Below are 70,815 nucleotides of genomic sequence, written 5' to 3'. Positions count from 1 at the left end.
AACCCTGCTCCTCCAAACTTTGCAGTTTAACAAAAATGAGTGCATCTTTTCCTATTTATAATTTCCCAAGCAATCTATTGCCCCATTCTTCGGGGTCAGAGTCTCTTAGGTGTTCCCAGATTGGTCCTGACATCCATGTATAGAGCTTTTCACCCTGTGAGAAAATCCCTACAAGCTGAGAACAGGATTTATTAGAAAGATATATTTTGTGTCCTCACCAGGCTATCTGCATCTTGAGTCTCTACATCTTGTGTCTCCTCCAATGGATACCATGAATGTCTGGTTATTTACCAATTTTAAACACTTTCTCATACCCTGTCTGATTAGGTCTCTTCTCCTTAAGGCCACCTGCAATCTCCAAAAAATATTTCCCTTGGGAGACAAAATCACTTTACCCTCACGTGAAAAAGATTAATTTCACTTTTCTTCAGACTCATTATCTTCTTGTTTTCTTTGCCCCCTCAGCTTCAAGGACTTTGTATAGGTTTCTAGGCAACCTTTCCCACACCCCATTTTATTATTATCTTTTTTAAAGATACATAGATTATACAAAATGTAACCTTAAAAATATAAGATCCCCTGCACACTCCACTCTCCACAAACCCACTCTTCCCACGTTGACAACCTCTTTCATTAGTGTGCTACATTCACTGCATTTGATGAGTACATTTTGGAGCACAGCTACACAGCATGAATTATAGTTTATGTTGTAGGTTATACTGTCTTCCAGGCCATTCATTGGGTTAAGGCAGTATACGTAGTGTCTTGCACTTTTAGATTTGTATATTTGAGGACAGAGGGTTTCATGTAAACACTTAATCACTCTGATACTATTAGTTACAGTATTTGGGCCAGATCACCATCCATTCCACTCTGTCCTCCCCTGTCTTGAGTCACAGACTGTGTCCTGAGGCCTGAATTCTCTTAGATGTGCTCCTTTTGAGAAGGCATCTCAGGCTTATGATAAAGCATGGCCATTTCTCTCTCTGCTTTTAACAAGAATTCTGCCATGTAACATTTCTTCAGAGCTGGACAATGTCCCTTCAGTAAGTCAAGGCACAGTTTGGTCCTCCTTCCAGACAATCAAAGCTAGGGCCTGAATTAGAATCAGGTGTCCTCAGAGCCTTTGCTCTTACCACATCAAATTAGGAATCAGTGGAGACGGCCATTGAAAGATATGGTATCTGTCCTGCAAAAGTCTAGTCACTGTCACGTTCCACTTCTCCTCCTCCTCATCCCAGCATCACTTCCACCATCACCACCACTCCATCATCTTCTAAACTTTCCTTTCCTCAAACATTCATTCAACTTCTGTAATGACAATTATCAGTTTGCCATGAATGGTAATGAATGAATTTGTGTATCTCCTCTCTAGGCTGCCAGCAGTTAGCAGGCCTCACCACCATCCCAACTAAGTGACTTCACTCCAGGCCTTTCACAGACAAGACACATAATCACCAATCCAAACTGACTCCAGCTCTCCTCCTTTTTCACCAGATTTCATTTCCATTGCCTTCTCCACAGCTATTCATTTTCTTCCTCTTTTTCTGTCCATTTCCCCTTGCCCTGCTTCTCCCCCTCCCTTTAGATTTGAGTATTTCCAGGGTGAAGCATTTAGAGAAGGGCTAGACATGAAGAATCAAAGGAAGCCATTGAATGACTGATTAAGAATGGTATGGGGAAAACTTGTTGGGGATTCTTGCTAAACATCTGGCAATTCCCAACTTTCCCTCAGTCCTTAGACTCCTCTCTTCCTCAAACAGGGAAATGCTAAGATGGAGAGGAAGGTTTTTCAGGTCCTCCTCATGTGGAAAGCCTGGTATTATCTGTCCTGTGCCTACAATTCTGTCTTTGTCATATGCCGCTCATCTTCTCCTTCAAAGCCTCAGTCACGCTGGCCCTTGGCCTGTGCCTGACCTTCGCTGAGTTTGTCCATGTTCCATGACTTCTTCTTTGCTCTTCTCTTTGTCTAGAATGCTCCTCCTCTGCAACACTCCATGGCTGGTACCTTCTCATTTAAATCTGACTTTCAATATCTCCTCCTCATAGAAGGCTTTTCCCAACTCACCTAGCTAAACTTACACTGTCCACCTTCCTCTCTAAAAGACTATGCAAATTATTTACCACTATGTGAAATTAGTGTGCTTATCTATTTGTTTAATCATTGACTATCCATCTCTTCCTCTACAGTATGAGCTACATGGAAACAGGACCCTATTCATCCTACTTTTCTAATGTCTGTATCAGCACTATGCAATAGAGTAGGCATGAGCCTCATGTAGGTATTTAAATTAAGTTCAAATAAAAATCAGTAAAAATTTAAAAAACTCTTTTCCTTAGTAACACAAGTTACATTTCAAGTGCTCAATAAACACGTGCATTTAGTGGCTACCATATTGAACAGCAGAGAGAACATTTATATCATCAAAGATGCTCTATTTGACAGCAGTAGTCTAGGGCAATGCTTGGTACAGAGTAGGATACCAATAAGAATGTTATATGAATAAATGAATGAATCCTCCTTTTCATTCTCACTCAATGTAAAGTGACTCTTACAAAGTTGAGTCTTCTAAACTCTAGAAGTGAAATAAACCCTAGAAGAGGCCTGCAGAGAGGCCTCCAAATGAATGACACAGGAGACAGAGCTGTGGAAGTGGGAGCTTCCAGTCTGTAAGAAGACACATGTGGTGACATGATTATGCTGCCATAATAGCTGTAGAAATGACCGTTGAGAAAGGATTTATACTTGTGTTGTATGATTCAAAGACTGATGGACAGAAGTCAGAGCTCTCCAAATATGAACTAGGCTGGATCCTGTGGTAATAAGCTCACTGTTCCTAAAAGTGCCAAAGCTGAGACTGAATAGTCATGCATTATGAATAGCACAAAAGGAATTTTTGGTTCTTGAATAAGAAGAAAGGTTTAATTGTTGAGAAACCTTTAAACTCTGAGGTATTTGGATTCTAGGACTCCCTGACCTAACTTCCAAGAGTCAGTGCTAAGTCTCTGCTCTTGCTAGCTTCTATTAAATAAGGCAACCCTGTTAGCTATCCAATGCTGCCATTAATCCAGGGGTACAGTGGAAAAAGCAGAGTCGCTGAAGCAAGGAAGACCTAGGTGTGACCCACGGCAAAGGCTCTAATCAGCCTGAGCTTCACTTTCTCCTTCTGTAAAGAAGCTGTATCTGCTCACTGGGTGGGAAGGAATATTCAGTGAGAGAATACAAGTAAAGGCCCTGAACACAGTAGGACAATGTTCACTTTCCAGAATAGATACCTTTTTTCTTCCAAAACTTACCTTGAGTCTCCAGTTTTTGAAAACCTACCCATATCTCAACGTCAGCTCAAATGACCCATCCAGGATGTTTTCCCAAGAGCTGACTTCAGTGTTAATGTCCTTTTCCCATGTTCTGCCAGAAAATCTGGAATGGAAAACCATGCCAGCGGGGGGGGGGGGGGGGTGCATTATTTGGAGAATGGCATTTGAAGACCTGATCTATTCACATGACTCCCATCATGTTTTTTAATGTGGTTAGCAGGAGTTCAGGGGATACTTTGTTAAGCTCTGGACTTAAGCACAGGGGTCCCAGGAAGAAAAGAGCAGGATATACCTATCCTTAGTGGCCTGATAGCTGATGTGTACAGGCAAAAGAGAAGATCGCATCAGAAAATGTCTCCCCACTCAACTGAAGGACACTTGGGGCAAGATCTATTCAGGGAAATAGAGGACTTTGTGGTCAACATAAATTCTTGCAAGAACTACAAAGGAGAATATGTCTTATTTGGGCTTAGGATGGGGGAGTGTTTTTAGAGTCCCTGGCTGTACCTCTTCAAATATATTCATTGCAGCCTGAGCTGGACTGTTTAAACTCAACAGGAGCCCAAACGCTAATTCTGAATCTCTGAGCTGGTTCTCCTACGTTGAAGGGGAGTCACAGCTGCCACTTCTGGGAACTAAAGTACCACCAGCCACAGAAAAGGCTACCATGGCAAAGTCTATGTTGCAGATAAGCCTGCAAACCCCGTGCTTCCCAGGGCTGGCCTGTCCTCTGAAATAGGCATCGAGGAGTTGGGAGCACCCTTTGGCATGGGCCCTATTGTGAATTCTCAAGGGCCTGTCACTCACAGGGCTTTAGATGTCCCCTTCCCAGGGGCCACAAGGCGCCGTCTTCCTGTGGGTGATGTCTTTACACAGAGGCTCAGGATTTGGTGCAGACCTTGCAATTCTCCTTTGGAGAATACAGTAAGTAGGAAAGTTTTCTGGGTCTGTGTGTAAACGTGTGTGTGAGGTCATGTATGCATGTATGCTTGTGTGAGCTCATGTGCCTGCAATATGAATAAACATGTAGGGGTGAGATTCTCATTAATATAAAGAAATAAATTAGCCTGAAGTATTGGCATCAGTGGATGGGAGTCCTCTCTGATGTCTGGAAAGTAAAGCATTCCTTAATAAAGGGGTGAGGCACAGCCCTGATGGTGTACAGGACTCTGTCTACCTGTTGTGGTCATATTGAGTACTGGGTCCCTGCTTGTGTGTAATGCTCTGAAGGCACTGGGGAAAGAACATGCATTCTGTGTGTGTGTGTGCATGGTGTGTGTGTGTGCCTGTATGTGGGTGTGTGCTTAGTGGGGAGAGAGGTTGAGACATTGGACTGTTTCTCTCCAGAGTCCTGTGTCCAGGTGAGCAGCTTTGAAATGTGTCTCTGAAATGAGATGAAATGAGGAAAGACCCGGGGTTGAATTGGGGGGAGTGTGGAGGTGGGCTGGGGACAGAACAGAGCTTAGTGTGGGGGAATGGGGAGGAAACTGCCCTGGCGCTCAGGCCACATAGGTGCTGGCCCTGGGCATGGCACCAATTTGCTAGAGAATGTTGTGGAATTCTCATCCCCTCTCTGGGCCAGAGTCCTGCCTGTGTGTTCTTTCACTTTCCTTCCTACTTCATTTTTCTATGAATTGAAAATTAAATAGAAAATGAGAACAACTCCTCACGTGGGACCTTGTTTCTGATTTCTCACCCCCCCCCCCCAAAATGATCTGGGGAGCTGTGCTTCCGCAGGAGCTTCCTAAGGCAGATTCCCTGTGGCTGTGCATCAGCCTCTGGCCCGAGACTGGTGTGTGTACAAGAGCAGGTGGGGAGCTCAGTCACCCACCCGCCTGGCAGGTTCCTGCACACACATTTGATTTTATCTCTCCCCAGAAGATAGACATACATATATGTATAAAGCCACATATAGTTCCATCTCTTTTTTTCCCTAATGGCCTTTACAGTGGCCCCTTGGAGCCAAGGAGCCCAGAGCCCGACCCCAGCATCTCAGCCCCTGCCCTCCCAGAGCCTCGCTGTCTAAGAGCAGGACTGCTGCCTCTTACCTGAGGAGAGTCACAGCTGCCGAGTCTGGAAGCCGCGCTACCAGCAGGAAGACGCAGCATTGCTGCTGAGTCGGGCAAGCCTTCAAGAGGCATCAGGGAATCAAATCAAGGCTGACCCCAGGGACCAAGTCCAGGCCAAGTCCTAGGCAGGGTGGGCAAGGGACCTAACTGGAGCCTCCTAAGAGGGGAGGAAAGGAAGGGAGGCCTTGCCCAGAACCATGCTCCTCACTGTGAGGTTCTTCCCACAGCCCCTGGCGCCTCGGCAGTGTTCTGGAGCCATGCAAGAAACAAGGTGCAAATCCCTAGCAGCTTCAGGCAATTAACCCCATCTTCTGCCATGGGTTCTCCATCTACAACCCTTTCCCAAAGTATAGGTCCCTCTCAGTATGGAAACACTTGCACGCACACACTCACATGCACGCCGTGTCTGCCTGGCCTCCCCAGGGGCCCTCACTCCAATGGAGCATGGGGAGGCCCCGTTCAGGAAAGGAGTCCCTGGGGCTTCTCAAGCCTTGTGATGGGGGAAGGGAAGGAAGAATCTATCTTCAGAAAGTGCTCCATCCATCTCCTTCCCCATTACCCAGAGCTGCCCCCAAATGAAGTTTCCTCGAGGCCCTGCCTGACTCTGGTGGGTGAGCAGGTCCCCAGGACTCTTCCTTCCCCCTGATGAACAGTGAGGGGTGCACACTTGCCCCGATCCTCCCACAAGCCCCAGAAACCTGAGACACTGCTAGGCTGTTATGATTACAGAGGCAGGGGCAGAGCTCTTTCCTGGACTTGTGAAGCCCCAGAAAAGGAACCTGCCTTTGACTTCCCCCCTTTCTCTGTCACCCAGTACCCAGAGTCCCCAAATTCCCATCAAAGCCCTTGAGTCTGCCCTGTGCGGAATTTAAAGTGACAGCATCTCATTTGATTCAGGGTTTGGCCATTTCTCTTCCATATTAACGGGTGGGTCCAGGTGAAGCAGGACTCCATCCCTTGGAGGAATTTTCCTTTAGAGGGTGCAAACATCAGGTGAAACAGGGAGCCAACCCTTTCCCCATATTCTTTCCCAAGCCCCCAGCCCAGAACACCAAGAGGAAGTCCAGGCAGTTCCCAGATGGCTACCTGATCCTATAGCAAGGACCCCACTCCGTGTAAGCTGGTGAGACCTAATTAGAGACACTCAAGCTCACACATACAAGCACACACATACAAACACGCACCCACACCTCTTGCCATAAGCCGGTATAGGGCCTCTATCCTCACCCCCTCCCCTACATACACACAAACACACGCGCAAACGCAAAGGACCCTTCACAGGCCAACACACTAGCAGCATATCGAGCTCCCATCGTGGCACACTAGTCAGGAGCACGCGGGGGGCATGCACCCCACTTACTAAAATTTGCATTTTAACCTCCTGCACCCTATGGAGGAGACCCCCTCCCTGGAACCCAAGAAGGCTTGGAAGTGGCAAGAGACCCAGGGAAGAGAGGACCAGGGTGATGGGAGGTGAAGGGAGGTTGCTGGGGGCGCCCTGAATGCATCCTGAGGCTGGCTCCAAGGGCAGCAGAGCGGGGGGCGCTGAGCAGGGCTCCCCTTACCTGGGGTCCATGTGGGTCTTTGGGGGAGAGCTGTGCAGACACCCTTTATTTGGCTGTGGGAACTTGTAGAGCCCTGCCTCCAGCTCTCATGCAGGGGACGACGCGGGGACTGCAGGTGGGGGTCCCTGCTCCTAGTGGCCTGCCTCACAGTTAACGGTAATGTCCCCTCACTGGCCCCGAGGACAGGCAGGAATCCTGGCTCTGAAAGACGGGCACTGCCCACCTGCCAGGCGACTGCCATGCTCGCAACCCCTCCCGCCCTCGCGCCCCTCCCGCCCTCACTCTCCCTCCTGCACTCAGGCTCGAGCCCCCTCCCTGACCTTCCTCCTGTCCCCACCAGGTCCATCGCAGCCCTGGGGCCCTGAAGTGAGGCGGCTGTGAAGGGAGAGTTCAAGGGCGCCACCCGCTCTGGGCAGGGAGCGCCCAGACTGGGCCACTTGGGGGGAGGGACTTATCCCAGAGGGGGAAAGGGCCTGGGGCAGTGGCTGACGGGAGGAGGGAGGGAGGCACCCAGAGCCCAGGGTTTCTTCTGAGGAGCCTTTGTACATCTTTAAAGGAGGAGAAGGGAGAGGAGAGAAGCCAGGTGGCCAGGAGGGAGGGACGGCCTGCGGGGCTGAGGCTGAGCCATCTGGGAAACCTCCTAGGACACGGGGTAGGGGTGGAGGGTCCTCGTGTACCTGCACCCAAAGGGGCTGTGTGTGGGGAGCACACCCCCATCGTGGTGTTAAGCGTGTCAGGAGCTGTGAGTGAGCGAGTGTCTAAGTGCTTCTGGGTATGGGCTGCTCTTGTGGCTGGGTTTACCTGAGTGTGTGTGTGTGTGGGGGGTGACTCTGTGGGTCCCTTTGTATCTGCCTGTCACTCTATGTGTACTGGAGAGTGTTTTTTCTGTGTGTAGATGTGAGCTCATGTAACCTCCTAGAATTAGTAAGCGCTTCTCCATGTGGGCAGGATATAGGAGTGAGGAACTGAGGGGTGCAAACTTCTCTGGAGACTCCCAGAAGCAGGGATTGTGCCCAGACAGGGGCCCAGGCATGAGTCCCCAAGAGAGCCCAGGAGTGAGAATTCAGCTCAGATGCAGCCCAGGGTTGGGAAGGGGCCTCTCCCTGAGCAGAAAAGAAGGCCAGCACAGGGTCTGAGATCCCCCCAGTGCCTGTTCCGTTTCCTTACTTGTTTGCACCTGGTCCGTTAACCTGCACCTGAGCTCCTGCGTGTGCCCCCGTGGTCGAGGGCAGGGGTCGCCTTCCCTCTCCCGTGGAGCAGCAGTCCCGTTCCTGGTGTGAACTCCATCCAGGGAAGATGAGCAGGGACGTCCCAGAGCAAAAGGGTCCTTGCCTGAGTCACCTGCGAGCAAGGGAGCCTTCACATCGCCTGGCTCCTTCCTGAGCCACGCCCACCCACTAAACCAGGCTGCAAAGTCGCCTTGGTGCTTTGGGGTCTTGCGCTGGCTCTTCTGCAGCGCCATCTCCAGCATGTTGGTGGCCATCTCCATGTCCTGCCAGTGCGGGCCCAGGTGGCCTCGCTTTAGCCAACCTGACAACCTGGCCAGACCTGAAGTTCATGGCGGTTACGTGCCCCACGCCAGAGGCACAACTGTCCCAGCAAGGAGGTTGAGGATGCACCAGCTGAGCCTGGGCCGAGCTCTTCCTGTGCCTGTGTCTCCTTCCACCAGGAAAACGGCGTAGCAGCAGCACCTCCCGGGCTTGTCGGTGGGAGCCTGTGTTGAAAGGGCTGCTTTGGGGCATCCCCACCACAGCGACCAGCAGGCTCAGTAGCTATCAGAGGCACTGGCTGAAACTTGTCACCTCTTTCTGCTCCTGCACGCTGCTCTCTGGACCCTGCCCCCCTCACCCCTCCATGACCCATGATCCTTTGGTCGGGTCCCTGCTACTGCTCCCCTGCCCACGTGCTGATGCTGCTGCACATGGGCTGTGACTTGGAGCTCCCTGGAGGCTGGCAGAAAACTGCAGCTGTGCTGGCACCCACCCCAAGTGAGAGGACAGGAGCTCCCTGGGACCTGCCTGCAGGGCCAGTGCCCAGGAAGCACTCGGCAAGGGTAAGCCACAGGCCCCCCCACTGCCCAGGGCCTGCTGTGTGCCTCTCATGCCACCCTGCTGGCAGCCCAGGACTCCAGAAGCTGTGGACACGGATCCCAAGTGCCAGTCCCAGACTGGAATGCTCTAGCCACCCTGTCTGCCCTCAGGACCCCTAAGACCCACTGCACCTCCTGGTGGGACCCATGGAAGCAGCAGTCGGGGAGGACATGGGCCTCCTGTTGCGCCATCACTCAGCTTGGGACACCAGGAGGGGACATGCAGCATGTTTGCTTAGGGCCTTGGCAAGTGCAGTGGGCACTGAGGCTTCTGCCCTCGGGGAGCACAGCCCAGGGGAGAGCTGGGAGGTGGTGGACGGGGGTGTCTGTGAGCCCACGGTGGGGAACCAGCCAGAGTCCCCGGCGTGGACAGCGAGAGGCCGTGGCCTGGTGCCTTGGTGAGTGGACACGTCCCCTTGCGTGCTTGTTCCAGGGGGAGCTAGCCTGGCTGGCGCTGCTTGTGCCTCGTTTCCCAGAGGGTGGGAGTCAGTGCTGCCCCCGCCGTGGAGAAGCAGGGCCTTAAACCACCATGGGTGGGCTGCGCCGGGTGATGGGCAGGAGGAGGGTGGAGCAGGGCCCCTGGGGATGTGCCTTCGTGCCCTGCCCAGCGTCCTGCTGTTCCCCGGCTGTGGCCTGCTTCTCCTTTTGGGACACACTGTCACATAAACAGGAGCGAGCTGGTGATCAGAGGCTGCGTGGGGGAGGAGGGGCACAGAGCCCTGCTCAGCCTCTCCTGCCTGGTGGCCCCGGTCCCGATTTGGTGACAGAGGGCGCTGGGCGCCGCCAGGGGAGGTTTCTCAACCGCCCTTCCCGCGACCTGAGCGTGTGCACGCGCCGGGGGTCCTCACCGGCCTGGGGCCGCGCTGGGCTGCGCGGGGGGCTCAGGGCGTCCCACTGCACCCGCGCCGGCCTGAGGCGCTGAGAGCCGGTCACGGGGCTCCAGCCCCGGGCACTGGGCGTCGGGACCCCGCGGGCAGGGCTGGCTGCCAGGACTCGCCCCCGCGCCCCGCGGCGCCCCCTCCTTGAGGTGTTTCCTTGTCTCTCCTGACTCCCCTGGGTGCCTGGAGCCAGCCACGGCCAAGCCGCCTCGGGGAGGCCCCTCCTTCGGGCCACTGGTGGGGGCGGTCGCCCGAGTTCCAGGGCGCTCAGCGCTGCTCCCGCCCGGGTCCCCCAGCCCCCGGCGCCGTCCTCCTCCCTGCCCTCCCCAGCGCCCTGCTCTGAGCCGGGCGCGCTGCGGGGTCCCTCGGGCCGCCTGGGCGCTGCTCCCGCCAGGGTCCCGTCGCCTCCCGGGGCCCCGAGCCCTCGGCGGAGCCAGCGGCCTGGGAGAGCCGGGCTCGAGGCCCCGAGCGCCGGGCGCCCCTACAGCCCGCGCCCCCGTCCTCGGCCCCAGCGGCGCGCCCTGAGGGACACGGGGGCCGCCGCGAGCGCGAGGGGACCCCAGCCCGCCCCGCCGGCCCCGCCCCCAGCAGGGCCCGCCCGGCCCCCGCCGCCCCCAGGCCCGAGCCCGTCACCCGCGCCGCCCGGCGGCCGTGGGCGCTCCTGGGGCAGACGCGCCATTCAGCGCCCGCGGGACGCGCCGCCCGCGCTGCCTCGTCCCTTGGAACTGGGCTGGGGACCGCGCAGCAGGAGCGGCTCTGGGCGCCGGGGAGCGGGGCCCGCTCAGGAGCGCGGGGCTGGACTCTGAGCCCACGGGGACGTCACTCTACTCCTCGCCGTCGCCTGACCCGTGGCTCCCGCGGGGCTTTGCTTGGGCGTTAGCGACGTTTCTCCCAGCCATTGTCTCTTATCTGGCCTGGTTTTCTGTCACCGCGGTGGTGACTCCCTTAGACTTGAGGTTTCTGGGGTCGCTGGTGCTTTTCCCCAGTTTGCCGTTTTTTCCTGTTAGGACCCTCGTGGCCCGTGGAAGTGCCCTGAGCCGTGCAGTCCTGTCGTCGTCCCCTGGGTCAGCCCTTGGCTGCCTTGACGCCGAAGCCCCAGCCGTGCGCGGTGGACCCTCCCGCGGGCGCCTTTGGCTCCAGCCCGCACGTGGGCAGGTGAGCTGGGCTGAGCCCCGCGCTGCCGCCTGCTGCCAGCCGCCCTCCATGCACTTGACCTCCGGGGTCGGCTCTCTCCTTGCAGCGAGCGCTGAGCTGACACGCAGCTCAGGATGGGCTGGCGCCGCCGCCCCGCTGCCGCCGTTTCCTCTCCTTAATGTCACTTGCACACTGGGCTCTCCTGGCCCTCCTTGGTCTCCTGAGGCGTGTGCTGGCCCGCGAGCCTTTCCGTGGGCTCGGCCTTTCCCGGGTTGGGGATAATTCCACTCCCCTCTGTGTCCTTCCTTCCCTCACCTGGGAGGGTGCGCCATCGTGCTCCTTGCGTGCTGCAGGAGTGGCTTTTCGCTGTCGTCGCTACGTCACCTGCGAGCAGTTCTGAGTCGGCTGGCATGGCGCTGATTTGGAGGACGGCAGAGGAGCGCCGCTGGCCCCTGGCCTTGGCCTCGTGTCTTCCAGCACGCGTCCTGTGCTGTGGGTGGACGAGAGCGCTCCTGGCTGCCGTCAGCGCCGTGGCTGTGCCCACGACGCCAGTGACCCATTCGTGGGCGTGGGCGCCCTGAGCTCCTGTTCGTGCCATGGACGAGAAGTCCCTTCCCGCTGGCCGCAGGCAGCACCGTTTTGCGTAAGGATGCGAGGCTGGCCGAGGGGACGCTGCGGGAGTGGCGGGGCAGGAGTCGGATCGAGGTCTGGCCACCACAGAGTCCGCTGCCCTGGAGCGGGTCAGTCTGTGTGGTGACCCTGGGGAGGGAAGGCCTGTCAGCGGAGAGGGGCTCGGGTCACACATGCGAAGCCAGTCACATTTCACAGTCAGATTTGAAGGGGGCTCCCGTGGGGTCATCTTCAAGTGGCACTCCATGCACTTTGTCCCTTTACAGGACTCCTGGGTTGTCAGGTTCCCAGCCCCTGCCCTGTGACCGGGGCCCAGTGTGCCTTCTGCCTGCCGCCTTCTGTCCTCTCACATGGAGTGACCTGCCTCAGTTGGATCTGGTGCCTCATGTGCCTGATGCCGCCTTTCTGGAACATTCCTACCCCATTCAGTCCCGCCCTGCGGCCACTGGAGCACTGGATGTCTCCCACCCATGAGGTCTCCACAAGTGTGGCTGAGCAGCCAGCCCCAGCCATGAGTCTACACCCTGGTAGCTCGCTTTTAAACTGTGCACTGCTCCTCAGCTTCGTGCTGGGGTAGGGCATGCTTCCAGAGAAGCGGGCTCATCCGTGCCGTCTCCAGGACCTGGGAGTGGCGCGAGGCTGCCCTTCCCCCTGCACCAAGAGCCCCCTTCTGATCTGAACCCACACGTCCCTTTCAGCCATTTCCAAAACTACATGGTGGAGTCCCACGGTCTGCGGCCTTGCTGGTCTCTTTCACATGAAGCGTGCTACTGAGCGTCGCTGTTCCACATCTCTGTTATGAGAACGCTGCCACACTAAGGCCCTTGGTCATCTCTGGCACGTGGGCTCTCACACTTGCTTAGCCCTGCTGGGCAGTGCTGCTTTGAGCATTCTCTGACTTGTCTTTGGTGCATGTCGGTGTGCACTTGTGTGTGCATATGTGGAGAGGAAATGCTCAGTCACAGCATGTTCTGTGTCCACTTTGATAGTTCATTTACACGCTCATGCTCGGTGTTGCCACGTATCTACTTCGATAGCTGATTTACACACTCATGCTGCTTGTTGCCCCGTGTCCACTTTGGTAGCTGATTTACATGCTCATGTTTGGCGTTGCCACACATCCACTTTGGTAGCTGATTTACATGCTCATGCTTGGTGTTGCCATGTGTCCACTTTGATAGCTGATTTACACACTCATGCTGGGTGTTGTCATTCACTTTAGTTTGTTTTTCAGTTTGCATTTCACTGAATGCTTTTCCTATGTTTATTGGCTACTGGGGGGTTTCCACTTTGGGGAAGCCTTTTTCAGATGCATCCCCCATTTTTCTAATGTCTTCTTTCAGACTTATAGGATTTCTTTATGTGTTCTGTAAATTAATTTCTTTCCTGAGAGTTGGGCAAATTCCAGTTATTATTTCCTGAAATACTCTCTCTGCTCCTTTTCCCTTCTCTTCTCCTTCTGGAACTCTCATGCCATGTATGTTGTTGCATTTCATCTTGTCATTCGACTCTCTGAGCCATTGCTCAAATTTTTTCCATTCTCTTCTCTCTTTAATTTTAGCTCTTCTGTCTTCAGTATCACTAATTCTTTCTTCTATCATTTCAAGTCTGCTGTTGTGGGCCTCTAGTGTGTTTTTGATCTCACCTATCGTGTCTTTCCCATGAGCTCTGTTACTCTCCTATTCAGGTCTTCACATTCTTCTTTTTGCTTGCTCTGAATCTTCTTAAGGCCTTTTAACTCTTTAGCCATATTGTCTTTCAGCTCATTAATTTGAATTTGGAAATTTGTATGCATCTCGGTGATTATTTGTCTCAAAAATTGTGTCTCTTCTGGGATTTGATATATGCCTTTTTGTGGGGGTTCATGTCTTCTAGTTTCTTAGTATGGCTGAAAATATTTGCTGATGGTTAGGAATCTGATTAGGATGTTGAGTTTTCTCAGATGCTCAGTTTCTCTCCCTTGTAGAGATTTAATGGCAGGAGGCTGTGTTTTACTGCTATTCTTTGATTCTTTGTTCATCCTGTTCTGATTAAGATGGCCCTTGTTAGTTGCTCAAACCTGGGCCTTGGACCCATAACAGGTCACAGACCCAATTCCAAGGGTCTTGGCAAGGGATGCTGGAAAGAATGAAAAGGCCTCTCTCACTTATTTACTTTTAATTTTTTCACATGCACTTCCTTGTTCCACCAGCAGATGGTGTTCCTTGACAGCCCTCTCAGTTCCATGCCTGGTTGGAGTGTGTTTGTTGTGACAGACTGGATCAATGTGATGGAGGGTGTCCTGCCAGGAGGCCAAGAGCTCGAAGTTCAAACTTTCTCAGAGGCAGCTCTCCAACCTTGCTGGCAGCTCCCCCCCCCTCCATTTTCCCAGGTAAATTCCAGAAATAATTCCACTCGCCAATGTGTCCTCAACAACCAGTCCTGGTCAGGAGAGAGGGAGGCTGGAAGGATCTGATCCCTTTATTCCTGGCTCTCTTTAGCCTCTTGCCAGCTCCAAGGCAAACAATGGTGCAGCCTGGAAGGGCTCATGGGACACAGCAGACCAAATTTGTGGGTCAGGTGAGTCAGCCTCAGGCTGTGTCCTTCTCTCCCCTTTCCTGGGGAGGTGGATCCCTTGGGCACCCTTTCTTTGTAGCCCAGCCTGAAGTCTGAGAATTCTAAAGTGTCTACAGGATGTGGGAGGGTGCTGGCAGCAGCCATAGCTGTTAACTCACATTTTTGCTGACATAATTCCCCTCCTTTCTTAGTCTCTGTTCTGGGCAGTGTTCAGCCTTCCCCCTGGTGTTCTAAACCCTAGAAGATCTTTTTCCAGGCTGTTTCTGCCTGTTCTCTAGCTGCTTTTCTAGAGAGAAGAGAGCCGGTGTCTTTCTAGTCTGTCATCTTCCCAGAATCCCTCATGTATTCTGGATACCAGTGTTCTGTTGGCTCTCCATCTGTGTTGGAGACTTCCCTTACTTTGCAACTCTCACAAGTCTTGTGCCTCCTACTTTGAATTTGTCAGCATTGTCCTGACTATTCATGATCTTTGTGTTTTCATTTAAAGTTTAGAGCTTAGCCTGTCCATCTCCATCAGCTAATGGCTGGAGTTTTCACTGGAATGCCTTGATCAGCTTGGAGAAGTGATCTCTTCTCCCTGGTGTCTCTCTCATCTATTTACATCTTGTATGTGTCCTTGTTTCTAGGTCTTTGTTTTATTTTCTCTCTGTAATGTTTTATGGCACTTTCTGGATAAATATTTTGTGTCTTGATTTTTTTTTATGACACTATAAATGGCATCTTTTCCAAATTTCAGTATCTAATGACTTTCGCTGGTATGTAAACATATAATTCTATTGAATTTTCTATGAAAATTTACTAACTTTGTCATCTACTAATAACCTTGATTTCTTTTCAATCTTTATATCTTTTTTAAAAAATTTTATTCATTTTGTAAAAATATTACATTCAAAAAATATGAGGTCCCATTCAACCCCACCACCCCCACCCCACCACTCCCCCCCCAGCAACACTCACTCCCATCATCATGACACACCCATTGCATTTGGTAAGTACATCTCTGGGCATCTCTGCACCTCATGGTCAATGGTCCACATCATAGCCCATACTCTCCCACGTTCCATCCAGTGGGCCCTGGGAGGATTTACAATGTCTGGTGATTGCCCCTGAAGCACCATCCAGGGCAACTCCAAGTCCCAAAAACACCTCCACATCTCATCTCTTCCTGCCATTCCCCATACCCATCAGCCACCATGGCCACTTTTCCCACTCCAATGCCACCTTTTCTCTGTGGACCTTGGATTGGTTGTGTCTGTTGTACCTCTATGTCAAGAAGAGGCTCAGATTCCATATGGATACTGGGTGCAATCCTCCTGCTTTCAGTTGTAGGCACTCTAGGCTCCATGGTGTGGTGGTTGTCCTTCTTCAACTCCATCTTAGCTGAGTGGGGTGAGTCCAATAAATCAGAGCATAGGAGCTGAAGTCTGTTGAGGCTCAGGACCTGGCTATCATATTGTCAGTCCAGAGATTCAGTCAGTCCTTATAACTTTTTGTCATTTCTTGCCTTATTCTTCTGCTGAGACTCTGCAGGACCCTTTTGAAGTGTTGGTGGCAGGTATTTTTGTTTCCTCCTCAGTCCCAGCAAGAAAGCCTTCATCTCACTGTTGTCCTTTGTCTTAATCAGTTGAAAGAAGCTCTGTCATAGTCCTCCTGTGCTAAGACATTTTCTTTTTAATCCAAATGCTTTTCTCAGCATATATTGAGATCATCTTACTTTTCTTCTGTTAATGATGTGAATTAACTTAATTGATTTCAAATGGTAAACCAAGCTTTCATTCCAGGAATAAACAATCTTTGTCAAGGCATTATCCTTTGGATGCAATGTTTACAATTTGTTTAGGCATTTTGACTTGGTTTATGAGAGAGTTTGACCAGTAGAGCTATACCTTTCAATTAATTTGTGTAAAGTTGCTCATGATACCTTCTTGTATTTTTTATATTTTTATCACCTATAGTTAGGTCTCCATTTCTAACCAGGGTATTGGTTATTTATTTATTCTCTTTCTCTTGCTCTGCCTCATCAAGTGTTTTTCAGTTTTATTAGTCATTTGAATGAAGTAACTTTTGGCATTATTGCTTCTCTACAGTATGTTTCCTGTTTCATTAGTTTTTGTTCTTTACATATATTACTGCCTTCTTTCTTTGGTCTCTGCATGCTGTTCTTTTTGGACTCCTTGATTTGTGTATGTAGGCATTGGTCCTTATGCTTTCTTCTCTTCTAATGTATGCATTTAAGGTGACAAAATAAGATGCATCCACAAGTTTTGATACATTGCTGTTTATTTTATTTTTTAATTTTCTTTTTTAAAGTTAATAGATCACAAAAAATGTTACATTAAAAAGTATGAGGTTCCCATATAACCCATGATGCATTGCCTTTTGAATATCATTCAGTTCAAAATACTTACCAATTTCCATTGTAATTTTTATTTTGATCCATTGGTTATTCAGGCTCATTGGACTTACCCAGGTCAGCTAACAGGGTGCTAAAGATGATCAACCACCACAGCAGGGAACCAAGTGTGCCTACAACAGCAAGCAGAAGAATCACATCCATCAACCATGTGGGGCCTAAGCCCTCTCTTGATATAGAGGTGAAGTGGACATCACCATCCCAGAGTCCTCGGGATGGAGAAATAAAATATGGATTAGAGTGGACTTATTGGTATTCCATTATAGAACTATTGTGACTCTAGCAATTGAAGAAATTTTATCATTGATGTGGAGACAGTGGCCATGGTAGTTGCTGAGGGCAAGGAGAGGGAAGAAGAGATGCGGTGTGGGGGCATTTTTGGGACTTGGACTTGTCTTAAATGATACTGCAGGGGCAGAACCTGGACATTATATATCCTGCCATAAAGCACTGAATGGACGGGGGAGAGTGTAAACTACTATGTAAACTATAATCCATGTGGTGCAGCAGTGCTCCAAAATGTATTCACCAAATGCAATGAATGTGCCACAATGATGAAAGAGGTTTTGATGTGGGAGGAGTGGGGGGCTGAGGGGTGGGGGGTGGGTATATGGGAACCTCTTATATTTTTAATGTAACATTTTTTGTGATCTATGTATCTTATTTTAAGAAGGCAATTAATTAACAATTCAAAAAAAATGAAACAGGAAAAAATATCTTAAATATTTTACTATTGGGAAACGGACTTTGGCCCAGTGGTTAGGGCGTCCGTCTACCACATGGGAGGTCCGCGGTTCAAATCCCGGGCCTCCTTGACCTGTGTGGAGCTGGCCATGCGCAGCGCTGATGCGCGCAAGGAGTGCCGTGCTACACGGGGTGTCCCCCGTGTGGGGGAGCCCCACGCACAAGGAGTGCACCCATGAGAAAAGCCGCCCAGCGTGAAAAGAGAGAGCAGCCTGCCCAGGAATGGCGCCGCCCACACTTCCCGAGCCGCTGAGGACAACAGAAGCGGACAAAGAAACAAGACGCAGCAAATAAACACCAAGAACAGACAACCAGGGGAGGGGGGGGGAATTAAATAAATAAATAAATCTTTAAAAAAATATATATATTTTACTATCCAGACATTTGGTGTTTTTCCCTTTTTTAAAAAAATTGATGTCTAGCTTAATTTCATTATGTTCAGAGACCAAACTCTGAATAATATTAATCCTCCAATATTTACTCGGACTTGCTTTATGATCCTGTATAAAGTCAATTTTTGTAAATTTAAATTTTTGCACACATGAAAATAATGTGTTTTCGGCAGTTGTTGGGTGCTATGTCTTTGTATATCTGTGTATCAGTTGTTTAATCATATCGTTCATGTTTTCTCTATCCTGTTGAACTTTTTCTCTCTTCACTCAGATCCTGATAGAGTTGTGTTCAAATCTCCCAGTATGATTGTGGATTTGTCTCATTCTCCTTTTAATTTTGTCAATTATTGCATATATTTGGATGCTCTTTTATTAGGCACATAGAAATTGAAAGTTATCTTTTGGTGAATTTAACTTTCTATTATTGTGAAATATTCTCTATCTCTATGGATTCTTTTAATTTCTTTATATTCTTGTTTGTATTTTTCCCCTTTTCTTTTGGACCTTGTTCAATAAAGACATTTTCTTTGCATTTCTCCCTCCTCACTATATAGGTAGTAAATTTATGCTTTTATGTAAGTTTTTAGCAGCTATTTTAGTGATTAAAACAATATGCACTTGACTTATCAAAGTCTAATAATATACTTACATCTCTTCCCAGACAATTTAAGGACCTTAAAGCACTTTGTATCTCTTTGCCTCTTGCCCCATGTATAGGCCATTGTTGTTAAGTACTTAAATTACGTATATATACATGCTTCTGTGTTTGAATGGACATTACGGTTAGTGCTGTTTTGATATATTCACTTCTGTTTACTCATATTTGTTACCATGTTTATTACTACTTTTTATCACCACCTTGTTCTCTAAGTTTCCATCAGGGTGCTTTTCCCTTCCATCTGCAGAATTTCCTAGATGTGGATTTATCTCATATTCTTGTTTTGCAAAGAGGTCTTTGTTCCTCCTTTACTTTGAGGAATGCAGTTGTGGGTGTAGACCTCTAGCCTGGCCGCCCACCCTCCCTGCGAGCGCATCGTCCAGGTCGCTTGTGTTCCTCCAGTTCTCTGCAGAAACCCGCTGGCTTCCTCACCCTCCTCTCCCCCAACCCCTTCTGTTTGTGTCTTCTTTATTTGAGGTTGTGTAAATGTTCTTTCATATTTGTAATTATATTTTTAGTAAATAATAAATAGGCTTCAGTTTTAGAATGGTTTTACATTTACAGAAAAAGGAAGCTTATGTAGGGTTCCCCTATCACCCCAGCAGGTTCCTGTACTGTTGACATCTTTCGTTAGTGTGGGGCATTTGTCACAACGAATGAACCTGAGTTGATACGTCATTATTGATTAACATCCACGCGAGGCTTACGGGCCGTGTTTGGGCTTGTTCTGTAGATGCTTCTGGAAGGCTGCTTGTTGCAGGATGTCTTTCTTTCCCATCTTGCCAGCCCCTCTCAGTTTTTAGCTGCAGTCCCGGAGCCTCCTGCTCACGCGGGCTGAGTGTTTAGTGCACATCCTGGCCTAGGGCAGAGACGATACCCGGGCCCTCTGGGCTCGGCTGACCCTCAGAAGCTGCTCTCACTGTAGCGGCTGCCCCTGCGGCGGCGCTCGGCGCCCGAGCCTGTGCGGCCGCGCGGCGCCTGCCTCGGGAGGCCCCGGGAGGCCCGAGGAGAAGCGGCGGCGTGCGGGGCCGCGGCTGCTGCTGCGGGCAGCGAGGGAGGGCGGCCCTCGTGTTGGACTCGCCCCTGGCCCCCGCGTGGAGCTCCTGCCCCGCAGCTGCAGCGCCAGCGCCTCCCGCTCGCAGCTCCCCGCACGTCGCTGGCCATGGTGGGTTCAGGGAAAGTTCGAGATCTGCTCTCTCGTCCTGGGCGTATCTCGTGCCCTCGCGCTGTGGGCGCTGAGCGTCTCTGCAGAGTGCACGGGGCGCGCGGGGCCAGGGTGCGAGCCGGGCGGGGCAGGCTGCCCCACTGCCCCGCACCCGGGTGTGTGGTGTCCCCCCGTGCCCGCCGGACGTCCCGGCCGGCGCCCGCAGCCCGGGCCCCGCGTGGACTCCGAGGCGCAGGGCGGAGGGCTCGGCACAGGCCTCGGCGCGGGCAGAGCTGGGGCCGCGCAGGGTGCGCCCGCCTGCTGCCCGGCGCGCGCGTCCACGAGGCTGCTGGTGCCCGGCGCGCGCGTCCCCGAGGCTGCTGCTGCCCGGCGCGCGCGTCCCCGAGGCTGCTGGAGCCCGGCGCGCGCGTCCCCGAGGCTGCCGCTGCCAGGGCGTCCCGCTCCCGAGCCCTGGGCGGCAGGGGCCGTGGGCGGGGCGGGCGGAAGCCCCTCGCCTGCCGCGGGGGTGGCGGTGGCCCAGCAGCCCCGGTGTCCTAGACGCCCCCTGTCAGTGCCGCCTCCCGTGATCGCCTCTTCGGGACGCGGGCCTGTCTGGAGGAGGGCGTTACTTTCCTGTCCTCTCACCAGCCTGCCTGCCCCACCCCACGTCCCTCCAGGCAGGGGTCGGGCTGGACGCTGCCATTCATGGTGAACTGATAACTGTCAGTACAGAAGTTGAATGAATGTTGGAGGAAAGGAAAGTTTAGAGGATGATGAGTGGTGGTGATGGTGGGGGTGATGCTGGGATGAGGAGGAGGAAGTGGAGGGTGACAGTGACTAGACACTTTTGCAGGACAGATACTGTATCTTTCAATGACCATCCCCACTGATTCCTAATTTGGTATGGTAAGAGCAAAGAATATCAGGACACCTGATTTAATGCTGTCCCTACCTTTGATTATCTGGAAGGAGGACCAACTGTGCCTTGACTTACTGAAGGGACATTGTCCAGCTCTGAAGAAATGTTACATGGCAGAGTTCTTGTTAAAAGCAGACAGAGAAAAATGGTCATACTTTATCATAAAGCTGAGATGTCTTCTCAAAATGAGCACATCTAAAATAAGTCAGGCCTCAGGGCACAGACTGTGACTCAAGATGGGGCAAAGTGGAATAGATGGTGATCTGGCCCAAATATTGTAACTAATAATATCACAGTGACTCTTTACATGAAATCCTCTGTCCTCTAACACACAAGCCTAAAATTGCAAGACACTACATATACTGCCTTAACCCAATGAATGGCCTGGAAGAGATTATAAACTACAATAAACTATAATCCATACTATGTAGCTGTGCTCCAAAATGTACTCACCAAATGCAATGAATGTACCACACTAATGAAAGAAGTTGTCAACGTGGGAGGAGTGGGGATGTGGGGAGTGGACTGTGTGGGAATCTCTTATATTTTTAAGGTTATGTTTTGTATAATTTATGTATCTTTAAAAAATGATAATAAAATTGTGGGAGGGGGGAAGGTTGCCTAGAAACCTATAGAGAGTCCTTGGAGCTGAGAGGGCAAAGAAAACATGAAGATAATGAGTCTGAATAAAAGTGAAATTAATCTTTTTCATGTGAGTGTAAGTGACCTTTGTCTCCCAAGGGAACTATTTTTTGGAGATTGCAAGTGGCCTTAAGGAGAATAGACTTAATCAGACAGAGTATGAGAAAGTTTTTAAAATTGGTAAATTACCAGACATTCATGCTATCCATTGGAGGAGACACAAAGATGTAGAGAACCAAGATGCAGAGAGCCTACTGAGGACATAAAATATATCTTTCTGAATAAATCCTGTTCTCAGCTTGTAGGGGTTTTTTCACAGGGTGCAAAGCTCTATACATGGATGTCAGGACCAATCTAGGAATACCTAAGAGACTGTGACCCCAAAGGTTGGGGCTGTAGATTCCTTGGGAAATTATAAATAGGAAAAATAAGATGCATTTATTTTTGTGTAAACTGTAAATTTTGGAGCAGCAGGGCTCCAAGTAAATGGCCCATCTGAAGAGCTAGAACCTTTTGTCAGGGTTCACCCATACTGTCCTGGAGGAATTTCTGAGATGTCATTTATCTAGTTTGTGAAAAGCCCTGCAAATGAGCCAGTGGCCACCTGTAGGAGAAATAATGGATCCTGGGGCAATGCGAGACAGCAGCCTCACAGACTGCAAACTGGTTCAGACAGAAGATGGTGGGCACCCGAGAGGCGATTGCCTTTTAGAGGACCCACCACTCACAAAAGCTGCAGTCAGGGCTTCAGTCTCCATTCTAAGCATCTGCAAATGTATATGAAACTGGTGGCTTGTGGAATTCCTGGAATGTCCAGCATTCTCAGAATGCTGAGAGAGATTACTGTTATAGATAAGTTTGTGTGTTTACATGGTAATGGGTAAGCTAACTTTCTCATGGACTTTGATGGGGTCTGAGTTTATAGACCCTTCAGTGGGGAAGGACTTTCAAGGAGCATTGGCTGCTACTATAAAAACATTGCACAAAGCAATGGCCATTAAAAAAGAAAATCAGCACTTTGGTATGTTAAAGGGTATTGGGGAAAGATAAAAAATAGAGTACCCTACAGAGGTGGTTTTGCTACTAGGGCATATTTTGGAGACAAGACTCATTTAGATGAAATGGTCCTCATTAAAAGCCATTGCCAGAGATGATCAAGGCAAGGCAGTGCACACAGGGGCCATGAAGAATTTTATTCTGGATGCGTATCAATAGGACAGCATCATTCAATGCCTGGTGATGCTTCTTACAACTGATTCCTGAAAATATTAACAGATCAACCCAGTACTGTTTGTCCTCTCCTCTTATACCTGAGAGTGGTAGTTCTACATTAAGGCAGATGGAATTTGAGTGTATTCTGGAAATATCTTCACCCCTAACCTTTAGCAATGGTCAAAACATCTGAAAACCATCAGAAAGGGCCATGGCTGATTGAGAGACTGCTGGATGCTCTTCTGTGAGCTAATTTTATCATCTGCTCTTTACCAATTTTTTAAATTCATGTTTTATTACTGTAAAGTCAATTCTGTATCTCTAAAGCTATATACAATAGAGTTAAATCAAATAAAATTATTCATTTATTTTGCAAACACACATGTCCTTTTCCCCCCTCCCTGCATCTCCCCTTCCCCTGGTAACTGCTAATCTGTTTTCTGTCTCTGCAAACTTGTTATTTCTCATCAACTTTTATAAGTGATATCCTACAATTTTTGCTCCTGCTTCTGAAACATGGTGCTGCACTCAGGGTGGTTTTCCAGTCAGAAACTTTCCTTTCCCCTAAAGTCGGAGCAGCAGACTGATGCAGAAAGCTGAAATCACTATGCACATGCTGTTTCTTTGAGACATGCTTTTAGTTTGCAGAATGACTTTCTGGGCTGACAGGATAAGAGTGTTTCCTTGCACTAAAGAGAAAGGTCCCACCAATATTTGAACACTGTTCCCCCAGTTGTCTTCCACTCCCCATCTTTTCTATCCCCCATCACCTCCCTCTTCCTTGGATCCTCCTCCCCCAATGCAGTGCATTCCAAAATAGACATGAACTGCCACAGTCTGAGAGGAGGATAAGGAATACATCTCCCCCTGTTCTAGACCCTTTGGAAGTCTTTGCTGGCAAGGTAAGGGAATTGACATCCACCAGTATGGGTTCAGAGTAAAACTTGTTTCATTACCTGGAACAGTCCCACTGAGATGTGGAGTCTTATGCTAGTCTCAGGTCCAAAGTGCTTACCATTCACCCTAGAACCACCCCTGATGCTTTGGAGGTGTGTGGGCCTCTTCCCAGCCTGTCTCCTTCTCAAGGACTTCCTTCCCAGGCATTTCCTATCCTGGTCACACAGGACCCCTGTGGGATCCTCTGCAACAGGAGGAGACGCCCCTGGCTGATGTTGTCCATGGATTGGGTGACTCCTATAAGGAAACCCTGGTCCAGAATGGCGAATGTGTGTCCTTGGGAGTCCAGGGAAATGGAAACCAGGGAAAACCTTTGTTGTGTGCAAGCAGAATTCAAAGTGGAAGGATCACAGCACCCCCATGTGTCTCTACAGGGACCCACCTCACCTAGACCAGGGGTGTGTCCAAAATAAACCAGCCTAAAGCCCTGTTGACACCCTGGGGAAGTCTCCTGTGGCTCTTGACCTTCAGCTTTTCTCAAGGTCTTTCTGTTCTCCTGGTGATGTGGGGAGTCTTCAGCACCACATGCTTTTGAGGGTGCTGCCAACTTGTGGCCTCAGGGTCCTCCAGTAGAGTCTCCTTGCAGGGAAGGCCTTGTCTACTGTGAGCTGGATGTGGAGCACTGCCAGGTCCTAAGGGTCACACTACACAGCATTGCTGGCCTCAGTCGGGCACAGAGAGTCATCTGTTATGATCAGGATTTGAACAGAAACTGCCATGGCCCTAACACAGGTCCCTAGTCATGCCATGGTCACAGCTGGAACCAGTGTGGTCAGGTGTAAGTTACCATTTCTTGTAAGTAGACAACATTTTCTTCTCCTCAAGGACTAGAGGGGCATCTCCTCTCTCTCTGTATCCCTTCAGCTTTCACAGTTCATCCTCATCCCCATGTGCTTGTGTCCCCCAGGTTGAGGGTTTGAGGCCTCTGTCCCATACCTTCTGGGGTGTTTAGAGCCATTCCAAGATGTGCCCTCTAGATGTTCCCATGATCAGGACCTATACCTGGTTCTAAAACAGATGTGGACATAAATTTTTAAAAGAAATTTTGGAGATACAACAATGTATAAAAAGAATTATACACAGTGACCCAGTGATATTTATCCCATGTATGCAAGACTATTTCAACATAAAATCAATTAATGTAATTCACTACATCAACAGGTCAAAAGCCAAAAATATATAGATACAGTAGTACATTTGACAAAATCCCCTCATTTATGATAAAAAAAATTCTTTACAACCTAGAAATAGGGAGGAACTTGCTCAACTTGATAAAATACATCTACAAAAATCCTATAGTTAACCTAATACTTAAAGGTGGGAAATTGGATGCTTTTCCTCCAGGTGAGGAGCAAGGCAAAGGATGTTCCCTCTTAACAAACCTATTCAACATTGTCCTGGAGATCCTAGCTAATGAGGAAGACACAGAAAGGATGGAGAGGTATGCAGATTAAGAAGTAATAACAACTTTCTTCCTTTGCTGATGAAATGATTGTCTATATAGAAAAATCTCAAAGAATGGACAAAAAGAAAATGATACTCCTGCAACTAATAAATGATTGTAGCAAGGTTACAGGCTATAAGGATAATACTCAAATATCACTTGCTTTCCTAATACCAGCAGTGGACAACTGAAGTTAAAAATATAATATCATTTACTTTAGCACTCCCAAAAAGCATAAGTCTAACAAAATATGTAGAGGCTCTATAGATAGAATACTAGAAGACTGTACTTAAAGAAATAAAAAAAAAATCTAAATAAATGGAGAGATATTTTATGTCCTGGAGAGGAGGGATTAGTACTACTAAGATGTCAGTTCTTCCCAATTTGATTAATAGATTCAGTACAATCAAAATCAAAATCCCAGCAAGTCATTTGTGGTTATTGACAAACATTCTAAAATCTATAAGGAAAGGCCAAGGAGCTCCCACTGTTGAAAACCATTAACATCCTTCCATTTTGGGGTAACTTTAGGACTGAGAACATTGAATACACAGTGAAATGTTAGGCGTACCCCTTCCCCTGAATCCTAGGGCAGAACGCCTTCATTCACGGAGCACTTATTTGGTGCTTACTAGGTACCAGGATCAGCTGTTGATAAGGGGCTGGATCCTGAGCAAAGCCAAGGTCCCCACCCCATGGGACCCACATCTGGAGGCATCAAGAGGGGCAGCACTCTTGAGACAGGCAATTTGTGTCCTTTCCATGACCATCTGCTGGTTCAGATCTGTGGATTATGGGTGAGTATGACAAGTGAACTAGAGTGAAGAATGGGATTTGGATGACTTCAGCCTGAGAAACTGTGGTTGTCACCCTTGGGGGCAGCTTTCAAGGTAGTGAGATGGAGGTGGGGAAGGTAAGGGCCTGGCATTTGATTGCCAGAGTCCTGCACTCACTTGAACTCCTTGTCGATACCAAAAGGAACCCAATGACAGGACTCAATATCACTGGCACCAGTGATTATTTTCTTCCCATTTTTTAAAAAAAGCCTGTTTCTGTTATCCAGATTGAGCAAACTCCATAGATCTGTCCTCAAGTTCACCAATTCCATCTTCTGTCATCTCTACTATAGAGCCCATCTAGCAAGGTTTTTAAATTATTGGTTATAGTACTTTTCATTTTGATTTTTCTTTTTTATTTATAGTCATACCAGCCTAATTAGACTTAGTGTTTGCAAGGTAATTAATTTTTCCATCGATTTATTTTCAACTTGTCTGGCTCCTTCTATTTAATGTGACTTACTTCTAAACAGGTATAGTGCCACCTTGCTCTTTAATGCAACACTAATCTATTGGCATCTTATGAAATTATTGATGTGGCTCAGCTTGAGTCCACCATCTTGCTATTAGTATATTTTGTTCCCTTTATTGTTTGTTCTTTAGTTACTACTTTACAGTAAATTTCTTTATGTTTGACTATTTTAGGCAAGCTTGAACTCCATTTTGTTTGGTAGATCTTCTTTTAGCTTATCTCATAACTCTGGCCTTCACTTACATAAATCAAGAAAACTCAGGTAATATTTTCAGTACTGATGAAATCTCTTTAGTTAGACCACACAATTCATTATGTGTATTTTTCATTTTCCACAGAACAGCAGGTAATGGTGTTGTTAAATTATGACTGCTACAGAATACACATGGTCCCCATGCCTGTTTAAAGTGTTTCTCACTTTGGCTTAAGCTTTCAAATGTGGAAGCCTCTTCAAACATCTTAAAGCTTTCACCTACAGCCCAGTTCCAAAGTTACTGCCACATTTTATGGCACTACACTGCCAAATTCTTTATTTCACTTTCTCTTGTTTTATGATGAATTACTACAAAGTTTGGCAGCTTAAAATACTGAACATTTAATATTTCACACATTTTTGTGTGGATCCATAATCTGGGAGCAGCATTCCTGGGTGGTTTTGGCTCTGGATCTTACCAGTGTATTCTCCTTGGAGAACTAAATCCAAAACCAAAGAGGGGAGAAGATGAGTAAATAGTCTATCAGTGGTGTACGTCTAGGATGACAGAATTGACACAATAACAAGTGGCACGTAAACAGAGAAAACCATAGAATACAGTCATTGATCAAGGGATAGAAGTTTGAAGTGAAGAGATATCTTTTAAAACTTGTTAACCAAATAAAAAATGTTGGATAACTTAATATGATTTTATTCCAATGATAAATGTAGCCTATAGTATTGTTCCTCAGTAAGAAATAGCACACATATAAACACATGCAGTCACCCCTCGGGCTGAAGTGTGGTTTGCTGGCCTGGCAGGGGAGCAGCCGCGGCAGGCCAAGCCGCTGCCCCCATAATAGGGTGGCTGGTCAGACTCACCACCACCCCTGAAGGAAGTTCGGCATGGGCGCAGAGTGCCCTCGGGTCTCCCCTTCTCGGCAGCCATGCTTCCGCGGCCGCCCCTCCTCCCAGATGGTGCCACACGATGCCTTGTGGGGTGGCACCCTTCTTCTTCTTTCTCCCTGTGCAGGCACAGGGCGGAAAATTCCAGTCTGCCCTTTTCCCCTCCCCCGACAGCAGCAACAGCCAGGCGTGGGTGGAAAAATCCAGTCTGCCCTCTACCCCAGCAACAGCAGCCACCAATCACTAAACCCTGCCACTTCCCCCAGCAACAGCAACAGCCAATCCCTAACACACCACCCCTCCCCCATCCAGCACCTCCCACTGACCTTTCTCCGGCAACCAATGAGAACAGGGCGTGGCTTCAACCAATCAGCCTTCCCCCGCCCCTATAAAACTGTTGCCTCTCCCTCAATAAAGTGGACTTGCGTGTTTACCTTGTCTCTGTGGTAGTTCTTCTGCCATGCGCCCTCCAGTCCTGAGAACCCCCAACAAGGGCCTGGCCTCCCTTGTCCCCAGTTCGTCACCTGCTTCCCCGGGTGACCCCTTCGTCACCGGCTTCGCCGGGCGACCCCGTCAGCTGAACCGCGCAACCCCTGTGAGACCGATCCCTCGTCTGCTGCCAGACCAACCCCTTGTCCCAAGCGGGACCGATCCCTCGTCCCAAGTGGGACCGACCCCTCGTCCGCAGCCAGACCCCACCTCTACCGACCGAGCAAGCCACCGCAGTTGGCGCCCAACATGGGGCAAGGCAACTCCACCAAAGCCTCACTCCATAACCTGGCAACCCCCCCTCCTCTCTTCTCACCTTGGGACTTCTCTCGTGCAACATTGCTGCTACCTGAGCCTTGGCTACCTCATATGATCCACGGCGGTCTGGGAGAATCACTGGATGGCTTTCTCCTTCCATGTCGGGGGCTTATACCGACCCGCTATGATTAAGAGGAGCCTTGGCTTTCTCGGGAGCGCGCGCTTGCACGTCTGAAGTAACCCTACCACAGCCCTACGCCCTCCTCTCTTCTCACCCCTATCTTTTCGCTCTGCATTGCTGCTCCTGAACCTTGGCGACCTCATACGATCCACGGCGGTCTGGGAGAATTGCTGGATGGCTTTCTCCTTCCATGTCGGGGGCTTATACCGACCCGCTATGATTAAGAGGCGCCAATAAAACTTTCAGGAGCGTGTGCCTGAGCACCTCCACCCCTGCCTTCACCTCTGCCTCCTCCCCTCCGCGCTTGCTCCCCTTTGCCTTGCTCCACTGCTCGTCGTTCCGCCCTCCCCTCATCGGGGCCTTCTCTTGGCCCGCGACCACCGTCGGAGCCCCACCGGCTCCGACCCCTCGTCTCACCGTGCACCTCGGCTCCCATCGCCGCGCTCTCAAGGTAAGGGCCCCTTTTCTTATCGGCTCCAAAAGGCCATTAGCAATGGGTAACATCCTATCTGCTAAGCAAGGCCCACAAGTTCGGGCCCTCGCCGGTCTCCTAGACACTCACCGGTGTAAGATCTCTTTGAAACAGCCCCAAGTCTTCTGTAACCGCGGTCCCCCATGCCGCCATCGCTCTCAAGCAGCTCCAGCCCCGCTAAACGGCCCGCAACCCGCTTTCCCCGGCCCGCGGCCTGCTTTCTAGCATCTAATAATGTTTCTGCCTTTGCCTCCCCATACTTCTGCGGAGCTTCCTCCTGTCTCGACCTCACTCCTCTTCTCAGCCATCCAAAGCGTCCTTTCTCATCCCCCGCCCCCCTCTTTTTTTTCGCCTGAACCCCCACTGCGTTGCAGATTGGGCCGCCCCATGTCGGCCCGCCCCGTTAACATCGGCCTCTCTCGCGCCCATGGAGACCTTGGCCTTCTTGTGTCGCCTACATCTCCACCACTCCCAATGCTGCCGCCACCACCGTCGCTGGTGCCCTGACGTGACTTGTCCTCACCGCTGCGATCCTCCAGACCATCACACAGTCTGCCTCTACCGCTCTTCGCCGCCAAGGAGAGATCAACTAATTGTAGCGTGCTGTCACTCTGGACTTTTAACAGCAGATGGACCTTATAGCCGCCGAGATCAACGAGAATTGGACATTGGCCACCCTTGTTTGCAACGGCAAGATACCGCCCCCCAAATTGTACATTTATATCACCGGCATACTCACCTCCCTCTTCAGCCCCACTTCCCTCATTGCTTACTGCCTCTTGGGCCTCGGCTACTTGTTGCTGCTGCCATCCTGGCCCTTATTTGAAAAGAAGGGGGAAATGCGGTCACCCCTCGGGCTGAAGTGTGGTTTGCTGGCCTGGCGGGGGAGCAGCCGCGGCAGGCCAAGCCGCAGCCCCCATAATAGGGTGGCTGGTCGGACTCACCGCCACCCCTGAAGGAAGCTTGGCATGGGCGCAGAGTGCCCTCGGGTCTCCCCTTCTCGGCAGCCATGCTTCCGCGGCTGCCCCTCCTCCCGGATGGCGCCACACGATGCCTTGTGGGGCGGCACCCTTCTTCTTCTTTCTCCCTGCACAGGCGCAGGGCGGAAAATTCCAGTCTGCCCTTTTCCCCTCCCCCGACAGCAGCAACAGCCAGGCGTGGGCGGAAAAATCCAGTCTGCCCTTTTCCCTCCCCCCGACAGCAGCAACAGCCAGGCATGGGCAGGAAACTCAAGTCTGCCCTCTACCTCAGCAACAGCAGCCACCAATCACTAAACCCTGCCACTTCCCCCAGCAACAGCGACAGCCAATCCCTAACACACCACCCCTCCCCCATCCAGCACCTCCCACTGACCTTTCTCCGGCAACCAATGAGAACAGGGCGTGGCTTCGACAATTCAGCTTTCCCCAGCCCCTATAAAACTGTTGCCTCTCCCTCAATAAAGTGGACTTGCGTGTTTACCTTGTCTCTGTGGTAGTTCTTCTGCCATGCGCTCTCCAGTCCTGAGAGCCCCCAACAAGGGCCTGGCCTCCCTTGTCCCCAGTTCATCGCCTGCTTCCCCAGGTGACCCCTTCATCGCCGGCTTCGCCGGGCGACCCCGTCAGCCGAACCGCACAACCCCTGTGAGACCGATCCCTCCTCTGCTGCCAGACCGACCCCTCGTCCCAAGTGGGACCGACCCCTCATCCCAAGCGGGACTGACCCCTCGTCCCAAGTGGGACCGACCCCTCGTCCGCAGCCAGACCCCACCTCTACCATTTGAGCAAGCCGCCGCAAAATACTTAGGAATAAATTTAACTTAAGAGGTAAAAAACTTATACACTGAGAACTATACAAGACTGTTCAAGGAAATCAAAGAAGACCTAAATAAATGGAAGAATATTCCTTGTTCATGGATAGGAAGACTGAATATCATTAAGATGTCTATCCTACCAAAGCTGATCTACACATTCAATGCAATCCCAATAAAAATCAACACAGCCTTCTTTAAGGAACTCGAAAAACTAACTATGAAATTTATTTGGAAAGGAAAGAGTCCCAGAATAGCCAAAGACATATTGAAAAAGAAAAATGAAATTGGAGGAATCACACTACCTGACTTCAAAACATACTACAAAGCTACGGTGGTGAAAACAGCATGGTATTGGCATAAGGAGAGACACACAGACCAATGGAATCGAATTGAAAGCTCTGATATAGAACCTCACATATATAGCCATATAATATTCGATAAAGCCATCAAACCCTCTCAACTAGGAGAGAGTGGCCTATTCAACAAATGATGCCTGGAGAACTGGATAGCCCTATGTAGAAGAATGAAAGAGGATTACCATCTCACACCTTATACAAAGATCAACTCAAGATGGATCAAAGACCTAAATATAAGAGCCAAGACCATACAAACCTTGGAAAGCAGTGTAGGGAAACATCTACAGGACCTTGTAATAGGAAATGGATTCATGAATATTACACCAAAAGCACGAGCAGCAAAAGAACTAATAGATAAATGGGACTTCCTCAAAATTAAATCCTTCTGCACCTCAAAGGAGTTTGTCAAGAAAGTAAAAAGGGAACCCACACAGTGGGAGAAAATATTTGGCAATCATATATCTGATAAGAAACTTATAACTTACATATATAAAGAACTCATATATCTTGAAAATAAAAAGATAAACAACCCATTTAAAAAATGGGAAAAAGATTTAAACAGACACTTCTCCAAAGAAGAAATACAAAAGGCTAAAAAACACATGAAAAAATGCTCCAAATCTCTAGCTATCAGGGAAATGCAAATCAAAACTACAATGAGATACCATCTTACTCCCATAAGATTGGCAGCTATGGAAAAAACAGAAGAATACAAATGCTGGAGAGGATGTGAAGAAAGGGGAACACTCATCCACTGCTGGTGGGAATGCAGAAGGATCCAACCATTCTGGAGGACAGTTTGGCGGTTTCTCAAAAAACTAACCATAGATTTGCCATATGACCCAGCAATACCACTGCTGGGTATATACCCAGCAGAACTGAAAACAAGGACACAAACCGATATATGTACACCAATGTTCATAGCAGCATTGTTCACTATCGCCAAAAGTTGGAATCAACCCAAATGCCCATCAACAGATGAATGGATCAATAAAATGTGGTATATACACACAATGGAATACTACTCAGCTGTAAGAACAAATACACTACAAACACACGTGATAACATGGATGAATCTTGAGAACCTTATGTTGAGTGAAGCAACCCAGGCATTGAAGGACAAATACTACATGAACTCAATGATATGAAATAAGAAAGCTGCCTCAGAGAGCTAGAGACTGAACGATAGGCTTACAGGCAATTGGGGGGTGGAGGAAGGAAGTGAGCCGACGTCTGCAGGGGTGGAATTTATGATGAGCTGGTGGTAAGTGTGAACACAAAGAAGAGATAAAATGGGGGCAAGGGGTTGCCTTTGGGTGGGGCTTTGCGGGTTTGAGGGGGGCTGGGGATGGGCGGATGGGTAATATTGCCCAAAAAGTGGGGGGAGGGAGGGGTAGCATAAGAACATAGGAGAGTGTCAGATGTTGGTTGAGAGTAAAATGCTGAGAAAATCGTATCAAAATATAATTAAGAGGGTTACCTGTTTAGGATGCTCGGAGGGGATGGTCGGATGCGGGACGGGCTTCTGGGAAATGTCTGAATGCTCATTTTGCCAGAGTGGGTGGTACCATTGGGTAGAGACCCAAGTAGTGAGAGTGGGGGTGGACCCACATCCTGGGGAGGACTAATGCCATCAGATAGAGGGAACTGTATCTCTCGAGAGAAAGGGTGGCTCCCAGGGCATTGGGGCAGTTGAGCAAGTTAGGCCCTGAACACTGTTACAAGTATCTCGGGTACGGCTCCTTGGGAAATGGAGGTTGGCTGTCACTGTGGGCACAAAGGGATGGGAAAATCTATGTTAAATGTGTGGAACCAAAGTAAATGTGGGGTAAGAGAGGAGTTTCGCGAGAGTACACAAGGAGGAAAACAAAACATGCAATATTACACCATGAACATATAGGGGATGACAGACTAATAATGTCAACCATAATGTAGAACATAGGATAACTAAAAATTTAGAAAACTGTATATCCTAAAGTATGGAACACAATGTAAGCACAGATGTCACCTTGTTTGAAAGCTATTGTCTCAGAGTCTGTACATCACTTTAAATAAATATGATATGAATAAGTTATAAGAATATCGCTATGGAAGGGAAAAGGTATAATGGTAGATGTGTGGGAGTACTGTATATTGTATGTATGAATTACTGTGGTCTAGGGCTCTTGTGAAGAGAAGTTCAATAATTAGGGGGGGAAAAAAAAGAAAAATAAAAAGATAGGATGTAGAATTTTTCCAAGTCAACACGTATTCTATATATAACCTTTATACCCATCGCTATATGCCATTTTACGAGTAAGGGACCCTGACATTATATTGGGCTTCAATTTTCAGGAAGTTTTGGATCACAGAGTGGTTCAACAATTGCAGCAGAGGAATACTGGTATAGGATACTATTGACAGGAGATATATGGCTGACAGGGAGCTGTACAGGGCATATGTCCAGGGTGCATGGTAATGTTTGGATATACTCATAGGGGCAACAATTAAAAACTACAGATGGGGGGGTACTGAGTTCCTGGCCGGGGGTGCTCTGTCGTGGTCCCTAGAGGAACAGTGGCAGTCCCCCAGGTTCAACGGTAAGGACCAGGAAGGAATGAGGGTCCAACAGTGAGAGCATGATACTAATGACTATGCTTGTGAACCTATATGCCTGAAAGAAGAACAAGGCCTAGAGCAGCACTGTGCCTGGGAATTTCCTCCTGACAGCCTTCATGTTACTCAAATGTGGCCAGTCTCGAAGCCAAACTCAGCATGTAAATGCAATGCCTTCCCCCCAGTGTGGGTCATGACACCTGGGGATGAGCCTCCCTGGCACCGAGAGATCACTATCAACTACCAACTTATGACGCAACTGGAAAATGACCTTGAAGTGAAGGTTCAATGTGGATCAGCAGAATATCCCTGTCTACATATAATAACATGACTTTAAAATGCTGTTTGACCTAATATAAGGGGGAAACGAAAAGGAGAAATGAGTCTATATGGCTACGAGTCTCTAAAAAAGAGTCTGGAGGCTGTCAGAAGGATTGCCCTTATGCACAACTGAGCAGAGTCTAAGAGACAGATAAAGTAGATACAATCCCCAGGTATTGGTTCCTTTGAGGGCTAAAGAGACCTACAGGCTCTATAGTCATGGCAGACAGAGTTCACTGCCATGTCAGATGGCCCTTCTTTGGAGGTGGTGTTCCTGCATGATGGAACTGTACTCAGATGGGATCTCTTTTCACAAGACTTTCATGCTACTTTACTGGAATTGTAGTTGGTGTTGGGGTTTAAGATATATTTAGGGGATTTGAATCTCTGGACTGACAATATGATAGCCAGGCCCTGAGCGTCAACAGACTCCAGCTCCTACAATCTGATTTATTGGATTCACTGCACTCAGCTAAGATGGAGTTGAAGAAGGACAACCACCACACCATGGAGCCTAGAGTGCCTACAACTGAAAGCAGGAGGATTGCATCCAGTATCCATGTGGAATCTGAGCCTCCTCTTGACATAGAGGTGCAACGGACACAACCAATCCAAGGTCCACAGAGAAAAGGTGGCATTGGAGTGGGAACAGTGGACATGGTGGCTGATGGGTATGGGGAATGGCAGGAAGAGATGAGATGTGGAGGTGACTTTGGGACTTGGAGTTGCCCTGGATGGTGCTTCAGGGGCAATCACTGGACATTGTAAATCCTCCCAGGGCCCACTGATGGAATGTGGGAGAGTATGGGCCATGATGTGGACCATTGACTATGAGGTATAGAGATGCCCAGAGATGTACTTACCAAATACAATGGATGTGAAATGGTGAAGGGAACGAGTGTTGCTGCGGGGGGAGTGGTGAGATGGGGGTGGTGGGGTTGAATGGGACCTAATATATTTTTTAATGTAATATTTTTACAAAATCAATTTAAAAAATTCACATAAATGAATATACTTTTTTCCCTCCATGTAACATAATGTTGTTCAGATGTATCCAGGTTGTGTATCAGTAGTTTATTTTAGAGTCATTGATGAGTGTTATTCCAACATGTGAACACACTACAATTAATGGACAACTGGGTTACTTCTAGTTTTAGCTATTGTGAATAAGGTTGCCATAAAAAGGAATGAAGTTCTTTTATATGCTACAACATAGATGAACTTTGAAGACATCATGTTGAGTGAAATAAGCAAGACAGAAATGGACATTTGCATATCCTGCTTATATAAAATACCTAAAATATGCAAATTCTTAGGGATAGAAAGTAGATTACTGATTACCAAGACCTGGGATGGGAAGAGTGGGGAGGAGTTATTGCTTAATGGATACAGAACTTCTGTTTGGGGCACTAAATTTTTTTTGGTAATGAGTTGTGATAATGGTAGCACAACATTGTGAATATAGTATCACTGAATTGTATGTTTGAAAATGGGTTAAATGGGGAAATTTTTATGTTGTTTGTATGTTACCACCTTGAAAATTTTCTTTAAAAATTCAATCTGAATACATAATCACATAAACAATTAAGCTTATGTTTTAAATTTTCCATCATTTTCTTTTTTAAGAAGTATTTCAATTACTCATTCCCATTTTCAGTGAGACCCTACTCTGAGACTGATAAAAGATGTTGTGTGTCCATGTAATATTTTTAAGCAGTTTTATTGAAATATATTCACATTCTACCTATTCTTTCTTTTTGAAGTAGTGAAATTGTTCTTTAAAATTTGTGATGAAGAATGCACAACACTGTGCTTATACAAAAGCTATTGATTGTACACTTTAGATATATTGCCCATGTAATATTATGTTTATATATCATTGGGCCGAGTGTCTTCCTTACTCTGGTAATTGACATGGGAACACAAAGTGGAATACAGCCAATCTTACCTGCCTCTGGGGAACCTGAGCCCTAATATCCAATTTATATAAAGATTATTAACATGATTGAAGAGGAAGAGTCCCCATTGCAAACCTCAGGTAGAGCTCTGGATAATACTTGTAAATTTCAGTTCTGGTCAATAGTCAAGTTTCACTTGAGTCCCAGTATATAGGTCTATGCTTGGATCTTCAAGGTACTCATTATCCATAAGACATTGTCATTAGCTAAAGGACTTTATGTGGTATAGCCCAGAAATAAATGAGACGTTATCAAAACCAAAACAAAGGGGTATTTCCACATCTACTTAAGATGTAAAAAGCCCCAAGAGTTGGTTGTTTCCATTTCAACAAGAAAAAGTTGAGTCATCTACAAATTCATATCTTTCTGGAGCCAACGAGAGAACCGAGGTCATTGAAACCAAAGGGTAATACATTTCTCCAAGGAGGAATATACACATGAACCATTTCAGCTTTGGCACATAATGGAAGGGAAAAGTGGTATCTGTAAAGGTTGGTAAGGAGAAAATATTTGAAATTTTAACCATTTCTTAAAGGCCACATGTGGAATACTGTGACAAGATAGAATCCCTGAAATCTTCAGACACAAAGCAAATTTGTACCCATTTGCTAGGTCTTCAGGTTCTCTACAAAAATGGTGGAATTGGAACTGTCCGTGTGGGTTGACTGGAGATGGGTCTTCTCAAACCGGGCATGGGGGGGTCACCTTTGCTCCAGGGTTGCAACTGAAGTTAAGTCTGTTGAAATGCACCATGAAGCTTCTAGGGACAATGTGTGGCTTCAATGTCAAGAAAGTTTCTATAAAAGATGTTCATGGCAATGTGGCTGGTCACAGCAAAATGACCCATGAATGTTAGCAGCTGGCTTCATTGCTCAGGTGATTATCCTGAAAAACATCCAGGCCAAATCAGTGCTGTTTATGCACCTGTCACCTCACATTGCTTGCTGAGCTCAAGGAAGAGATTGGTTGCCATTCTGGTAAGAAGCTGGAAGATGGCCCCAATCCCTCAAATCTTGTGATACTGCCATCATTGATATGGTTCCTGGCAAGCCCATGAATATTAAGAGCTTCTTTAACTATCCTCCTCTGGGTCAGTTTTCTATTTGTATTATGAGACACTTGCTGTGCGTGTCATCATGGCAGTGGACAGGAAGGCTGCTGGAGCTGGCAAGGTCACCAAGTCTGCCCAGAGAGTTCAGAAGGCTAAATGAATATTATTCATAATACCTGCCACCCTGGCCTTAATCAGTGGTGGAAGGTAGTCTCAGAATGGTTTGCCTCAATTGGCCATTTATGTTTAATATTAAAAACTGGTTAATGACAGCAATGTATTGTAAAACCTTCAGAAGGAAATGGATGTTTTGTGGGATCACTTGTTTTTGTGTGGCAGTTTTAAGTTATCAGTACTTTTAAAATGGAAACAACTTGACCAAAAATCTGTCACAGAATTTTGAGACTCATTAAAACAGTTTAGTGAGAAAAATAAAAATGGCAGAAAACTCCCCAAATTTAATGAAAGACATCAATATGAACATTCAAGAAGCCCAAAGAATATCATAGGAGATAAACCCAAAGACAAACATTTCCAGACACATAGAAGTCAAACTGTTGAATGCCAAGGACAAGCAGAGAGGTCTGAAAGGTACTAGAGAAAAGCAACATGTTATGTACAAAAGATTCTTAATAAGATTATGTGCTGATTTCTCACCTGAATCCAAATGAATAAATAAATAAAATACATCTTTAAAAAAAAGCAATAGGGGGGTGGGGAGTGGGTTATATGGGAACCTCTTATGTTTTTTAATGTAACGTTCCTTGCGATCGCTTCACTTTAATTTTTTTTAAAGTGTTTTAAAAAACCCAATATACAGAATCAACAAATCCAAAAAACTGACAAAGGAGAGAGAGAGGACACAAATAACTAAAATCAGAAATGAAAGGGTAGACATTGTTACTAATCACACAGAAATAAGGTAGATTATAAGAGGATATTTTGAAAACTGTATGCCAACAAATTAGTAACCTGGATTAAATATGGAAATTCCTAGAGGTACACAAACTACCTACACTTAGAAAACTAAGACTGGAAAGAAACACCCTAACATAATAAAGGATTTATATGGGGGAAAAAATCTACCACTAGCATCATACTTAACAGTGAAAAACTGGAAGCTTCCCCTCTAAGATCAGAACAAGGCAAGGATGCCCATTGCCCCCACTAGCATCAGCGCTGTACTGGGAGTTCTGGACAGGGAAGTTAGGCAAGAGAAAGAAATAAAAGCCACCCAAAGTGGAAAGCCAGGAGTAAAATTTCTCATATTTTCAGATGACAAGATCCTATGTTTCTATAATCCTGAAAAATCGACAATGAAACCCTTGGCACTAATAAACAAATTCATCAGTGTGGCTGGGCACAAGAACAATGTGCGAAATCAGTAGTGTTTCTACACACGTAGTGAAAAATCTGAATAAGAAATCAAGAAAAAAATTCCATTTATAATAGTAACTCAAGAAACAAAATACCTAAGAACAAATCAAACCAAGTATGTTGTTTTAGTTTCCTTGGCTGCTCAAGCAAATACCATGAAATGGGTGGGGTTAAAGAGTGGGATATTTTTTTTTTTAAGATTTATTTATTTATTTAATTTCCCCCCCTCCCCTGGTTGTCTGTTCTTGGTGTCTATTTGCTGCGTCTTGTTTCTTTGTCTGCTTCTGTTGTCGTCAGCGGCACGGGAAGTGTGGGCGGCGCCATTCCTCGGCAGGCTGCTCTTTCTTTTCACGCTGGGCGGCTCTCCTCACGGGCGCACTCCTTGCGCGTGGGGATCCCCCACACGGGGGACACCCTTGCGTGGCACGACACTCCTTGTGCTCATCAGCACTGCGCATGGCCAGCTCCACACGGGTCAAGGAAGCCCGGGGTTTGAACCGCGGACCTCCCATAGGGTAGACGGATGCCCTAACCACTGGGCCAAAGTCTGTTTCCCAAGAGTGGGATCTTATTAGCTCACATTTTGAGGCTAAAAGAAAGCCAAAATAAAGGTATCATAAATTGGGTGCTTTCTTCTCAAAGACTGTGGCATTCTGTGGCTGGTTGTCGGTGATACTTAGTCCTTAGCTTGTCAAATGGTGCATTAGTCAGGGTTCTCTAGGGGAAACAGAACAAATAGGAGATATCTGTAAATAGCATGAGATTTTATAAAATTGTCTCATACAACTGTGTGGATGCACAAATCCAAATTCCATAGGGCAGGGGGAAAGCCAGTGACTCAGATGAAGGTCCCATTTAATTCCCCAGGAGATGCTGGCTATCTAAAGTAGAGATGGGATCCTCTCTCTGAATTCTGAAATAACTTCTTTTAAGGCCTTTAACTGATTGGATAAGATTTCACTCACTGCTGAAGGCAATCTCCTCAGTTGATGGTAGATGTAACCAGCCATTTATGGAGTCAATTCACTGATAATTAAAACTCTTGAATAGGGTGTAAGTCCTTGGGTAATAGTCATTCTTAAACTTAAATACTGCAACATGAAACTAATACAATTTATGTCATATTGTAAGCAGAAATGATAGGGAAGAAAACAAAGATATTTGTTTTACATATATATACAAACATGCTCATTACTAATCAAGGAAGAAATATTCATGACCATTCCATCCTTGTTTCTGTAACTGTTCACATGGTTGGAGTAGATATTTATCACTGCCTTCTTCCACTACCCAGTCCATGTTCCTTTTATCCCCATCAAGCACCACAGTTGACCATGGTTCTCTGCATGGTGGGGTGACCCAAACTTTCATTCCTGAAGATTCTGGGCCATTGTTGGTCCTGCCTGGATTGGGTTGTTGAAATTTTCCATTTTCTTTGATCACAAGGCATGGTATATGGTGCTATAATGGTCCACTTTTGATGGGTACTTGCATATCATGCAGAACCATCTGTAAACCAGGCCCGAGTTTTCTCATCCTTGGTCAACTGATCGTAAGGCACTCCCCCAGAGGCCATAGGGAAAATAGAAGGTGGTGTGGCATGAGTTGTGATCATGGGCATTTGGGCCACATCCTCATGTAACATTTATGTGCCTTCAGGACTAACAGACACCCTAGGGGATCTTCGGTATTCCAGGCAAACCCTTCTCTACCTCCATTGTGTAGGTGTGGTCCTATCTTCCCTTGATAGGATCAATCACTCCAGCCAGTACAGTAATTCCCTTCTTTGCTTTGATTCAGAGTCCTGAGGAGTCCAAAGTGGCCAGGTGGCAGTCTTAACTTCCACTTCAGTGGAATCATTGTTGTGTTCCCTGGTGAAAGCACTCCTCCTTTTGGAGCTAAGACCTGTAGTCCAGCAGAGCTTAGGTTTCTAGGGACAGGAAGGAAGTATTTTCCCAGTGGCTCACTTGGGGTAATAGTGAGTGGTGCCACTCCCATTTCCATACCTTGATTCCTGGACCCATGAATCCTGGGTATGACAGAAAAAGCACGATATAGTGGATGTTGATTTAGAGCATACACAGCCTCCTGGAAAACATTGCCCCAGGCCTGCCAGGTCTTGCAACCTAGTTGGCAATGTAATTGAGTCTTCAAAATGCTTTCCCACCATTTTATTCATCCAGCTATTTCAGGATGGTGGGGACATGGTAAGACCAGTGAATTCCATGAGCCTATTCCCATACATCATTTGCTGTGAAGTGGGTTTCTTTGTCAGAAGCAATGCTGTGTGGAATACCATGGCAGTGGATAAGACATTTGGTAAATCCACAGATGGTAGTTTTGAAAGAAGCATTGTTCGCAGGGAAAGCAAAACCTTGTCTAGGGTATGTCCGTTTTCCAGTTAGAACATATCGCTGTCCACTTCCATGATGGAAGAGGTCCAATGTAATCAACCTGCCACCAGATAGCAGGCTGATCGCCTTGGGGAATGGTGCCATATTGGGACCTGAGTCTTTGCTGCTGGCAGATTGGGCACTCAGCCTTGGCTGTAGCCAAGTCGGGCTTGGTGAAGGGAAGTCCATTTGCTGAGCCTGTACATAACTTCCATCCCTACCACCAGGACCACTTTGTGTTCTTGTTTTTTGCCTAATCAGAAAGGTTTATCTATATACCTCTTCCCCAAACCTCTTTGTCACCTATTTTCCAATCATGTTACTTCCAAGTCCCTGACCATCCAGCCAAACCATTGGCAACTGCATATAAGTCCATGTACAAACATACTTACAGCCATTCTCCTTCCAAACAAAATGAACAACCAGGTACACTGCTTGAAGTTCTGCCCACTGGAAGGATTTGCCCTCACTGTCCTTTAGGGACATCACAAAAAGGGACTGCAGTGCTATAGCTGTCCACTTTTGAGGGGTACCTGCAAATGATGCAGAACCATCTATAAACCAGGCTTGAATTTTCTTTTCCTTGGTCAACTGATTTTAAGCAACTCCCCAAGAGGCCTCAGGGAAAAAAGAAGGTGGTGTGGCAGGAGTGGTGATCATGGGCATTTGGGCCACATCCTCATGTAACTTACATGTGCCTTCAGGACTCCTCAAGCCCTATCTCTCATACGCCACTTCCACTTTATAACAGAGTGCTTCTCTGCAAGCCCAACTTTATGTTTTTGTGGGTCAGACAATGCCTAGATCGTGATGGACATCTCAGGTCTCATGGTAACTTGGTGGCCCATGGTTAAGTGTTCAGTCTCTACTAAGGTCCAATAGCAGGACAAAAGCTGTTATCTGCAGAGGATGACAGGACTTTGCTCCAAAACCCTTAGGATCTGCATTATGATTATCCTATAGGGACCTGCCAAAGAGTCCAGACAGAATCTCTATTTTGCCATTGACACTTCCAGCACCATTGGATCTGCTGGATCATATGGCCCAAGTGGCAGCACAGCCTGAGCAGCAGCCTCCTCTTGTACCATTCACCACTCAACGCTAGCAACTTTTCTAGTCTCTCAGTAACTGGGCTGGAGTAGCACACCCAAATGAGGAATATGTTATTCCAAACTTAGTGTTCTGCCCTTTTTTTGGTTGTAGGAGTGGCCAGATGCAACAGCTTATCCTTCACTTGAGAAGGGATATTCTGACATGTCCCACACCACTGGACACCGAGAAATTTCACCAAGGTGGATGTCCCCTGTATTTTTGTGGGATTTATCTCTCATCTTTTCTCACACAAATGCCTTGCACATAAGTCTAGAGTCATGGATACTTTTTGCTCACTAGGTCCAGTCAGCATGAGATCCTCAATATGCTGACTTGTGGGAAGGAGAGGTGATCAAAGTCCCTGTGGACAGTATGACATAGGGCTGGAGACATGATATACCCATGAGGTAGGATGGTGAAGGTATGTTGATGGCATTGCCAGCTGAAAACAAACTGTTTCTTATGGTTCTTACTAATGGCTATTGAGAAAAAAGTATTTTTCATATTAATAGCTGTAAATACTAGGTACCGGGAATGTATTTATTTGCTCAAGCAATGATAACACATCTGAAACTGCTGTTGCAATTGGAGTCAACCCCGATTAAGTTTACAATAACCCACTGCATTAGTCAGGCTTCTCTAGGGAAACAGAACAGACAGGAGATATCTTTAAATAGTATGAGATTTTATCAAGTTGATGGGCAACCATGGGGATGCAGAAATCCAAATTCTGTAGGGCAGGCATTAAGGCAGGGACCCAGTTGAAGGTGTTTGTTAAATTCCCCAGGAGCTACTGGCTATCTGAAGTAGGGATGGAGATTCTCTCTCTGTTGAAACCACTTCTCCTCTAAAGGAAAAAAAAGATGCCTCTGAGAGGCTGGGCCCATGGAGACAAACCCTGCCATAGGTCTGATAACCCACAGCTGAACTTGGGATGAGAGCAGAGCAACCAAGACTAAGAGAGGAGGCCCAGAAAGAGACAACTTTATGCCTGGTCACCCACAGCTTGCTCTGAGAGATGATAGATTCTGGTGGGGAAGGTAAGGGCATTGTCAGGGACCGGTGGCCATCTTGCTTGACCACATGGCAGGACACCATGATCACCAGTAGCTGACTTTGGTGAGAAGGGATCTCTGATAGTCCTCTGATTTGGACACTTCACAACCTTGAAACTCTAAGAGTTTCTGCTAACAAACTCCCATTGTAAAAACCAATGTATTTCTGGTACTTAGAATCGGTAAGCCTGTTGCAACCTAAGACAGGGTCTGGCAGAATTTTGGAGAAAGAGAAGAGATGAATTTTAGTGGAAACAGCAGCTATTTAAAGTCCTTTTATGGCATTTTCCTTTGTTTATGTAGAATTCTGTTTTACCATCTCTGTAAATATGGCTAGGTGGGCTTGATGTGCTTATTCTGTGTTCGGGTTTTGGGGGATGCATATTTAAATAAATAAAAATACCTACCACAGGGAAGAGGATGTGGCTTAAGCAGTCAGACACCCGCCTACCACACAGGAGGTCCCAGGTCTGGATTCTGGTGCTTGCAAAAAGAAGAGTAGGCACATAGATCACACAAGAAACAGACAGAGACTGCAAAGAATGGGGGTATGTGCAAATAAGTTAAATAAATCTTTGTAAAAACTTTTTTAAAAGGCTAGTGTAGATTCATGTTCATGTTAGGTTCCACCAGCACTGCTGGTGGAATGAGCCTGGCGAAAACAGAGCCCACACCTCCCTGGCGGTCTAGTGACTAGGATTCGGCACCTTCACCGCTGCAGCCCGGGTTCGATTCCCGGCCAGGGAAGGTTTTTGCACTTGGGTGGCGTTGCCGGACCAATGACCATGCTTTGATACATCCCCATAAGGCTGGCTGCTGTGCTCCAAGCGCCCAAGGCCAAGAGACTCGGCAACCACTCCCAAACTGCGGGGACTCACTTGTGGGCCGCTTCTCAGGCCTGTGCGAGTCTTCCCCTCGGTCCACACCGCTCACGGAGGAAGTGGCTGATCTAGAGAGTTACTCAACCTCTCTCCCATGTCTAAACAGTCCTGCAGCGATTGTAATCCTTAAACCTGCGCCCTCGGCCTCCCCTGCTGCCGCCTTCCTAGGGTGCAGGACTGCTGGAGCTGGGAATCGGGGAGGCGGGGCCTGGGCGGGGGCGGTGGGGGCGGGGGTGCCAAGTCTTAGCTAACCTGCCTGGCCTGCAAGTGGGGCGTGGAGCCCTGGATCCTCGGCGCCGGTTGGTGGTGAAGGGTTTACTAGGCCTTTGGAGAAGGTGACCGGGGCGCGACACCCGAGAGGGTTGAGGAGAGGTGAGCGTGGGTGAGGTCCCCGAGGCCGCCCGTCGTAAGTGAGGAGGTTCGGGGCCCCACGCGCGCAGCTTGGAGCCTGGAGGAAATGGGAAAGCGCCTTCAGCGCCAGGAGCAGAAGGCAGGGGCACAAATGAACACCAGGACGTGCAGACGGCGCTCTGCGCCCCGGCCCCACCCACAAGCAGACGGCGGGGGTGGGTTCATCCCGGTTGGCGCCCCCCCACCCCGTCCCCAAGCCGCCCCCCGCCGCCCACCTAGGTGCTGCACAGGTTTCTTGTGTCCTTGCAATACCGCCCAGCGGCCTGGAGACACTGATGGACGGGATTCCGTGCAGTGTCCCTTGGGAGCCTCGCGGAGCGCGAGACCCAGGGGGGTGAGGGGGACAGGGGCGCCAGGGCAGCCTGTGCGGCGTGCGGAGGAGCCAGTGCGGTGGTGGCCGCCCGCAGCCGCTGCTTCCGGGCGGGAGTCTCCCGCGCCGTGGCCTGGGGTTGGCGCCCGGGGCTGGGATGATGTCGTGGAGACAGCGATTGGGTGGCTGGCGGCGCAGGGTGGCAGGAGAGTGGCGACCGTGAGCGCAGAGTGAAGCGCCACGGGGCTGCCGCGTGCCGGCGCCGGCTGTCTGCGTAGCTCCCTGGCAGCGGAGACGCCACGGTCACGAGGGCGGCTTCCCCAGGGCGAGCTGCTCCACCACACTGGGGACCTGCTGACCCCTGCGATTTCCCCACGTGGGGAGAACTCTACTGCATCATTTGCGTTGGTGGGAGGCTGCGTGCGCGCTTCCCCCACCGTTCTGTGTTTCATGGCAGACTTGAAGAGCTGTCAGGACGGGTCACACCCTGGCGAGCCTCGGGGTTCCACCACACCCGCACCTTCCAGCCGCTTCTCCGTGGACTCCTCATGCCTCACGTGGCTTCCTCCTTCTCTTCCGCTTCTTCTTCTGTCCTGATCTTCTTTCTGCCCAGGGAAACCTCACTCCTACCAACCCCAGAATCACCCCCTTTTTACGGCTCTCCTGACCCCTTACATAACGGAACCAAGGTACCTTGACAAGGTACGACAGTGACATTAATATCCAATCATTGTTATCAGTAATAGCCTCTAAGTCATTATTTTCTAACTTTTTCTTGGCATTGCATTTCTTTCTGTGCCTGAATAGATTCATAATGTTCAAACATCAGTTTATCGGTGAATGATAAACTGCTTAAGGAATATTCACAGACATCTATCCTTGGCACTTTTGTTCGTTTAGTCATCCTTTTCCAACCAGTAAATGCATAACTGTAACGCGTTCTGCCAAGAAGCAGACCCTTGAGGGCATATTTCCACAGCTGCTTCCCCTCACAGGTTGGGGAGCCTGGACAGTGGACACAACATCCCGGCTTCCTTGAAACCCACCTCCTTTTGCCTGCACTTGCCTGTTTTCTTCCCGTGCTCCCAACTTTTGAAGCTGAAGTGGGTGTGGATGACAACAGCAGGATCTCACCGTTGCTGGGGAATGTGTGAGCTCCCGTGGTTCTCTTGCTCCTGTACAGGGTATTGGGCTTCTTGCCAGGGAAGAAGGAATCTGGCACGGCCCCTCTTGTGCCCTCTTCCGGCCTCCCTCCCTCCCCTGGGCGAGGACAATGTGGAGGGACATGCCCACATGGAACCCATGCCCCCTCTCCTCCAAAGACTCACCCAGCTACACAGAATGCCAGAATTGCTTGCCCAAGTTTCCTTTGCCCACGTGTAGCAGTTCCACAACCTGAGTGGTCAAAGTGAGCACCAAAGGTAGCCTGGCTCTGCGCACACCCAGGACTGGGGCTGGGGTGGGGAGGTGTGGCCAGATGGCCTTTTGTGAAGAGACAGTCAGTGGATGGAGCTGGAGGTGCGGGCAGAGCAGAACACCAGCTGGTTGGAGCAAGACTGGCAAGTGGTAAAGGAGGTTTGCACCACTCTCCGTTTTTCTCATGGGCCTGTTCTTAATCCAGGGATTCTAAATCCATCCTTACCCTCCCAGACCTCGTCCTGCAATTGTTGTCAAAGTAAGAGATACAATGTCTTTTAGAGATGATTTTTCTCTTTTAAAACTTGATAGATAGCTTGAAAACATTTAGACTGAGGTGCACAGCAAACCTCCCAGGAACCTTCGCAGGTGCCAGAGCACAAAGTAAAAACAGAGTCCTCAAAGCTGCCTGTGCCCTGAGGTTGATTGCTAACATTGCTTATTTGGACTTCTCTTTGGTGGGCTTGAGGACAAAGAGGCCTGAGTTCAAGTTTCTTTCCCAGGCTAATTTGAGAAGTCCTACAGGCAGTCCTTGCCCCAAGGAGCTGCAGGGGCAAATCCTATGCCGTAAGGGGAAGGATGATCCAGTCTAAACCTGCCCCTTCAAACCCCAGGTTTCTTTGCACAGAGTGGCCTTGGCTTTACAAACAGTATCAAGAAGAGGAATTTTTTTAAAACAGTTTACAAGAATTCGTGGCCACAAGCTTGACCTCTCGTGGGTTTTCCCATTCCCGTGAGTACCTGCGATTGGTGTGGTGTTCCCCGACTGGTCATGACTGCCAAGGGATGGTCAGAGGCATATTCCAAGACTGCCTGGAGGGAGGAAAAAAATCTTCAGGCAGTTGATCAGAATCAGTCGGCATCTAGAATTCAGTCCCGAAAATATAAGAAGGAAATCCCATGTCTTTGGAACCCTTTCCATGAATCTTTGTACCAAAGCAGAGACGCCAATGGAAATTAGAAAATATTCTGGACTGAACCAAAATGAAAACACTGTGTATACCATTGCAGCCAAACCAGTCCTTTGAGGGCGCTAAACCGCTTTGAATGAGAAGCCTAGGAACTCCTGAATGAGCGAAGTCTCCAAGTCCAAAGGCAGAAAAGGAATGAGATGGAGAAAACACTAGGGGCAGAAATTTAAGACAATAGCAGGATTTCAGAAGGTAGAAATGAATACTCAGAAGAGAATATGAGCAAAGTTATTACAGGTTTTCTAGTGACTTGAGCGCATTTGGGTTGTCAGAGAACTTGCAGAAAGTTGGGTTCCTGGGGCACCTCCTGCTGGCAGTGAGAATCAAAAACAATCTGCTAGGCAGGATGGTTTTGGGGACACCCACTGCTGGCAGTGAGAAGCACAAAATGATCTGCCAGACACTATGTAATGGTTGAAAATAATCTGCCAGACGTATGAGGATGGGCAGGAATATGTGAAATCAATCTGCCTGCCATTAGGTGCATTGGCCAAGAATCGAACCCGGATCTCCTGTGTGGGGAGCAAGAATTCTGCCACTGAACCACCAATGCCACTACAATTGCTGGCTCTCTTTCCCTCCAATTGTCTGCAGGAAAAATGACTTTAACATCCCTCAAAATTTTCCAAGGTAATTTTCCACAGTGTTGCTTATGGAGGACAGAACCAAAAGACCGAGTGATAGCACCCAAAGCAAAAGCTTGCAAGGGACAAGTGGCTCAGGCAACAGGATAAAGTAACGACATGCAAATTAAACTATGCAAACCCCTCTTTTGTCAGTGAGAGTCTGAGAAAGGCCCTTTCCAAAAGCATAACAAACTCCTATCCAAAAAGAAGAGAAATTCATCCAGGCCCTGGTTGATGACCCAAAACCTTCAACTGTCAACCTCATGGTGTTACTCAGAGGATCTGTGAAGGGACCCTCCTTTGCTGGGTTTGGTAACTCCAATTCCAATCCCGGGAAGAAATAAGCAACAGAAGTAGAATGCCAAGAAAAAGGCCAGGATCATAATGGACATAATGGAGAAACAAATTTGGTCAGTGGTGTTAGATCTCTCCAGCTGTTTTTTGTACCAAAGGAATGACAAGGTCTTGTCATCATGTTGGCAATAGTATGTGTATGCTTTGCAAGCCGTTCAAAGCAATTGTATGGATGTGTAATATATATCCTTAGTATTAAAAGATTCATGAAGATGAAGCTTGCCATCAGTGTTTAGTTGTTACGGATGCTAAATTGAGTTTTACCCTCTGTGACTCTGAGTTGCCTGTGAGACACAGGTGTGGCCGTTTGTCAGGGGGGTTGTCCGAGTCATGGACCCGAAGGGTATCGGGAATGAAAGACAAAGAGAGATTGGGATCAGGGGATCTGAGAGCACTGAAGCCTCAAGCTCATCAGACAAGTTTATTAATATCAGGGGCTTCTTTATATACCCCAAGCAGTCGTGAGAACCAGCAACTAGTCTAGCTAACTATTCCCATGACCTCACTCTTGAAAACACAGTGCACAGTGGATAAGATAGTAACTAAAGCTCAAGATGGTCTATTATGTTACTGAAACAAATATACTCATAAATCTTGTTGCCCAGGTTACTCGTACTATCAAGTCCGGGTTCTGCTGGAATGTTCCCTGAGAGGTTAGCCACCTGCACAGTGTATCTCTAGGGACAGCATGACCCAGTGGTCAGAAAGTAACTTGCTACTATGGAAATAGCATGCCTTTGTTTCCCACAGGGGGGCACCACGGTCCTGCCTGATCTCCCTCCACACTCGGGCAGGAGCGGCTGTCGAGGGCCATCCAGCGTGTCCCCAAGCTTCCTCAGCTGCGTGGCATCAGCAGCCCGTGGCGCCTTCACACCCGAGCCCTGCGCTCCTCGCCGTGGTCACCGCAGACACACACATCTGCCGTGAAATGCATGAACACAGAGCCACCCAAGCCAGGTTGTGTCCTTTGTGTGTCCCCTGGAGATGGGCTGCTCTGCTCAGCCCGCTTGCTGGTAAACGGTTTGTTCCACGTTTTGAAGAGAAACCTGCGAGGGTGAGACGGAGGTGCGCTGGGGGGAGGCCCACAAGGGCCACCCTGTCTGGAGGGTAGTGGAGCGGTTGCCTGATGGTCGGACCCTCTCCTTTACCCGAACGCGGCAAATGACTAGTTTTCCCACCAAATTGGGCTGATTAGCTCTATATTTTTCTGCCCTCATTCTCTCTCCTTTCTCTTTCTTAAACTCAAAGTAAACACGGGAAATTTTGATAGTTCCTCAGGTCCCAAGGCTCTTTTAAGTGTGTGTGTGTCTGTCTGTACACATACAAATGTACACACATTTATACATAAAATTACAACACAGACATTTCATATTAATTTCATGTCTATAATCGAGGGTACTAATTACATTCACAATTTTTTTTACTACAATTATATAGCTATATATACAAATGCAACACTTAATTTCCACTTTAATCATTTTCAGGTGTCCAGTTGAGGGGTACTAATTATGTTCACAATTTTTTTTTCTACAGTCACCACAACTCATTATTAATACTTTTCCTCACCTCCAACAGAAAGTCTACACCAATTAAGTACAAGCTTAGCACTTTTAGTGAATTTGCTCTCAAGCATTATTTTATTCTTTGTTGTTATTTTGAATGGAATTAATTTTTTAACATGTTGATTAAATTGTTACTAATAAAGCATTAATCTATCCACAGACTACAAACAATGGTATTTGTTTTTATCACGTATTTGTGCATTCATCACTCCAGTCTTTCCCAGGCACTCTCATTATTTCAATAATAATAATAATAAAGAGAAAACAAACAAAACTCATCATCTTTCAGTCTCTCTTGGTCTTGCCTGCTGTACACAGCTTCAATTCTTTTTCCTCCTCACTAGTGGGTTTGCATTTATATCGTGTAAAGCAGTCACATATATACGCAATCTCCCCCATATTCATGTTTAGCATGAGGTCTACTGTCTCATACAGTCCCAGTTACAGTTTATAGCTTTCCTGCCAGCCGTATCCATGACCTTAAACTAGGCCTTTCAACCACTGTGAGACCCATTCGATAGCACTGCTAGTGACAAATACCATCATATGCTTTAACCATTTCTAGTCATCCCCAAAGATTTACACACAGCCACTTCCCCCCATGAATTCTTCACAGATTAAGCTATTTACGGGTGACCTGCATTCTAATTATGCACTCCATGAGTTTACGTGAAACATTCAGTTCATGATAGCGCGATCATTTAGAATCTGCGTTGTGTGTCTGGCGTGCTTGACTCAACATAACATCCTCCAGGTTCACCCCCATTGTCACTGGCTTCACGGGTCATTTCTTCTTCCCGCTACACACAGTTCACAGTCTCTGTACATCACAAGTCGTTCGTCTATTCACCGGGTGATGGACACCTGGGTTTTTTCCAACTCTTGGCACTCGCGAATGAGGCGGCTATGAACATGGGCGTGTGTTAACTGTATTTTCATCCCCCCCTCTGACTTTCAGGTAGGACAGTTCCTATTTTTCCATCTCCAAATTCACTGACTTGCTGTCATCCTCCAAATGTAGTGAGTTCTATACAGTGATTCCTTTTTTAAAAATTTAATAGCCTTCCTTTCACATTAAATGTTGTTGATTTTGTCTTCTCTTTATTATTTCTATTTCTTGAGGACTTTTACTTTTTGGGTGGTGTTATTTTCCCTTTAACCAGGAGCACAGTTACAAGTATATCTGAGGCATTTCTTGCCTCCACATTCCAACATTTGTGTCATCTCTGCATCGCTCTTCCTGAATTTTGATTGTGGGTCATCTTTCCCATTTCTCTTAAAGTGAGTAATTGTTGCAGATACATTTGGACCGTATTCTTGATATTTTGAAAGACGCCCGGTGCGGTCACCCCTCGGGCTGAAGTGTGGTTTGCTGGCCTGGCGGGGGAGGAGCCGCGGCAGGCCAAGCCGCTGCCCCCATAATAGGGTGGCTGGTCGGACTCACCGCCACCCCTGAAGGGAACTCCGCATGGGCGCAGAGTGCCCTCGGGTCTCCCCTTCTCGGCAGCCATGCTTCCGCGGCCGCCCCTCCTCCCGGATAGCGCCACACAATGCCTTATGAGGCAACACCCTTCTTCTTCTTTCTCCCTGTGCAGGCGCAGGGCGGAAAATTCCAGTCTGCCCTTCCCCCCCCCCCACAACAGCAACAGCCAGGCATGGGTGGGAAACTCAAGTCTGCCCTCTACCCCAGCAACAGCAGCCACCAATCCCTAAACCCTGCCACTTCCCCCAGCAACAGCAACAGCCAATCCCCAACCACCACCCCTCCCCCTTCCAGTACCTCCCACTGACCTTTCTCTGGCAACCAATCAGAACAGGGCATGGCTTCGACCAATCAGCCTTCCCCAGCCCCTATAAAACTGTTGCCTCTCCCTCAATAAAGTTGGACTTGCGTGTTTACCTTGTCTCCGCGGTAGTTTTTCTGCTGTGCGCCCTCCAGTCCTGAGAGCCCCCGACAAGGGCCTGGCCTCCCTTGTCCCCAGTTCATCGCCTGCTTCTCCGGGTGACCCCCTCGTCACTGGCTTTGCCGGGCGACCCCGTCAGCTGAACCGTGCAACCCCTGTGAGACCGACCCCTCGTCCGCAGCCAGACCCCACCTCTACCGACCGAGCAAGCCGCCGCAGCCCGGTGTGACTCTGGATTCTTAGGCATCACAAAGAGTCCTGGCTGTTTTTAAAGAGCAGGCTGTAATTCTGGTGGATGGTCAGCCTGCCGACTCTTGTTCGTTGTCCTGGAGTGGATAGCAGGTGAAATGTAAAGCTCGGAGATTTTGTCTTTGGCTGGACTACTTGGAGTCTGCCTGTACATGCATTAAGTCCAGAGCCAGCCAGAAATAGGACATGGTTTTACCCACGATTTGGAACTTGGCTTCAGCGTCTCTTCTTTCTGAGTTTTTCCCTGTTGAATTTACAGCTGCAGTGACTGCCCACATTTTGTGCTCTGGTCCTTTAATAGAGTAAGGCAGTTTTGGTTTCAGTTTTAAAATGCAGCTGACCCCAATAGAGCAACAGGTTGGTCTTGATCCTAAAGTTTGTGGACTGGAAATCTCACTCAACATATTTCCCCTTGCACTTTTCCTCCTGCATTTGCTGAGTCTGCCAGCACCCTGGCATAATTTAAAAATCTATTCTTTGCCCGTCATTTATGACTTCTTACACAGCTGACTGCTTCTTTAGGAGCAGTGCTGTGAAAAGGGCCAGCATCCTTTTGGAGCAGCTTACCTCACTCTGCCAGTCATGGCAGCCTGACATCCCGCCAGAACGGCAGCTGCGGTGGAAACTCTCCAGGGCTAGGACACATTGTGCCCAAAGTCTAGGATCCGCCCAATTTCCAAGCCTAAGGAAAAGGTAGCTGTTCCCACTGGTTTCAAACACGGGGACCTTTTGTGTGTGAGGTAAACGTGATAATCACTACACTACAGAAACTAAACAACAAGTGTTCTTAGGGATCCATCTGTGAGAATTGTTGCGCTGAGGCGTCCAACTGGCAGGATTGGCAAGGTACCGAGTGCAACCGCCCTTCCAAATTCAAGCGCCTGCAGCCAGTGCAGGAAAAAGGCCTCCCCAGCCACCGCGCCAGCCTTTCCCGCAAACCACAGACCTGCTCCCTTAGCCCTGCTGCAAACTCTCACGCCCACCTCTCACCCAAGGACCCGGAGCTCCACTCTCTGGATTGCGTCCCCTGCATCTACTTCTTTTCGAAGAGAAGCACCCACGGGCACCCTTGGCCTTGACAGCCTCTCCAGCCCCTGCAGCTGCGGGGCCGGCGCCTTAGGCCCCTGCGCCTTCGGGCCGCTCCCACCGTCCCGGGGCTGCCGACGCTGCCCTCCCGGCTTCTGGAGCCCGCGGCCGGGGCTCTGGGCTCTGCACGGATGACCCGAGGCTCCAGGCCCCCCAGGAAGCCGCGCCCTCGCCCCAACGCGCCCACGGGCCAGACCCGCTCGCCTGGGGGCAGCGCTCTCGCCTCGGCCTCTCGCCTGCGGCTCCTCCGCGGCCGAGGCAAGTCCTCCGGCGCCCCCCAAGTTCTCCTTCCTTCAGGGCGACTCCAGCGAAGTCCAGGCTTGAGACTGGCCGCCTTCAGGTTTTAGCCGCTGCCGAGCCAGAGACCTCCGCGGGCGGGACGACCCCGAGCCTCCCGCGCGTCCCCACGCCCTCGGCGGCCTGGACAAAGGTCCTCGGGAGACAGACAGGCCTCGAGGCAGACATGGAACCGCGGGAGGAAGGGGGGGCGGGCAGCTGGGGCCTCCAGGCGCCCAAGTGGGCGGCCCCCCAAAGCTGCGGGGGGAGGAGGAGGGGGGCTTGGGGCGCTGCTCAGGCCGCGCCAGTCTTCCCTTCCGTCCACACCCCCAGGGCCCGCGGGGCTTTGGAGGGTCCCTGCGCCTCTTGCCGCGTCACACGGGCCCGCAGCGAGTCTCCTCCCTGTGGGGTGGCAGGAGGCGCACTGGCCGCCCCGGGAGCAGGTCTGGCTGCGCTGGAGTCCCTGAGGGGAGGCAGAGGCCGAGCCCGGGGGTCGTGACTCGCTTGGGAAAGGGGCGGCCGCTCCTGCTCCTCGGCTCCGGCTGCTGCTCAAGTGCTCATTAGGCTTTTGGGGGACGTGACCGGCGCGACACCCGCAACGTGCGAGGGAGGTGAGCGGCGGGTGGGGTCCCCGAGGCTCCGCGCGGAGGCGTCTATACACGCAGGTGAGGAGGTCGGGGCACACGCGCAGCTCGCGAGCTGGGCAGACACGGAAAAGCGCCGCCAGGGCACGGGCAGGAGGCGGCGTCCAAAGGACACCAGGACACCCAGACGCCGCTCTGCGCCCCGCTCCCCCACAAGCCAGCAGGCACCCGGTGGGGGTTCACCCCCGTGGAGCACCCCACCCGCCGCCGCCCACCAGGCGCTGCGCACCTCTTCTCTTCTCGTTTCCATGCACTGTCACCAAGAGGTGTGCGATAAATATTGGGTCCGCTGAAAGCCCCTGGGAGGGCGAGATCCAGGGAGGTGACATTGCCTGAGGCGCCAGAGGCAGCCTGTGCGGGGCAGAGGAGCCAGCGAGTGGCCGCAGGGCTGCAGACCTTCCCGGCCCTGGGCTGCGCTTGGCGCCCGGGGCTGGAATGACTTGGTGGAGAGCGGCTTGGGGGGCTGGCGGCGGGCGGGGCGCGGGAAGCAGGGTGGCCTTGCGTGGTGTGGAGCGAAATGCACGAGGCTGCCGCGTGCTGGCCCTGCTGCTTGGGGACTTACCTGGCAGGGAAGACACCATGATCTCTAAGGGCTTTTCCCAGGGCGAGCCTCATCCTTACCCTGAGGATCTGCTGAGTCCAGCGATTGCCCCAGTGGGGAATAAAGTGCAAAACGTGTGTTGGTGGACTGGTGGGGTCGCACTGTCCCTGACCTTCTGTGTCTCCCGACAGACTTGAAAACCTGCTGTCGCTCTGGCTTTACCTTCACGTGCGCGGAGAAGCGCGCGACGGGGCTTCACTTCTCCACTCTCAGTATACGCAGGAGCCTCGCCCGTCCCGCGCGTGGGCTCTCCAGGGCTCCAAAAGCTCATCTGTTGCCGACCAAAGCCGGTGCTTATGTTGCGCTGCTACTACTCGGCCTCTCTTCCGTTCTGTTCTCTTCCCCTCAGCACAGGGCCTTGGGGTCTAGGCTTTCTCTGACTGTTCAACTCCTGTGGCTCGGGAGGGCCACCCCACATCCAACACCCCACCAGCCGCAGCCTCTCCCAGCCGCATCACCTTCACTGCCTCCCACCCTGTGAGGACCCTCCGCACAGAGTGAGGCTCAGATTCAAGCTTCCCACGTGAGGAGAGGCGGGGGAGGGTACCTCTTCCAGGAAGAAAGAAGCCAGGGGCCTGTGCTCACAGGGAGGCTCGCCTGCCAGAGGCTTCCTCTCCCGGGTTATCCACGGGCTTCTGGCGCCTCACTTGGCTTCACCGTCGTCCCCCTCTTCCCCTTCTATCCTGGCTTCTCTGATTCCTACTCCCTCTCTTTCCTTTTGTGCCACAGAACTTCCCTCCCCCCACCCCAGCTCACACATTTCCTGGGGTTCCCTCCACCTTACAGAAGGTACAAAAATGAAATGAAAATGTGCTAAGTGAAGGAAACCAACCACTCACAAAGTACTACCTTGTGTGACTGCATTTCTACAAAATGCAAATATAAATCGATGTAAAAGGTGGAACTAGACTCGTGGTTCTCTAGTCTGAGGAGCCCTGCAAAGAGGGTCCCCAGAAACCTGCAAAGCAGACTCCAAAGTCCACAGGAAGAATGTAGATAAAGGAGGAGCCCCTGGGCCAGGTTATGTGTTGAACAAAATATGCTAAGTGTGGATGAGAATTCCAGGAGAACAGTTTTCATAGGGTATTGAAAATAAAAATAACTACTGTATTTGTACTGACCTAGAAACAAGAGCTTCTCCTGAGAACTGCTGGATGTGATGAGGTCACTGAAGGTATAAAATAACGTGCCTGATTAACCTGGGTACCTGACGCAGCTGCCGCGCCCTTGCAGTCTCCTCAAAGCCCACCTGGTCACCGCTATTTTCTGTCTTTCATTTCTTCACCCTCGCTTCTCCACCTCCTCAGAACAGCGTGGAACCTGTTTGGCAGCGATGGAACTGCGCTGGTCGGAGCACTATAGGGCTGGGGAAGAGAAGGATAGAGGGCTGGAGAGGTGACTGCTAATGGGAGTAGAAGTTTGCTTTTTGGATGTTTCTGTGGTGATGAAGGCTCACCATTGTAAGTAGACTAAAAGCCTTTGTTTGTGGTCTTTGGCTAGGTTTTATGGCATACGAATCTATCTAAAGAAAACTGCTTTTTAGAGGAAGACCATGGGAAGGGACCAACAGGGACTGGCGGAAAGAAACTAGGGTAGAGAACCCATTGATGAAAGAAAAATATGCCTCCCTGTATGTAAGAGGGAAAGAAGGTTGCGGCAGGTGGGCAGGATGACAGTAGCTGGTGCGAGACTCCCGGGAGAGGTGTGTTGGAGCGGCTAAGTTTGGTTTGTCTTTGGTGGAGGAGCAGCAGAGGACAGCAGGAGGGGCTGGTAGATGCCCTGGGGGGAGAAGCTGTGCGAGGTCAGAAGGGGACGGCAAGCACTTGCTATTGGAAAAGGGCTGTGCGCGTCCTTCCGGGTGTTTGAACCTCCAACCTTTCAGTTAACAGCCGAATACCCTAACCGACTGTGCCGCAGAAACAGACAGAGCTGTGTCATGCTGCCAAGTCTTTGATGTCCCAGACTCATTCCCCTTTTGATGCTGAGTACTAGCCCGAGGCACCACCTACCGCAGGTGCTTTGCGACTCTCCAGGGAATGGACATTTGGCCTGTTTCCACTCTTGCTTATTGTGACTAAAGCTACTTTCAACAATCGTTCCATGAGTGCTTTTGTCGACAGAGATTTTCATTTGTCTGGGAGAAGTGAGCAATTGCTAGGTGAGCAATTCCTATGATCAAAGGGAGGTATATGCCTAACTTCATAAAAGCTCCCAGACTTTCCCAGGGTAGTTGGACCCGTTTGTATTCTCATGAACCCTGTGTGAGAGTTATGGTTGTTCACATCTTCACCAGGATTGGGTGTTCTCAGCCTTCACCATGTGACCACTGGACTGGGAGTGGGGGTAACTCTATGTGCTGTCTTTTTGTTTTCTTTTTTTGTTTGTTTTCTTTTGGTTTGGTTTGTTTGTTTTTTGGTTTCACCATTAATTTTTTTTCATTATCCTAAGAGGAGCTTTAGGTTACATAAATGTTCCATAAATAATATGAGGGATTCCCATATGCCCCTTTCTTCCCCTCCTAGTCTATGTGGTTTTAACACCCATTTTCCTGACAACTGATAATACTGAGCACTCTGTGATGTGTCTTCTTATATAGGCCATGTGTGTATCTTTCCTTCAGAAGTATCTTCTGTCTTTGACCAGATTAAAGAATTTAGGTCCAAGATATTTTTCTTCTCAGGTTGGGGGAGTTCATTATGTACCCTAGATACAGGCTGATTTTCAGGTGTGTTTTGTGAGCACTTTCCCCCTGTCTCTGGCTTGCCAGTACATTTACTTAATGGGGTATGTAGCAGTTTGATATGGTTGTGAATTCCAAAAATAGATATGGGATTATGTTTGTAATCTGATCTGTACCTGGGCATGACTGTGTTTTGTTTATGGCATTGAGTCCCCACCCCTTGGTGGATGGGGACTCACAGACAAAAGGCATGGCAAAGAACAGAGTTGAGGGCTTTTGATATTGGGGTTTTGATGTTGGAGTTCGATGCTGAATCCTCAAGCTGGAGCCCAAGGAAAAAGAGGAACCCTGAACTCAGAGAGAAGCAAAACCCTGGAAGGGAGGAACCCAGGAAGCCTGAACCCTTGCAGACATAAGCAACTATCTTGCTCCAACACGAGAAAATAAACTTTGTTGAGGGAAGTAACTTATGCCTTATGGCCTGGTATCTGTAAGCTCCTACCCCAAATGAATATCTTCTATGAAAACCAACATTTTCTGGTATTTTGCATCAGCACCCCTTTGGTTGACTAATACAGGGTCTTTTGATAAGAAGGTACTTTTCGTATTGATGAGACTCATACATCACTTCTTTCTTTCATACTTACGCTTTCTGAATCCTGTTTAATAAACCTTACCTTCCACCGAGTCACCAAGATACTTTGAAAAAGCTTTATTGCTTTAATGAGTGTGTTTTTTGGTCTATGCTGTACCTGAAACAAACTTTTGGGTGTAATGTGAGAAAGAAATAAAGGTTTACTATTCTTCCAATATCAATAACTGTTAGCTTCAGCACCAGTTTTTGCAACTATTTCCTTGCCTCATTAAATGGGTTTGTATGGAAAAGCACTAGACCGTATACCTGTGGATCCATTTCACGCTGCTCAGCTCAGTCCTATCCTTGACCTGCCTGGCCAATACTTCCAGGTCACAGCCGGGTCTACTGTAGCTTATAGTACATGTTAAAGTGCAGTAATACAAGTCTACCACTTTTCTTCTTCTCTTTCGTATGGCTCAAGAACTTTTCAAATGTATAAATACCCCCGTAACCACCCTGCAGAGCAAGATACGCTGTCACTTGAGCCGCCTCTTCTCAGAGTAGCACATGTGCCCACACGTGCACAGGTGGCCCCTCGGGGCCCGAAGGTCCCCTATTGTACCCTCCAGAGAGAATAAATCTGCAGGTGTCTGCCAAGCTGATGAGGAGACAAAGTGCCTTCGAAACTCAGAACTGCCTCTGGGTATTTCCTGGGTGGGGGTCAAGAGGGCTTTCCAGCTCACTCTCCAGGACTTTCATCCTCAGAACAGTCTTTTTTTAGTTATTACTAACTGTGAAATGTGCAAACATTTGTATTTCTGATGGTTAGGCTCATGTTTACAAAATCCTCTTCTTTCAAGGGAGATAGAGTCATAGGGAGGGTCCCTAATTCACGAAGCTGGTTGTTGGGTAAGAGGCTGCAAAAGGCAGACTTAAGGAGAACTGAAGGTTTTGAAAGAAGATGCTGGAGAGCCTGAGAAATGGAGCAATGGAGGGGGCAGGCAGGAGTGTGTGTGGGGGCAGTGAGAGTCGGCTATATCCAGAATTCAAATTTCCTTTTGGCGGTGGATGTTAATTTTGCAGAAAGAAAAGAGATGCACTTTAGTGGGAACAGCAGATATTTAAGTTCTTTCCTGACCTCTTCAGCTGTTTATGTATGGTTCTCCTTAACCATCTTTATACATAGGGCATAGGTGAGCTTGATATGTTGTTTTGTCTGTTTGCTTTCTTTTGGAAAGCATATTTGCATAAAAACCACTCCTGTACTTCAAGCTTTCTGCTGTGAACCTCCCAGATTCCTGTTAGGTTCCACCAGCTGTGCACTGAAAGTAAAAGGAGCGCAAGCTAGTGGTGTGAGGGTAGAAAATCTGGGAACTTGCAGGGAAAATTAAGCAGGATACGTGTTTCCTATAGACTCAACGACATCTGCTTTCCCTTCTCTGGTGATTTTCCAGGTTCCTTAATAGACAATCCCTTTTTCCAATAAGGGGCTGTTGTGGACCTAAAAGCTTTGCCTTCCCTCCATGGAATCACAGAAATCCTGGGTAAGGAAGTTCAAGTGCTCCCACCTGGGAAGTCTGGGGATGGCCTAGGGGCTGGTAGCCGGGCGATGGCTGTCTGCTTTGTGTACTTGGCAGACTGGACCCTGGTATGGGACCGCCTTCCTCAGTCACTGGTGGACCCAGTTCCAGAAGAGGTCAAATTCCCGGTCATTTTAGATCAGGGAATCTCCCAGGATCTCCTATTTCTTTTGCTCTCTCTCCTATTACACCTTCCCCAACAGGAGTGGAGTCTCCGTTCTCAGATGGCGTCAGGACCCTCTGAGGTTCCTCTGTGACAGGACCGGAGGGTTGATGGTTGCTCCGACGTGCACCTCCCCGCCGGGTGTCAACAGAGCAGAGGCTGCCCCAGGACTCAACTCTGGGTGGGATCTGGAGGACTCGGGAGGGCAGCATGTGCCGGGGAGTGTGGAAAGACAGAAGAGGACAGGAGTGGCAGGCTCAGCAACTGTTCCTCGTGCCCCCTCATCTGCTGCTCTGGGTGCCCTGGGCACTTCCAGAATCTCCATAGGCTGAACGGAAAGAGGTGGGAACATCCAGAAAAGGTCAGAAGAATTGTCTGGAGGCCTCTTTGGTCATCCTTAGGCAGGCGCACTTGTGAGTGGTGGTGGGCGGGCGTTCTACCACCATGGAGTCAGCAGAGACACAGGAGACCCTCCACAAAGAACTGCCCGAGGTAAATATCACTAGTGCCCAGGAGGAGAAAGCCTGGTGTAGGTCCATGTGGCGTCTGAGGAAAATCCCCACAGCAAAGAGAGCCCTGCATTTATGGGACTAAGACTATGATGGAGCTTCCACCACCGAAGCTGGGAAAACTGCAGGTGCGGCAGGTTGTAGGCAGAGGAGCCAGAGTTCAGGTGACCCGGAGGCCCTGCTCCTGGAAGGAGGTTTCCGTCCAGCCTGTCTCCGTCATGGTTCTCAGCCTCCTGGTCTCCCTGGCGCCTCTCCCCTTCTCGCCTCCTGGTCCACAGGCTTGGGCCCCCTACCGTGTGTCCACCTTTGGCTCCTGGCAAAGGCCAGCGCGAGGCCCTCAGCTCCTCGACTTGTGGTCCTGATGGGTCTTGCCGGCACCACCCTGGTCTGGCAGAGCGCTCAGTGCGTGGCGTGCAGGGTGCCTTTTGGAGAAAGCAGGGAGGCCCTGAGTTTGGGAAGGTTTCCGGGAGGGGCCCCTTTCTGTGCCTGGGTGTCCTGGCTTTGCGTGGGGGAAGGAGTGCTGCAGATGTGCAGTGCATACCTCCCTGGTGGTCTAGTGGCTAGGATTCAGTGCTTTCACCACTGTGGCCTAGGATCGATTCCTGGCCAGGGAAAGCTTTTGCACTTGGATGACGTTGCGGGACCACTGATCCTGGTTGGATCCATCCCCACATGGCTGGCTGCTGTGCTCCAAGCACCCAAGGCCAAGAGACTCGGCAACCACTCCCAAACTGCGGGGACGCACAAGAAGGGCTTGTGGGCCGCTTCTCAGGCCTGTGCGAGTCTTCCCCTCAGTCCACACCGCTCAGGGCAGAAGCGGCTGATCTAGAGTTTCTCAACCTCTTTCCCCTGCCAGGCATGCAGCGATACTAATCCCTAAGGCTTTAAACTCAAGAGAGCGTCCTCTGCAGCCCCCAGCGCCGCTGCCCCCCCCAGGGGCAGGACTGCTTGAGCTGGGAATCGCCCAGGCGGGGTCGGGGCGGGGCCGGGAGGGCCGGGGACACGAATCTTAGCGATCCCGCCTCCCCTGCAAGTGGGGTGCAGCTCGGGCTCCTCGGCGCCGTTTGCTGGTCAAGTGTTTATTAGGCTTGTGAAGGAGGTGACGGGGCGCGACCCCCGCTGAGGGGGGCGGGAGGTGAGCGTGGGTGAGGTCCCCGAGGGCCGCCCGCCGTAAGTGAGGAGGTTCGGGGCCCCACGCGCGCAGCTTGGAGCCTGGAGGAAATGGGAAAGCGCCTTCAGCGCCAGGAGCAGAAGGCAGGGGCACAAATGAACCCCAGGACGTGCAGACGGCGCCCTGCGCCCCGGCCCCACCCACAAGCAGACGGCGGGGGTGGGTTCATCCCGTAAACGGCCCCTGCCCCAGCCGCCCCCGCCCACCCGCCCACCTCGGTGCTGTGCAGGTTTCTCGTGGCCACGCAGTGTCGCCCAGCGGGCTGGAGACAGCGGATGAACAGGAGTCCAGGCAGTGTCCCTTGAGAGCCCCAAGGAGACGCAGGGAGGTGAGGCTGACTGCGGCCCCAGAGGCAGCTGTGCCGGATGCAGAGGAGCCACGTCCTGGCGGCCGGGCCACGGTCCCTGCTCCGGGCGGGAGAGTTCCCACGCCGTGGGCTGCGGCTGGCGCCCGGGGCTGGAATGACATGGGGAGAGTGGCTTGGGAGGCAGCGGCGGGAAGAATGCGGTGGCGGCGTGCGGGCGCCCGCTGCCTGCGTGCTTACCTGGCAGGGGGGACACCACGGTCACGACGGTGGCTTTCCCAGGGCGAGGCTGGTCCATTGCACTGGGCACCTGCTGAGCCCTGCGATTTCCCCGCATCGGGAAAACTCAATTGTGCACTTTGGGGTGGTGGGGGCTGCGAGCGCGCTCTCCCGCGGGGTTTTGTGTTTCATGGCAGACTTGGCAAGCACAGCCAGGACACGGTCATAACGCTGGCAGCCTCCGGGTTCCACCCCCACCGTGCCTTCAGGCTGGCTTATCCGTGGACTCCTGATGCCTCACTTGGCTTCCTCCTCCTCCTCCTCCTCTTCTGTTCTGGCCTTCTTTCTGCCCCAGAAACCTCACTCCCACCACCCCAGAATCACCCCTTTTTTATGGCTCTCCTGACACATAACAGAACCAAGGTACAGCAAGGTACAACAGTGACATTAATATCCAGTAATTGTCATCTAGTCTCATCATGGTTATCCGTGTTAGCCTCTGGGTCATTATTTTCTAATTCCTTTTTTTCACAATTGCATTCCTTTCCATGACCGAATATATTGAAGCTGTTCAAACACCACTTTATTGGTGAATGATAAATTGCCTAGCGAATATTCTCAGACATCTGTCCTTGGCACTTGTGTTCTTTCAGCCATCCTTTTTCCAACCAGTCAATGCATAACTTTTGCACATTCTGCCAACAAGCAGCCTTGAGGGCAAATCTGCACAGCTGCTTCCCCTCAAGGTTAGGGAACCTGGACAGTGGACGCAACATCCTGGCTTCATTGAAACTCACTTCCTTTTGCCTGCACTTGCCTGTTTTCTCTGTGTGCTCCCAATGAGCGAAGCTAAAGTGACTAGTGATGACAATATCAGGATCTCACCGTTGCTTGGGGAATGTGTGTGTTCCCATGGTACGCTTGCTTGTATACAGGATATTGTGCTTCTTGCCAGGGAAGAAGGAATCTGGCCTGGCCACTCTTCTGGCTATAGCTCTCTGCCCTGGGTGAGGATAATGTGGAGGGACATGCCCACATGGAATCCATGCCCCTCTCCTCCGAAGACCCACCCACGCTACACAGAATGCCACAATGCCGATCCCAAGTTTCCTTTAGCCCGTGGGTACCATTTCCACAACCTGAGCATTTGAAGTGGGTACCAAAGGTAACCTGGCTCTACTCACACCTAGGACTGGGGCTGGGGTGGGGAGGTGTACTGAAACGGCCTTTTGTGAAGCGACAGTCAGTGGATGGAGCTGGAGGTGCAGACAGAGCAGAGCACCAGCTGGTTGGAGCAAGACTCTGGCAAGTGGCACAGGAGTTGTGGACCACTGTCCCTTTTCCTCATGCAGCCTGTTCTTAGTCCAGGGATTCTAAATCCATCCTTTACCTCTGGGGTGTCTGTGGGAAACAAAGGCATGTTGTTTCCATGGAAGCAAGTTACTTCCTTGACCACTGAGTCAAGCTGTCCCTTATGATTATCGGTGCGGAGCACAATCTTGGCTGGGTAAGCACACCTGCAGGCAGAACAATACATATAGAACAGAACAACCTGGGTAACAGGATTTATGAGTATAGTTACTGATTCTTACAATAATAGTTCCAGTAAAGTTTGTTGGGTTTTCATCAATCACTAGTTAATATAGTATGAGGTAAGGGTAATAGGTAACTTGATTTTGTGCTGAATGTCACGTAGGTTAGGGGTATATATACTAGCCCCTCGACTCAATAAACTTGTCTGATGAGCTTGAGAAATCAATGCTCTCAGATCCCCTGAACCCAATCTTTCTTTGTCTTTCATTCCCCATACCTCGGGTCACCGAACAAGACTCCGACAGGTGTCATCCTGTAATTGTTTTGTAAGTAAGAGAATACAATGTCTTTTAGAGATGATTTCTCCCTTTTAAAAGCTTGATAGCGTGAAAACATTTTGACTGGAGGTGCATGGCCAGCCTGCCAGGAACCTTCACAGGTGCCAGGGCACAAAGTAAAAATGGAGTCCCCAAACTGCCTATGCCTTGAGGTTGATTGCTAACGTGGTTTATGAGGAATTCTGTTCAGTGGGCTTGAGGACAAAGAGGACTTAGTTCAAGTTCCTCTCCCAGGCGATTTTGAGAAGTCCTTCAGGAGGTCCTGGCCCCAAGAAGTTGCAGCAGCAAATCCTGTGCCCTCGGGGAAAGTGTGATCCAATCTAGTCCTATCCCTTCAAATCTCTGATTTCTTTGTGAAGGGCGGCCTTGACTTTACAAACTGAATCTGGAGGAGTAATTTTTTTTTAGAAAATCAGTTCACAAGAATTCATGCCCACAAGCTTGAGCTCTCATGGGTTTTCCCCTTCCAGTGAGGGCATGAGATTGGTGTGGGTTTCCTGACTGGCCCTGACTGCCAAGGGACAGCAGAGGCAAATTCCAAAACAGCCTGGAGGAAGGAAAACAAAATTGTCTTTGGGCAATTCAGTTCTGAAAATGTAAGAAGGAACTCCCATGTCTTTGGAACCCTTTCCATGAATCCTTGTACCAAAGCAAATACGAGAATTGCAATTAGAATATATTTTGGACCGATCAAAGATGAAAACACTGCGCATATCAGCGCAGTCAAGCCAGTCCCTCAAGGATGGTAAACCGCCTTGAATGAGAATCCTGGGAACTCCTGAATGAGCTAAGTCTCCCAATCGAAAGGAAGAAAAGTAATGAGATGGAGAAAAGTAGGTAGGAGCAGTAACTGAAGACAAATGCAGGGTTTTGGAAGGTAAAAATGAACTGAGATGAGAACATGAGTCAAGTATTACTGGTTTTCTAGTGCATTTTGGGCTTTTGAGTTGTAAGAAGGTTGTTAGAAAAGTGGGTTTGTGGGCACGCACTGCTGGCAGTGAGAAGCAGAAAAGATGTGGCAGGCACTGGGTAATGGTTGAAAAGGAGGGTGAGGAAGGTGTAGGCAGGAAAGGAAAAAGAAAACACCCCTCCGGATGATTATGTGCATTGGCCGGGAATCAAACCCGGATCTCTCGCATGGGAGGCGAGAATTCTACCACTGAACCACCAATGCTGTGGTGATGCTGTGTTTTTCATCCAACAACTGTCTTGATGAAGAATTGCTATTATGATGCTCACATTTTCCAAGGCAGTTTTCCATAGTGTTGTTTTCAGAGGACAGAGTTAAAAGACCGAGCGACAATGCCCAAAGCCAAAGCTTGCAAGGTACAATTGGCTCAGGCAACAGGATAAAGTGACAACAGGCAAATGAAACTATCAAAACACCTCTTTTGTCAGTGTGTGTCTGAAAAAGGCCCTTTCCAACTGCATGAGAGACTCCTATCCAAAAACATGACAAATTCATCCAGGGCCCTGGTTGATGACCCCAAACCTTCAACTGTCAACCCCATGGTGCTACTCAGAGGGTCTGAGAAGGGACCTCCTTTGCTAGGTTTGGTAACTCCAATTCCAATCCAGGGAAGAAATAAGCAACAGAAGTAGAATGCCAAGAAAACGGCCAGGATTACAAGAGACATAATGGAGAAACAAATTTGGTCAGTGGCATTAGATCTCTCGAGGTGTTTTTTGTGCCAAAGGAATGACTCGGTCTTGTCATCATGATGGCAATGGTATGCTTTGCCTGGCGTTCAAAGCCTTGGATAGATGTGTAATATATCCTTAGTATAAAAAGATACATGAAGATGAAGCCTGCACTCAGTTGCTGCAATAGCTGCATGATAGGTTGCCTTGAAGGGAAGGCAATGCAGAACTTTACAAAATAAAGGGACAGAGAGAAAGACACAGGAGAGGAGGTAAAGATGGGACCACAGGACTCACAGCTTCTGAAATTGAGAGCCCCACCCTAATTTCTGCATCATAATTATTAGGAACTCCAGAGCAGCTGTTCCTCAATAGCACGGCAATGTTTACAGTAACAGGGAACAAGTGCAACAAATAGGGAACAGGTAAGCCAGTTTCCCACATTTCCCCCTTTTTGTTTTTATAAAGCAATGAAGGTGGATTCCGTGCTTTCTTGCTGCTTCATATCCCGAAGGGCTTGTTGTGTGCTTCTGAGGACTAAGTTAAAAAAAAAACAAAGACCAACAAGTAACATTTCTCCCAGAATACCTCCTTCCCAACTTTCTCCCCAAGTCATAGGGTTTAGTGACTAGCCCATTGGCAATTCCAGCCATCATTACATTTTGTAATATTTCTTCCAAGTTTAGAACAGCATTTTATACATAATCCATAACTACAACTGATTATACAGACTTTCAACTAGTGATGACTTTTTTCTCATGGACTTAAGATTTCCTACCAGCAAGGCTATATAGGCCAGTACTCAATCAAAAATGTCCTCATTTCCCCCAATTTGTGTAGTTTGAGGCATAGGCAATGATGATTTATTGTTACTTGCCCATTTGGGGCTGTGGCACACTGGAAGTTTATCACATAATTTCAGTGCCTTCCTTGGTCCTGCTCTTAGCATCTTCACTGGACCTGGGGCCATACCTCAGTGCTGAATTTAAACTTAGTCCATCATTGTGAGGACTCTTTTTCCAGGCAGAAAGCAATAGCTGACCTGTTATAGGAGTCCTGTTGCAGTGTCTGTGGTAGCGAAAGCGTATCTTGCCCCTTCCAAGAGCAGGAGGGTGCTGATGTCACAGTCATTGAAGTGAGCATTAAGGCCACACGCTGTTGGTGAATAGCAAGCAGCGGGAACTGCTGTGCTTGGCACCACAAGGGCTGGTATTCACGATGTTCACTTTTCTGGTGGAGCCACTCTGCTTCATTCTCAGCTGTCACTTGTATGGCTCAGAGCTTCCTGAGGCATGTGCCTCAACAGTCCTGAGAGGGATGTTAGAGCAGGGGGCAGGGACATTACTGACATTTACCTGTCACCGCTGGCAGGCGTCCCAGATGTTCTTCTACAGATCTCTCCCCCATAGAGGGTAATTCACAACAGTCCCGTGTTCCTGTTCTGCTTTTAGTATCTGCAGTCCACCTCTGGATAGGGATGGCAGTCTTCAGAGTGACCAGACACTGTCGGGTTAGATCTTTCACTTGCAGCAGGGCTTCCTATGCTGCACACAGTTGCTTTTTTATATAGTACTTTTGGCCTCTTCCCACAATTGCGACTAAAACCCAAGGGGTACTTAGTTAGAATATTGCCTTTGCCACAAACCCCACCCAATGCCAGTACTGGTGCTGGCCACAGCCAATTCACAGGCTAAGTTAATATCCACCTTCCCCCTCTTTTTTTATTTTTAAAAGCAGCCTGCTGGAGGTGCTCCTGCTCCCATGAAAGACCTTTCTGAATTAACACATCTTACTGAGATATAAGTTTTTTAGTGCTCCAACATTATTGTAAATTCTATTAACATGAGAAAACATTGTACTTTATCAAGTACAGAAGATGTAGAGTTTTGTCTTACCCAACCAAACAACATTTAATAATTTGATAGAGTAGCAGGGACCTTACAGCTTATCCCATTTGTTTGCCTATTCCAGGCCCTTAAAATACCACTGTCTCTGATGTTTCTTAGTAGGGTCACTGCCACAGGTTTCTTCTATGCAGCCAGATTCATTGCCATCAGGCCTTGCATCAGGCCTTTTCCTTAGCTGAGATTCCCACCCAGGATTTTCATACTGTGGTGGTGGCCCAAACGTTGTCCAATGGTCCTTTAAACCAGCAGCACAGTTTGGATTTATATTAGAATTTAGCTATCCCAAGTAGAGCAGGCTGTGGTTTGCCTTCAGCCAAAAATTCATAAAACATTCAGTGCTGTTCTTTCTTCCACAGGCCTGCCTGTTGTTCTGTCTTCCTGCTCTTTGAAAAAAATATCCATAATGTCCACAGTTTATCATTTTCTGTGGGAGAAGTGTTCAGAAAAGAGCAAGCAGCAATTACCAGAAAGAGAACTCACTCTCCTAGTAGTGGCAGCCTAGCCAATTGGGCAAGCGCCTTCCGTGGTTTGAACCTTGGCATGGTTATGTGACCTTGGGTAAGATGCTTATTTGCTCTCCAGAGCAATGCTGTGAGAACTGGTTTAAGAAGCAGCCCTTATTTTGCATCCTTCACAGGAATTTTAGGAGGAATCATAGCATCAAATCCAAATGCTCAGGACCTGAAAAACTAGTCCACCACAATGGGAAACAAAGGCAAGGATTGGATTGCTTCCCAACCATGGGAGAGGAACTAATGAAAAATCACAACCCTGTCGACAGTAAAACAGAGTTCATTGGAGTAAATAGCTCAGGGAAGCCCACCTCCAGCACAAATCACTCAGTGGAATTTTGTCACATCAGCAAATCACAGGATCAGCCAATACCCAGGGCAGTGAATCAGCCTCACCCTGGGAAAACCACCTTAGAGATCATGGTGTCTCCCCTGCCAGGTAAGTATGCAAGCAGCAGATGCCTCATTGTGCTTCACTGCACTTGCCGGCCCCATTCTTCCCAGCACCTGCTTGCAGCCAGCCTCCCAAGCTGCTCTCCTCAATGGTCATTCTAGCCCTGGCCACCAAGCACCGCCCAAGGCCTGGACAACTCTGCCTCCTGGAAGCACAAGCAGGTCTGCAGACCTGCAGCCACTCACCGGCTTGTCTGCCCCCTGCACGGGCTGCCTCTGGCACCTCAGTCAACGTCACCTCCCTGGATCTTGCCCTCAAGTGCCTTTCCACAGACCTAATATTTATCTGCATACCTCTTGGTAACAGTGCATGGAAACCAGAAGAGAAAATGTGTGCAGTGCCTGGTGGGTGGCGGTGGGGGTGGAGCCATCTCTGGGGAAGAAACCACCACTGGTTGTCTGCTTGTGGGGTTGGGCCTTGATGCAGAGCATTGTTTTGGATCTACTAAATTAATATTTAATTTGTACCCCTGCCTCCTGCTCTTGGCACTGACAGCACTTTTCCACTTCCTCCAGGCTCGCAAGCTGTGCATGTGGGGCCCGGAATCTCCTCCCTTACTTGTACAAAGGACAACAGGTGGCCCTGGAGGACACCAGACCTTAAGACTAAAAGGGAGATTGCCGAGTATGGACAGAGCGTGCAAGAATTATCTTCCTTGTGCAAGGAATTCTCATCTTCCTTGGGGATCACTAGACCTCCAGAGATAAAAAGATTCCTGCATGAGCAGAGATTGTGCTAAAGCAAGTTCCCTGACCCAGCATGGAACCCAGGCAGCAGGCTTTCTGACTCCTAGCCACTGGACCACCAGGGGAACCCTAAACTCCTGTAGTCGCTCCCCTTCCACTAGAAGGAAGGAAGTATGGAGAAATCGTAGGTCCCTGTCTACTTACCTACCTGCTGTGCCCCGTGCACACCTCCAGCAGTAGCCTCAAAGGCTGTTTTCTTTGTTTCCTCCAAAAGCCAGCTTGTACAGGATATACTGAGTGCTCTGGACCAGTGTCCTCCCTGTGAGGGTGCAAGTCAGGGTGCTAAGTAGATCTACCAACTGTGGAGAGGTGGTGGAGAGGTTAAAGGGAGGAGAAGGGAGGGGAAGCGACCAGGGAGAGAAGGGGGCCAAGTACCAAGGCTTCGGCATCTTCAACCTCCTAAAAGGGACTTAGAAGGATGCAGAAATGTAGACCACCTGGATGGAAAACTTCTTCCAGCAAGGCCTCTGGGTCCTGAGCTTAACTCTGGATTGTCTCCCTGCAGCCTGCTTTCCCACCTTAGCTGATGTAAACTCCATTCTTGGTATGGCCAGTCCATGAAACAGCATTCTCCATGACTCCAGTGTTTTCCTCTGACTCAATATCCAATTAGTCAGCAATTCATGTGTCCTTGTCTGTCAAGTGTGCACACTGATCTACACCAGGGTTTCTGGACTTCTCACCTTGGGCACAATTGTTTTCAGATTGGATAATTCTTGTTTGGAGGGCTCTCTGGTACATCTCAGGATGTTTAGCAACATTCATGGCTTCTGCCAACTGGATGCCAGTGGAAAGTCCCACTCGCAGCCCAATCCCCTGGCCCAATTCAGGACAGTCAAAAATGTATCCAGACACAGAGAAAGGCCACCACCACTTTTTACCCTGCCATGTGAGGGAGCATTTTCCAGGTTTTCCCACAGCTGTTAGCCCCAGGAGGCTGTGAGAGGTCCTGGAATCTGGAATCAGCACAGCACAGAGGCACAAAAGAGGCCCACCTGGGCTGTGCCCATGGCACAGCTGAGAAGACAAGCCATATGCCTGATGACCCGCAGCTGGGCTCCAGGAGAAGGTGGGCCTTGAGGGGAAGACGGGGACCTCCACAAAGATGGCCACCATCTTGCTTCATCATACGATGGGACACCAGGATCACCGGGAGATGACTTTGGTGAAAAAGCATCTCTGATTGGATATTTTCACTGCCTTGGAGCTGTAAGTTTTCCCCCTAATAAAACTTCCATTATAAAAGCCAACCCATTTCTAGTTCCTTGGCAAACAGACAATGGCTCACACGCATTATTTGGACACAACTTGACTAGTCTGGAGCCAGAGCAGACGGAACCTTCTTCGAACTCAGTCTGAGCCTCCTCTGCTTGCAAACCTTGAGCACAGACCATCTGCCTGGGTCTTCCCTGGAAGATGCTCGGGAACTGAGCCCCCATTCACTCCGCCACCACTGAGTTTCTCTCCAGCCTTGTTCACTTAGTGCAGTCCACTGGGCCTACAATGCTTTCTCCCAGCCTCTGCCTCTGCTGGTCCCTCTGCCAGGAATACCTGTCCTGGTCTTACCTGCTTCTCCCACCCCATCTTTCCCACCTCTCCCCCCGCTAGCTGCCCAATAGGGCAGGGGCTCAGGGGTGTATGAGAGCCTTAGAACTCTGTGCAGTGGGAGAAAACCCAACATATTCCAAACTTGCAGAAACACTGTTGCAATGCATAAAATGGCATCAGTAGAAAGCCCAGCAGCTCTCACAGCTACTTGGTCACTGGTAAGTAGTGCCACTGTGCCTAGGTTCTGGGGAATTAGCAGATGTTTCAAAGGAGGATTCCTCCTTGGAAAGCTTGGGAGCTGCTGCCTTGCCCTCCCCTGTTGCCCTGGATGCTACTTTCTGAAGTGTCTGAGAGCTCCACGTGGGGGCGAGCATCTGTTGTGCAAAAGATATCACTGGATGTGTGAGGATGATGTAGCTCAATCTGTTGGTCCAGCCGTGGCAGCATCTGATGAGGTTGCCCTCATTGTGCCTTCAGACACCCATGCTCACTGTGGTGAACACCTGAGGCTCTTCATCCTTTTTTGACAGCGGCTCTTTTCCTTTGCCCTACTGAGTGCTGGGTGGCAGGCTCTGCTCCTTGCCCCACAATGAGACAATTTCAGGCTGCCCTGCCAAAGGGCCTTGGTTTTATTCCCCTATCTGGTGCTCACCTTGCCCCACCAAATCCAGGGTGGGAGTTTAAGAGAAAATCTGTCTCCTCCTTAGGCGAGCAGTTTCTTCCAGGATGGGATGCATTCTGGATGAATGAGCTGGCCTCTCAGGTCCCCAAAGAATCCCTTCAGATAGAAATTATTAGGATGGGTTAAAGGCAAACTCAGGGCATTGGAGCAAGAAGGCTTTTTATTCCCACCCACCACACTGCACTGGATGGTTCCAGGAGAGGATACTTCAAGGCCTCACTCTCACCGGTTTTGCCACCCTATCTCTGGGACTCGTGTGGGTGAGCCTGGCTGGGCCCCAGGAAACCCCTGTGGTGGCTGTGTCACACTGTGGCTGGTGGCTCCTTTCCTCACCTCCTGCTGCTCCACCAGCTCCATTTCCAGGGACATGAGATGTTGAAGAGCTGAGTGATGTCTTCA

The 70,815-nt window shown here is 49.1% G+C and overlaps 2 long non-coding RNA genes and 5 other non-coding genes across 8 annotated transcripts; 3 read left to right on the top strand and 4 right to left on the bottom strand.

Moving 5' to 3' along the window:
• Window positions 1-38,190: 38,190 nt before the first annotated feature.
• Window positions 38,191-46,462, bottom strand: LOC131273135 (uncharacterized). 2 transcript variants are annotated; one of them, XR_009180298.1, is made up of 3 exons: window positions 46,321-46,462; window positions 42,969-43,044; window positions 38,191-38,738 (listed from the first exon to the last, which is right to left on the bottom strand). It is a non-coding gene; the product is annotated as an uncharacterized lncRNA (long non-coding RNA). The 2 variants fall into 2 exon arrangements; XR_009180299.1 differs by lacking the exon at window positions 38,191-38,738 and adding an exon at window positions 39,836-40,050.
• LOC111758763 (U1 spliceosomal RNA) lies at window positions 44,438-44,600 on the top strand. The gene has a single exon (XR_002792929.2). It is a non-coding gene; the product is annotated as a U1 spliceosomal RNA (small nuclear RNA).
• Window positions 46,463-56,652: 10,190 nt separating the features above from the next.
• On the bottom strand, window positions 56,653-63,551 carry LOC131280879 (uncharacterized). Its single transcript, XR_009188534.2, has 3 exons — window positions 61,077-63,551; window positions 60,747-60,988; window positions 56,653-59,783 (listed from the first exon to the last, which is right to left on the bottom strand). It is a non-coding gene; the product is annotated as an uncharacterized lncRNA (long non-coding RNA).
• Window positions 59,904-59,975, top strand: TRNAE-UUC (transfer RNA glutamic acid (anticodon UUC)). Its single transcript has one exon. It is a non-coding gene; the product is annotated as a tRNA-Glu (tRNA).
• LOC111758862 (U1 spliceosomal RNA) lies at window positions 61,069-61,231 on the top strand. The gene has a single exon (XR_009180342.1). It is a non-coding gene; the product is annotated as a U1 spliceosomal RNA (small nuclear RNA).
• A 478-nt stretch (window positions 63,552-64,029) lies between the features above and the next one.
• On the bottom strand, window positions 64,030-64,100 carry TRNAG-CCC (transfer RNA glycine (anticodon CCC)). The gene has a single exon. It is a non-coding gene; the product is annotated as a tRNA-Gly (tRNA).
• Window positions 64,101-67,276: 3,176 nt separating this feature from the next.
• LOC111758861 (U1 spliceosomal RNA) lies at window positions 67,277-67,433 on the bottom strand. Its single transcript, XR_002793005.2, has one exon. It is a non-coding gene; the product is annotated as a U1 spliceosomal RNA (small nuclear RNA).
• Between the last annotated feature and the right edge of the window lie 3,382 nt (window positions 67,434-70,815).

This window comes from Dasypus novemcinctus, chromosome 13 (genome assembly GCF_030445035.2).
Source record: "Dasypus novemcinctus isolate mDasNov1 chromosome 13, mDasNov1.1.hap2, whole genome shotgun sequence".
Lineage (NCBI taxonomy): Eukaryota > Metazoa > Chordata > Mammalia > Cingulata > Dasypodidae > Dasypus > Dasypus novemcinctus.
This window is presented reverse-complemented; position numbering and strand designations above follow the sequence as displayed.